General features: G+C 39.4%; 2 protein-coding genes across 4 annotated transcripts; both read left to right on the top strand.

Annotated features, from left to right (window-relative positions):
• The first annotated feature begins 28,999 nt into the window (after nt 1–28,999).
• Nucleotides 29,000–32,051, top strand: LOC121688200 (C-C motif chemokine 2-like). The gene is made up of 8 exons (XM_042067649.1): nt 29,000–29,099; nt 29,234–29,852; nt 30,062–30,106; nt 30,270–30,397; nt 30,524–30,782; nt 30,937–31,054; nt 31,237–31,314; nt 31,483–32,051. The coding sequence occupies exons 5-8, from the start codon at nt 30,707–30,709 to the stop codon at nt 31,556–31,558; spliced, it is 348 nt and encodes a 115-aa protein (XP_041923583.1). The 5' UTR covers nt 29,000–29,099; nt 29,234–29,852; nt 30,062–30,106; nt 30,270–30,397; nt 30,524–30,706; the 3' UTR covers nt 31,559–32,051.
• Nucleotides 32,052–48,344: 16,293 nt separating this feature from the next.
• LOC121688204 (C-C motif chemokine 8-like) lies at nt 48,345–68,953 on the top strand. 3 transcript variants are annotated; one of them, XR_006024522.1, is made up of 4 exons: nt 48,345–48,449; nt 61,888–62,011; nt 62,130–62,200; nt 62,378–63,018. XR_006024522.1 is itself a non-coding variant. In XM_042067652.1 (4 exons), the coding sequence occupies exons 1-4, from the start codon at nt 48,365–48,367 to the stop codon at nt 68,665–68,667; spliced, it is 297 nt and encodes a 98-aa protein (XP_041923586.1). In that variant the 5' UTR covers nt 48,345–48,364; the 3' UTR covers nt 68,668–68,953. The 3 variants fall into 3 exon arrangements, 2 of the variants coding, with proteins under 2 accessions (XP_041923586.1, XP_041923587.1); XM_042067652.1 differs by lacking the exon at nt 62,378–63,018 and adding an exon at nt 68,651–68,953; XM_042067653.1 differs by lacking the exons at nt 48,345–48,449; nt 61,888–62,011; nt 62,130–62,200; nt 62,378–63,018 and adding exons at nt 67,575–67,649; nt 68,007–68,121; nt 68,446–68,516; nt 68,651–68,953.
• Nucleotides 68,954–72,089: the final 3,136 nt, after the last annotated feature.

The raw sequence follows: 72,089 nt of genomic DNA, 5'->3' as shown, positions 1-72,089 counted from the left end.
AATCTGTTACCATGTTGTTAGTCGCTTTGGTTAAAAATGTGTCAGCCAAATGTAATGTAATGTAATGTAATATAATATAGCACTGTTGTCTTATCGGTGTGTTGATCCCTCCCCAGGTGTTAAACTCAGGATCTCTGTGTTGATCTCTTGCTCAATTTCTATTGAGCAACAGGAACAAAAATACAGTACACACATTATCACCTTTGACCAAAACACTGTGTGATTGTAAATATACTTACAACATCTGCATCTCCATGCTTGAAGGTAGCAGAAAATGACTGAGTAACACTTATGTTTAAGATTTTTTTTAGGTTTATATAGCATTTATTCATTTACATTTATTCATTTTCTAGACACATTTGTCCAAAGTGACTTACAGCAATGGGAATAACATTTAGGCTACTAACATTTAACCCTTGTAAGGTGTTCATATTTTTGTTCCCAGGTCTGGTGTACCCACCACATTATTAGGCTTTTAAATCAATACAGCCATAACAAGTTATATAAAAATACTTATCAGGGGCCGTATTCACAAAGAATTTTAAGGCTAAAAGTAGCTCCTAAGTGGCGAATTTAGGAGAAACTCCTAAAAATAATGGGCGTGTCACTCCTAACTTTAGGACTCCTAATTTTACTCCTAACTCACTAAGACCTATTCACAAACAGCTTTTTTGCGGCATTTCACGTCGCGATGTTTTGAAATGCGTATGCGGCAACAGGAGCTTCCAATCGCGAGGGAACAACTTTTGCATTGTAGGCATAAAAGGAATGCAATAATGCCACCAACAACAACCAAAACGACTCATTGTCAACATGTAAATTAAATGTAACGTTTCATTGTGAATCAAATTAAAATGTTCTCTTTGCAAGCATAGGCATATGGGGACAGATTCATTTAATAATGTTGCAAAGATACTGCATCAATCCGTAGGCCTATGTTTCATTAGGCTACTAGGCTATTTGTTTTGCCTTACTCTTTATTCATTTAGGCTAGGCCTTTTTATTCAGTTATTCATCATCTTCCGTCCTTCTCACTACTTGTGTAGCGCACGCATTCTCAGACCTGTCACCTGTCCCTCATCATCGTAAGGGAGGTGTTTGGAATCATTCCCGCGTTACAATCATCAGCCAATCAAGGTGGTCACTTCAGTCAAGCTTGTGCATGAGTAATGACGTCATCCAAAGCAACGAAGACACTCTTAGTTTAGGAGTTGTCCATGGACACTATTGTTGGACTCAACAGCCGAAAAGCTGACAGAACTATATGTATATGCTCTGATATTATGTCCTCTTTGTGCTGAATTCTTGTACCCCTATTTGTTATCATTTGTATGGTAATTTTTGTATAATAAAAAAAATTAAAAAAATAAAAAAGTTCAGGAGTTGTAATTTTTCCTTACTAAGAGTAAGTCTGAAAGGCTTTGTGAATAACTTTTAAGAAAAAAACTCCTAGCTAAAATCTTTAAGTGTGATTTAGGAGTACTCCTAGTGGTAAGAGAAAAGGCTTTGTGAATACGGCCCCAGATGTTTAGATGGCATCATTCCCACGTTACACTCGTTAGTTGGCATCATTCCCGCGTTACATCATTCCCGCGTTAGTTTAGGAGTTGTCATTTTTCCTTACTAAGAGTAGCCTAAGTCTGAAAGGCTTTGTGAATAATTTTTAAGAAAAAAACTCCTAGCTAAAAGTGCGATTTAGGAGTACTCCTAAGATAAAAGGCTTTGTGAATACGGCCCCAGATGTTTAGATGGCACTAAATCCTACATGTGCTGTATAATGCACTCTGTTTGCAAACTGCCAAAAAAGGGTTCAACTCGAAAGAGTGACCTTCTTCTTTACTGGGTTTTCTTGCAGTTTGCAAACGGCATTGCCACCATCTGCTGGACTGAAGTGTACCCTGTAGCCTCGTTCTGGCCGCCGGGTGAATAAGGCAAATTGAGGTAAAGGGGAAAAAAGACAGCACATGTTGGATTTAGTGCCATCTAGTGGTGATACTACAAATAAATGAATACCTCTCCATAAAAAACAAGCATGCATATAATCATGTGCTGAAAAACATTATGAATATATTTAATTTATGCCAATGGATCAACTTCAACTCTCCACATTATACTTTTCCATGAGTCATTATACTCATGATGAACACATTCACCTCTACTGTGTGTAGTGTGTGTAAAACAAACTCATACACTTCTTTGTGCTCATTCATATGTAATTCAGCTCAGGCTACTGATGGCTCACGCTTGTGTTTCACAGTACAGGAACTATCTTACTGTGAGAGAGGAGACTGGAGAAAAAAAGCTGATGTCTTCCCCAAATTGACCACATATTCATGTCTTCCCAGAATTTACCACATATTTATGTTTGACCATTATCACACCATTACATACTAGGTGACAGAACAGAACCATTTGTCTGTTATCACATGTGAAGATAACAGCTGGTGCATTCTTCAACAAACCATATGACTGTGAATCAACAGGTGGACACATGTTAATTATAAGCACTTAATAGATAGATAGATAGATAGATAGATAGATAGATAGATAGATACTTTATTGATCCCCAAGGGGAAATTCAAGAGCTAATGAGAAGGTGTAGAGTTCCCCCTGCAGAGCCAAAAGTATATTCTAATTTATATGATCATGTATCATGTAAAAATGTATTGAGTCCACACCTAATTAATTGAGTAGTTGGTGTGTCCCCTCTCATTGGGTGTAGCTGATTGCCTACCTGTGTGATGTCAGCTCACCTGAGCCTATAAATATATCCTTGGGTGATTACCATACTCATGCCTAATGAAGACCCTGCTGGGTCGAAACGTTGTGTTATGTTTTTAACTCAATAAATTTAGTTCTTCTGGGAGATTGCAGTGTGCGGACAACTACACTTCTTTTCTGTGTTATATATATATATGCCCATGGATTTTGCACAGTGTTATTGGGCAGAATAGCCACATAATGACTCATTTGATGAATGAAGGAACATGTACTGTACTGTACTAACCTTTTTTGTGCCATGTTCACAAAATGACATGACATGACGCTTTTCTTCAGTGTGCACTGGTGATTTCACCTGTTGTACCATTCGTTATTTTTGGACAGCTTAACTGTGAACTCTGAATGACTGCAAACAATATCATTCAGGAGTAGTAGAAGTATTGCTTTTTAAAATGCCCATATACAGTATGCTCTGAAAGCATGTGTGCAGTCTTGAACTATTCATAGTTTCCACTATGTGGAATTGTAAGCCAGGAGGTAATGATGATGACTTCCTCATTTTGTTCTATAAGAGACCGCAAACTGAAAACATCAAACTCACACAGTAGTGATAAAAAAAGCTCTGTCCTCGTCTTTGCAATTCTTCAGCTGGACTGTCCATCATGGTATCCTCTGTCTCTTGGCACCAGAAATTCAGCATGCTGCTCCTGGCAACATTACTAATTGCACATTGCGGTGAGTGGACTCTTAATAATCATTTGTCAGAGAGATTATATATTGTAGGTTGTTCATACTGTTGTACTGTATGTGGCCTTCTGTCTAACAGTAGTTTAACACTTCTGTTAGATTTATTTCCCAAGGGAAAAAGATCTGCACTCCCAGAGCCGGACCATATTTTAAGATGGCGCAAAAATTAGCCCAGGTAATTAGCCCTCCTCTAACATGTTTAAGCTTTGAAAAACACTCTGAATCTCAATCTGTCATATAGAAATACAGTAGGCAATAAATAGCAGCTAACTGAGTATCTTACTTTAATCAACCCACAGGAAGGCAGGCCCTGTTGGAACACAGCGTAATAAAATTTATTTTTGTAAAAGATATTGCGATGTTTCATTTATTTATTATTCAAGACACACAGGGAAGCGCCTACTCTATGTAGTGTGTATATTTAACATGCAGTAGTACACCTAGTCCTATATTTATTAATTCATATTCATCTTTATTCTTACTTATGTCCCGTTCCACCTTTTATTTTTTATGCATCTGTTCATTCAAATAAAGCATATTTATTGAGTTATCGGGACATTTTCACTGTCTAAATCATCTTGGCATTCAAAACAAAATCAGTCTGCCTTTGTTTATTTGTCATTTTGTGCAGAGAAATGTAACCTTAATAAATTCTTACTTTGCAAAAGAGTAAATTATGTTTTCAGTTTGTTAGCTTGTTTGTTTATTTATTTATTTATTTACTTATTTAAAATCAGAACCATGTAGATGTTGGAATGAGTATGACAAAGTATAGGAATCTGTCATTACAGCAGACACATTGTTCTCTTGGTCGATCAGAAGCCAGCATATGACCACACTTTAAAGTAATGTAAAATCATTTATATAGAGTAGTTTTCAAGAGTTTTATCTTCAACTATTATTTCAAAGTCCACACCCCAACTGTTTTCTGTTGTCTATGACTGTTAATCACACTGACAAATGACACTGACAAATGTCAGTTACAGAAAAGCTGACTCACAAAATTTCAGGCAAATATAACATGGATGTGTGCAATGTACTTCAAGAATAATTATAAAAGGCCAAGATAGTTGGCCTTAATTATCAAATATTAACTAGACTTTAAGATCATTCTTGGCATTATCACAGAGTATAGGCTATCAAATTGGGATTCCACTGGTGATTAAACGTGATTCAGCGTGACTCATAATTGAATGTACCATATGTTTTGTTCAAAATTGTATTTACCTACCACATAGATTTACAGCCTGGGCTACGTTTCTCAAAACCATAGTTGCTAACTTGTTAGCAACTTAGTTGGTTGCCAATAGGAAATTGCAACCAACAAAGTTGTTAACTTAGTTAGCAACTACTGTACAGTTTTGGGAAACGCGCCTCTGGTCAGATGTTATACGGTATTTAAAACAGGTCTGAAAAGTTTAGAAGAGCAGAAGAATGGCTAGACCTACATATTATTCTTTTAAAAACTATTCAGATGTGCAATATTGAGATTTCAATGGCTACCGTAATCTCGTCTCACATATTCCATATAAAGGTATTGCTCAACACTGCTATTGGTTAGCTTTAACCAAACCTTTCATTAATTGAATCTGACCTGGTTCAACTCACTAATTGCGTTTGATCACACCTTCCCTTTGGCAATTCTCTCGTGCATTACTATGCATGCTTTACCATATTCACCGGTGATACATTGCCGCCAAACTCAGGGCCATTATTTTGGAAAATAAAACACAATCACACAAAATTAATGAAATAAATGAAACAATAAAGTGAGATAGCTGTTTCAATGTTTTATTTTGTAAAATTCACTGTACATACAGTGTATATGGTCCTAATTTGAAGGGTGGGCAAATATTGATGTTCAATACTCCCACATGCAACACAATACTTATAGTTCATGTACAAAATGAGAACGAGAAGGATTTTGTAAATCCTTTTCTTTGTAAAACACTGCAGTGGACTGGACTCATATTGTGATTGTGCATTATCATTATAGAAATATACCATTATATCATAGCATTTACTACTTGATTTTAACCTAACATAATTATTCTCAAATGTGTTAAATTTCACTCATTTACTGGCACTCATTTAAGCAGAAGCTTATAATTTACTGCAAACACTGTCCCAAAAAATGTGTGTAAAACTGTGAAAAAGTGTGGTAATGTCCACCTTATTTATATGTTGGCTCACAGCATGGCGTTGGGGATATGCTTTGAGTCATCCTCACATGGCTTGCCTTTCTGTGGGAGGGAGGAGAGGTTAATCAAGTGTCCTTCAGTTCCTTGCTTATACGATAGCACACAGTAGGGAGGTCCTTTCATACACGACTGATTTGTTTCATAACTGGAAAGTTCTGTGACTTCTTTGAAGCCTTTGCACATTGTAAATTTGGTTCTTACCTGTGCTAATTCTGTCATTTTTTTATGAACCCATAATGCTTGTGGAGGAACACAGCATGGATCTCTACTTTCGTCAGAGGAAAAAAATCTGTTGAATCAGATAGACATTCCATAAGCATAAGCCTTTTCACAGTGAGAATAGAATAAAGATATTAAAGAATGTGTGTAGTTTACTCCAACTTACATAACAGCACGGACACATCCATCTTTTTCTAAGGTCTTGATGCAACGTGTGATCTCTTTCTCATCAAAGCTGCACACAGGACTAACTTTCTTACAGCATGAAATAGGTTTTGGGTCAACCCTGAATGCTATACAAAACAAAACAAGCCAAAACAAAATGAGATTAAAAAAAAAATGCAACATGATATCTTCTGAGGTTTTCTTTAAAGATGTTGGATGTTGAAGAATCATTTTGAATTATTAAGAAATGACACAGCCATGGTCAAGCACTTACTCTTATTTCCGTATATACTGGAATTGTTTTCTTTTGATTCAAGAGACGGTCCACTGAGAGAAAACGTCACAGTCTCTGAGAAAATAAACCATGAAATGAGCAGTAAGACAAACAAACACACAACCCAAACATGCTAAATTCTAGTACGTGTTAAAACACTTACCACCCTGTATACAGCTGAACAATATAGTGGGCAGACAAAACAGGATGATCATCTGATGGAGAGCCATATTCAGTGATGCTGTTTTTTTCTCAGACTGACAACAACAATTGTGAGATTTATGGTGAGAGCAGTTTCATGTCAGGGCTTCCCTCAAATCTTATAAGCATTTATAAGAAGAACACGGAACAGCTGACCACTGATGCAAGCGCTCTAAAAAGGGGAGTTGCGTCGCCCACTCTGTAGTTACATAAACAAAAATGGGCTCTGGTACTGTGTGTTAGTCAGCGAGTGGGTTTGACCATTAGTTGTCTTATCTTTGCCCTACTTAATAAAATATATACTTAGACAGAGATAATCAGAAACTATTCTGCCAATGTCTGGTTTCACAATGATGTCTGTTTTAATCACATTATAATAAACATGACATTTATGAATATATTTTCAGGCTAAAATCTGATTCATTTTATAAATATCCTAAAGAATGGGAAGGTGAGTTTGATAATCATATTCTTAGCTGTAATTTACCTGTATGTCCTGCTGGTGACCTCAGTGAGAAGTTCCTGTTAAGATGTCTGGCCATTTAAAAACATTTCTTGTGAAACTGGGCTGTTTTAAACATTTATCAGCAACTTTCTTCCAAAGTTGTGTACAGTACTTACGCAAAATAACATTATTTATGTGAAATTACGCACTGCGGTAATCAGTGTTCTTTTTAAGTTGAACTAGGGTAGTGCTTAACCAAAGTCCTTTTAGGCAAGTCCCTCCACTTGGCAGTCATGTTTCAATACAGTTTGGGCACTTATCGGGCATCTATTTCGGGCAACGCCATTCCTGCTAGTGTATGCTAGGCCCCCACATTGCTGCTTGCAGCTACATTTATATATTATGGTTGTAATTTGTCCAACCATCAAATGGCATAAGATAAAATCGGCACATGAAAATTAGGACAACAGCATTATTATACATTATTGTTAAAAAGAAAACATACAAACATATCACCCCATGAATTTGTCAATTTGTACATATACAACCCCCCAGAAACGACCTTAAATGTATTGACTTTGAGAGAGGAGACTGAAAAAAATTTGATGTCTTCCCAGAATTGACCACATATTCATGTTTTACCATTATCACACCATTACATACTTGACACAGAGCAGAGCAATTTGTCAGTGATCAGATAAGGAGATAGTGATAACAACTGGCTCATTCTTCAACAAAGTATAAAATCATCATACGATTGTAAAATTGATGGAGGGGGGTCATTTCCTGATCCCTGATCCCACCCCATCTCATGTTAATGTTAATAATAAGCACATGGCATTTCAACATGTCTCTCACAACAAAAACAAGACAGGGCAGGCCCATCTTTTGTCTTGCTGGGGCCCGGGGACAGTAACATTCCCAATCCTATTACATTACATTACATTACATTACATTTGGCTAACGATTTTTGACCAAAGCATCTTTCAACAAGGGAATCACTGTAGAGTACGACAAGGACAAGTTAGTGCAGCAGTAAGTGCTACTTCCATACAGTCAAATGTCAGTTCTGTATATGTTGGCTCATAGCATGTGTAGCAGGATGAAGTGGTGTAGTGCCCTCATTTGTGCTCCGACTGCTGCATTGTGAATGGCTCTCTGTAACAAGAGGTGAGCCAACCAACTGATATGGAGCGCCTCTATTTAAATCCAGAATCACTCTTGTTACGAGATGCCAGACGTCAAAGGCCCACCCAGTTTTTGCCACTGTATGATGGTGTTCCCAGTGTTTCTGTTACTACTACTGGCTACTAAATCTGTTTACATTGCTGCTTACACCTAACACTTCTGTCACAGGGTGACTAAATGGGGAAAGAACAGTGCGGGGGGAATTAAGTATGGGTTGACACTGAGCTTCTGTGGGGGACCCTTTTGGGGGAACACCAAGATGGCCGCTCCCTAGCCGGGAGATTGTTTACAATGGCTTACAGGTGTGTAGCGGGAAAATGTGGTGATGGTGATTGGTGCACGGGTTTTGGGCTTGGGTTTTTAAACCATAGGCTTTCAATGCACAAGAGGGCTGGACGGGGACAAGACATGTCGCCCAGAGCGGTTAAGCCGCGGACTGTGGAAACGGATCTTTTGGAGGCCAGGTTGGAGTGTTGCTGCCTGGGATATGAGCCACGAACGTTACGAACCTCGAATGCTACGAAGCCAGGGATAATCCCCTTGTGATCACGGCTCTGAGAAATGATAGAGGGGTGAAATCGTTCACCCCTCGCCGAGTTAACGCTGAGTTAAGTAACCCTCCTGTACCTCAGGGTTTCCCTGATTGTTGACCGTATTGCCTGAGAAGGAAATTACTTTTAAATGATTGAGTCGTACCTGTGGCGTCCATCGCGTTGTTCTCCCTCCTATTGCTTTTGCTCCCCTCTCCAGTGGCGGCCCACTCGCGCCACACCCCTGGACTAAATTGGACTAAGCTGGTCAAATGTGTTTGTGCTTAAATACTGTCATAGCGACCTCCCTGCATGTTCCAACGCCCTGACGAGTAGCAGCGGAATAGTAGCAGTCTACTTTCAGTGCTTTTATTGGTTGCTGTGAATGAAGTTTGCCTTTCATACTGGTGTATTGATACAAGTTTTGCTACCTTCAGTAGCCATTTAGTGGGGGTAGTGGACATTGGATGTTGTGCTTTTCACCTATGTTGTGATTGTGATCATAAGAAACTTCTGTTATCTCATGGGCCTAAGCAGCGGGAAAATTGCTGTGCATAGCAGAATCGACACTCAAACACTGTTGCCCCCGCCTGTTTTCTAGCCTACCACAGAGGATTGAGATGGAGACTGTGGGCCAGGATTCCACATGGGGCACCCTTCCATTTGCCAGCCTTCGCCCAATTAATCCCCAAGAAGGGCCGAGGTGGGGTCAGGAACTCTAGACTGGTGTGCTGCCATCTGAGGACTACTACCTGGACTGCCATGTGGACTTTGACTCTGACTAGCACATTTTTAGCCTAAAAGCAATAAATATATTTTTATACTAATTTTTAGTCCCTGGCTTTATTGAAGGGTACAGCACGCTCCCCAGCGGTGGTTAAAAGAATTAACGGGTGTGGCTCTAGCGCCTCCTACCTGTGACACTTCCTCTTTAAAGAATCCCTTGTGTTGGACGTCCACCTGCTAAGCGTGCATCATAGATTACCGTGGCATTCACGCCAGTCACACTACCTGGGCTTCGTGAAATAAGACCTCACTTGAATGCAGGGATGGCCAGTCCGCACAAGGGAGCGGCAACCATTACGCTGGTCTAACTAACACCTGAAAATACTGCTGCTTTGCTGATCGCTGTTTCACCAACATTTACACAGCAACGTTCGCAGCTAGCGTGATTCACTCACCAGCTGGATTGGACTGTGTTCTGTGTTGTGTCCTTCGTCTTTCTGTGTGTGACGTGATGTCCGAATGAATGAATGAATGTCGACTGAATGTATGTACATGTTAAAACACTTACCACCCATACAGCTGAACAATATAGTGGGTAGACAAAATGTGAGAATCATTTTGGATGGTGCTGTTCCTTTCTCAGTCTGAAAACAAGTGTGGTGATACCCTGGCTTTATTTACAGTTAGGAAAGATGAGATTGCTATGACATTATTGTCACGATCCAGCCCGGCCCCTCTCCGTGGTGATCCGTGTTTTGCTCTTGGCTGCTTTGCTCTGTCTGCCTTCATTTGTCCTATGCCAGGCCCTGTAATCCGTTCCATATTTTCCCCTTGCCCACCTGTCCCTGGTTGCCTGATTGACTCCTACATTTAAACAGGCTCACTCGGCTTCTAGGTTGCCGAGTTATCACGCTTGCCATATCCACTGAAAGCTGTTTTTCACGGACTGCTGCACTTGTATTGTTGGATTTTCCTGGTTACCAATCTCTGGACAGTCTTTGGATTTGTTTCTGCCTGACGCTTTGGACTTTCTGACCTGGAGGATTACAGACTTTCAGTGGAACTTTTTGTGTTACCTTTTCGTGAGTAGCGAGGCTACATTTACTTTGTGAATAGACTGTTGCTGATTTCACAAACTCTGGTCTACAAGACAACTGACTGTGTGTGTTGGGCCTGTTATTAAAGATACTTAAACGCTATCAGCTATATTACAAGGGATTACATTGTCCCCGGAGCAATTAATATGGGGTTAAGTGCCTTGCTCAAGGGCACAACGGTGGAAGCCGGGAATTGAACCGACAACTTTCAGGCTACTGCACGCTAGCCCAGCTACTTAACCACTACACTACCACCGCCCACCACAATAATAGTCTTGCACGTGACGGTTATGTATTCTTTCCAAGCATTAAAGCATTGATAAGCAGAGCATGGAATGGCTGACCATTAATGCAAACGCTCAAAGAGAGGGAAGTGTGTAGCAAGAATTCTGAACTCTGTGGTTACGCTTTCCTGCTCAGCACTGGGCGTTGGTATCATGTGTGTGTTAATCACCATGAGTGGGTTTGACTATATCGCTCTCTTAGTTGTTCATAATCTTTTTTTTTTTTTTATCTCATTCGAAACATCTGGATTACAGTACAAACATTATCAGATTATCACTCTGACGTTTTTGTGTTTTGTTTAGTAAAACCAGATATGTGGGTTTACTTCTTACCACTCTTGGGGAAGAACTATGCGAAACATCGGACTGTCAACACCTAAAACTGATGATTACTCTACATGACCCAATGGATGACTTCGCCAGTTCTGAGGGAATGACGAGGCCAGTTCCCTCATCGAGGGGAAACTCCTGGATCACAAGATATGTCACACTGCCTTTATTCTTGGAATACTAATTGGTGACTGTCTTTCTTTGTGGACATATAAGAAGACTCACACTCTTGGGTTACAGCACTACAGAACATCCAGTGTCCTGTCCAAACTGTTCAACAGTGCAACTGTCCAAACCATCATGCAGGACACCCTGACCAATAACCGTTGGATTGGCCTGTTTTTGCTATCAGCGTTCCTGCTGACCTGCTCATTTGGTGAGTGCTACATTAATACATTTTTTTTCACTCACTACCTACAGAGGTAACAGAGCTGTTTTGAGAATTTATCGGCAGCTGTCATCACAAATGATTTACAACAACGTATGTTGTTTATGTTTTATATAGAGGGGTTAGCTGCAAAGCAGTTGGTGAAGAGAAGTGCATTGCCACGTAAGTAGTAGACTTTAAGCTGTGAGATCAGATTTGTTGTTTATCCTGACAGTCTCTTGTAATCGCTCCTCTTCCTTTCTAAGCTTTGTTCAACTTTAAGTTTGATTTCTATTTGACTCAAAGACTTGGGTGACAAAGGAAGGCCAGCGGTATATTGCAAAAAAACAAGTCCAGCAATCATCAGAACGGAGATCACCAGTTGCATAATTCAAGGCAAATCAGAGAGTATTGTCCCCGCTGTCATGTAAGCAGAGCATAAACCACATCTTTTGTCTCTTGTGTTTTTGTCTCTTTGTCAGTGCAAGGGGTGCATATTCATTGTTTTTCTTCCTCAGATTTAGCACAAACGGTAAAATGTTCTGTAGTTCTCCTAATGCAAGATGGGTGAAGCAAACAGTAAAAGAGTTGGCACAGGTAAGGACTTTGTTATCAATAAACCCTAATTTCTAACACACTAACTGTTTGTTCTATCCATTTCTGAGTAGAAAGATATTTTCCTATCATGCCTGAAAGGAGATCTAAATGTATGTTGTTTTTTTACCGGAATCCCACAGAAAGGCAGGCCATGTTCACAGGGTTGATCCTCTAGAGCAGAGCTTGAAGTGCCAAGATCCCGTTCTTGAAGTGCCAAGATACGTTCTGTGAATGATTTGGTTCAAGTAGCTGATTGTACCTTATAATGCACCAATGTATTTGTTTTGAACATGGGTAACACATTCTGACCGTAAATACAACTCTCACATTCATGGCAAAAAAAAACCCTCATATTATCACCATAATCTTCAACAATAAATGGTTTATCTATCCAAGATGGAAAATGTCTGAGTATCAATATAATTTTGCTAAACTGGGCTTGTTTATAAATATTTCTTGTCAATTGTTTAATCAATGTAAATGTAAATCAGGTTTCTAGGCCAAGTATACTTGCATATACAAGGAATTTGGTCTCTGCATTTATCCCTTCTGTGAATTAGTGAACATACAGTGAGGTGAAGCACACACTAACCCAGAGCAGTGAGCTGCCTTGCTACAGCAGTGCTCGGGGACGGGGAGCAGTGAGTGGTTAGGTGCCTTGCTCAAGGGCACTTCAGCCGTACCTTCTGTTCGGGGATCAAACCGGCAACCCCTTCGGTTCCAAGCCCGAAGCCCCAACCAGTAGCACGCTTTAAAGGTCTCATCTCATCGTTTTTTCATTAATTTTGCAGTGGTTTTGGTGAAAAAAATGCTGTCCTGCGTCTGTTTCATGCTGTTCTAGTTTGGTGGGGAAGGTGGGCGTGGAGGAACGACTGGATTTTGCCTTTAGTCGTGAATATTAATGACATGCTAATTAATTCACCTCTGATTGGCTAACAGTACTATGATTCTTCCTCCAGTGCGTCCTCATCCAATTCTGCCTGTGCTATGCTCCATATTCAACTTTACAGTGCTAAAACTCGTCAAAACTGTTGCACAAAATGTCTTCGGAGATACAACTTCATGTGTTTGATCCTAGTATCTGAGTAGGAAGAAGAACCGCTTCCCGATCGTTTGTCGTGAACGTTGGTTTAATAGAATGGTAACAATTGCCTGTCAGCTTAATTTCTCCTAAAAGAGGTAAACGTTTGTGACAATCGTCATCTTGCTTTCAAGTAGCCCTAATAAACAGTTGGAAACGTTTTAAAATAAAGACCTATTTCTTTACACAGTCAAAAGTCTTTGCAATCTTCCTAGTAGATATTTTACTTCACAACACAAGTAAGCACCCTAAATGCAGTTCAGCCACTGACCTAGCCTGCTAATGCTATCGGAATAGATAGTATCATGGAATTCAAACCATAACTATCATTGAAAGACCACTTGGTCATAGCCCAATATATATATATAGATCTAAATGCAAACACACCTACCTAGCTATATTTTGCTGGAATTGTACCAGAATGCCTACAGAAGCAGAGAATGTGTGCTGCAAGACTTCTTAATGAGAACTATGGCTTTGATAGCCTGACATTGGCAGAGGTTAGCCTACTCAAGTTGTTTTCTGTCGCGTATGACAGGAAAAAGTAGCCTACTATAGGAATCTTAGTATTTGGGGACTAAATATTTCAGTAATCTTATAGGAATACTATAGTATTTGGACATACTATAGGTACTATAAGTCTACTATAGAAAAACTATAGCAGTTACAGGATATTATAGTTATTAGTAGTACTACTACAGTATGTCCCAGTTATTCAATAATTATTCCTATAAGATTACTATAATATTTTGTCCCAAATACTATAAGATTCTTATACTACTTTTTCGTAAGGGGATTGCTCATGTGGTTAAGAAAAATGGGCAACACCAGTACCCCTGTTGTCTGTATGACCCTGTACCCAGGATTAGAACCAGTCTGCCTTAGCATAATGTACTCCCTTCAAAATGCACTAAACATTCAACTATGACGACTATGGCCCTCTGTGAGACAGAAGATATGAAAGGTAAGATAAACCTTTAGCTTGAAAGGGACAAAAACTGGTGAAACTCCTAAAACAAATATACAAAACAGGTCAATTTTCAATAAATAACTATTATATTTACATACACCAAGTGTGGTCCGCAAGCTATCTCAAGTGTTCCACAAGTAGATGTGGTAAAATATAATAGATGAGTTGTTTGCAATATTGAACCAACTTGTATGTAAATCCAAACAGTTCTGCAACACTGATGTAACCTATGCCAGTTTAAATCATATGAATCCTCTGACACCATAAGCAAGGTGGTTCAGTGAGAAGGCCTATTGTGTAATATACTGTTGAAGTAGGTCTACCGTTTTTTTTTTTTTTTTGTTAGGTGGTCCGTGAAACACTGACAAATAGTAATATTGCAGTCTATTAAAATAATGTAAACACAAAACAAGAACATCCAAACTATGCACAGAATTAACAATGTCCTCTTTTTGCCAGACGATGCAGACATCTGGCCTACAGATCCTTTGTAAGATGGTGCTGGGATTATTTAGGGGAAAAGGTCTGAGTTGTTGTTTCGGCTTGTATTGTCCTGGGGATCCGAAGGGACAACACACAAAACACATTCGTTGGCTGTGATGATTCTATTACATTGCTCTTTGATTGCGCTGGGCCATAGGTGGAGCCATCAGGTGTTATTGTGGAGATGTCGCTTTCATCCTCCTCCTCCTCTTGATCAACCCGAGGTCTTCTAGCTGGCCTTGGATGAACAGGCTTGATGTAGAGGTAGAGGTAGCAGGCCCCCATGCCCATGGTGTATCCGAAGTGCTTGTATCAATACTCATACTTTTCATGAAGTATTCTGTTTGGGTACCTAAAGTAAATAAATGTGTATTACTGTCAAGTTACAAGATACAAATAGTACACAGGACATTCACTATCTCACACAAAACTGTACTGGCACAATGGAAACAAAAATATTTTAGTGACTGTGGTAAGGTGTATGATGTACTAAGTAGCACACCCACAAGAAGACATTCGGTAATATCAATTCTATCTGTTATGCAATTCATGGGTTTCATCAGGTCCATTTACACAGGTGTATTAATCAAGCACCATGCAGTCTGCATTCATAATCGAGGAGCTTGATTTTATACACCTGTGGAAAGTGACCTGAAGAAACCCATGAATTGACTTTCCCAAACATTGACGAGCACATAAGAACCTGTATTAGCCTACTAGAAAAAGACTTCTAGAAACTAACTAGCACAACAATAAAAAAGTTAGATCACAAACCTTTGCTTCTAACGTGATGACCTAATGTAGGCTAGAAAGCTGTGTAGCCTGACATGAGGATGTGCTCTGGAAGACATACAAAACACTAAGTAAACAGCAAGTAATCAAACAAAACATCATTGTAGGCCTACAAAGGTCAATGTAATAATGGTAAGAAGACATAAATTAGACTAAAGTGTAAATACCTGGGCTCTAGTGATAGCAACTTAGCCTAATAGTGCACGGGTATTGTGTTTTTGATTTTCCCTGTTTAGACTAGAACAATACCCGTACTTAGTTGAGCATAAGATATTGTTGCTAATATTATTATTTGTGGTTTAACGCTTAGGTTAGAAGATTATAGGTTCAACAAGCTAAATCTCTGGGTAGTGTGGTCAGTTTCTTATGAGTGTAACGCTACACCAGGCACGTAACTGAAGCATTCTGTTTGCATAATGTACTGCAACAATTAGTTTCCAATAGGCCTAATCAATGGAAGTAGCTACACCTGGCATGTTAGTGGCCTGTAGGCTACGTTCGGGAAAATAGACCATTCCTCTAATGGATTTTACCAGAGCCCTTCCTATTAGACATTCTCTGATTTTACACGTCGCGAACAGAACACTTCAGTTACGTCCCTGGTGTAGCTTTCTGTAATATAGGCTAGCCTAAGCCTAGCTTGTACCCTTTTCATGCATGCTAACGTGAAGAATATGAACATGCTATTTTGTAACAGACGTTAGGTGGAAAAGTTTGTTTGTACTTACAGCCCGCCATGTTAGCAACTTGCTGTTAGCTCCTACTAGCTGCAGAGAGACAATCCCCTAGCCGCAAAATCTTCCAGTCTTCCTGTAGGCGGTCACAAGCCAAGGTGGGCAAGGCCATGAATAATCAGTTTCCCTTCGGCGTCATTGGGAAGGGCTCTTTCTGATTCGCTTGTTTTTCTGTGTATTTTCTTTCATTGGCTAATGCGGGCAATGGGGGTAGAAGATCATTTTTACGTGCAGCATGCATATGCAACTTGGAGTGAGCTATAGTATTTCGAAAGTAACAAGTATTAAACGGTTTCTCAGTGAATGAGACCTTTAAAGAAGCATTAAATCTGCTAGAATGTTAATCTTATATTTCAGTAATCATATGTAAAAGCATATCCAACTGCATATGCATTTCAATTATATACTGCAATTACCAGGAGAGCCAACTGTGGCTATAGCAAATTCCAGCACAATGTGCAGTCTGTGCTATGTGCAGAACAAACCAAACAATATTGATCTGTTTTGATGCCACTGTAATTGATTCTTGTAGTAGAGGGTCGGTCTATCCAAGCAATTATAGGTTTGGAAAGACAGATTTATTTATTTTTTCCTTATTTTGTTAGAGGAACATCTGAATTCTGGAATTAACATGTTCAATGTGATGAAGCCTCCAGCAGGTGGCAACCTAGAGTCTTTGGAGTAAGCTAGACGTGAATAATGTTAAGAGCAACCAGGACAGCTTCAGGTTTAACCACTGATTACTCACAGTTACTGAGTTGACAGTCACCCACTCCATAACTTTCAGTATTAGTAATTCATACTATTGGCAGCCGGTAATTATATGAATTTGTAATTTCATTTTCATTTTCAATTAATTGAAATGAATCAAAATGAGTACCACCAGTAAACAATTGGCTCTCCATGTAGCCTACAGCTTACAGTTAAGTCGGCCAATTAAACTGCATACTGTTTTGAGTTGTTTGTTGTTTTCAGGAAAGACAAAAGGTTTAAATTTAACTTCAGTGATTGTTTGGTTATTTTATTTTATTTATATATACCTAGTGTAGTGGCCATTCAAAAATGTTATTCTTGTAGAAAACCAGCCCAATTGCATGCCCACAGCTAGGCCTGCTTTAAAAATAGGATGGAGGGAAAAACATCTTTCCAGCTAAGCATTCAATAATGAACATTAATATTATCAGGCTGTACTATAAAAATGTGCAGTTAGCAGAATTTAAGCATAACTTTACATGTCTTACAGATCAAAGGGATATAAGCCTAACAGTAGGCCTAACAGCTGTTTTGAGTTGAGGCTATATTTAGCCTAATTGAATAACTTGATGATTGAGAGGACAAACACCATTTGGGTGATTGATTGCATGGTCATATGGAATTTGCACCGGTATGACAACACAAACAGGTATGACAACACAAACATTCTATGGTATAAGCGACATCATGCTCTGTTTCTGCCTCTCTATCTGTTCATGCTTTTAATGTTTGGCACTCTGAAACCATCTTTAAATTCAGGACATAGCAGTTGACACTGTGGCTTGTTTCAATTTGGGACCATGCAGTCGGAATTGCCATTTGTTCATTCAAAGTCCAAAGACAGACCAAAGTAGGGTATTGAAAGTGGCATTTTATGAACACCGAATTTGTACTGAATGTTTCATATGCATCGGTTACACATGTGGGATGGTGTGTTGCTGCAAAATCTGCAGAATAATGCAAGGATACCGCATCCAGAGGCAGTCTTTATATTGATGAGATCAAACATGACAATCATTCAAACATCAGCCTCCTGTGCAGCACCCGCTTGACTTTACTGTGTGAGAGGAGGAGTGGCCACACACACATACACACCTGTTTATCATTAGCCTTATCATGTTTCACTAACTCAAGGATGCTTCGCTGTTCTATAAATTACTATGTAGATGCTTTCTATCTCAAATCATTCCACAAGGGGTTCCAGGCCTACAGATTTGTGTGTGTGTGTGTGTGTGTGTGTAGAATTTGATAGAATTTGAGAGGTTAAAGAGACATCCCTAATTTCCTAAAATGTACCTTTCCTAAAAGCTTAACATCTCGTCAGTTTTTTTTTGGTTGTTCCTCAAAGTCACTCACTGTTTCACTCATGACTTATACTGTACAAATATCTGTATATTTAGGTTGTTCCTCATAATCACTCACTGTTTCACTCATGACTTGTACTGTACAAATATCTGTATCCACCTCTGCCTACAAAAAGTAAGGAGAAATGATAGCAGTGTATCACCATTACTGTTATGGGAGTGAAAATGACGTTCACAATGACACATATGAGCAAAGTGATTCATAGGGCATCATATGACATGAGGCTTGGTCACAGTCATGTTCAATTTGCCTTATCCTGGCTTTAATTGCATTCCAACAAGTTACATTCTCCTCGCAATGATATAAATGTACAATCAAAACTTGTCTGTAAACTATTCCATTTCACATGTGTTAAGGGTAACTGCATGTACAGTATGTGTGGCCCTGAGGGATGTTAGTCGCAATGAGATTGATGCTGGTTCAGACATGAAAATGTGTCTAAGTAAAGTTTCATCTATATCTGATGTCTTTGTCGTGTTTCTTTATTGAGTTCAGACACATCACTGTCTTAGAGGTCACAATAATAACAGAGGTGGTGGAATTACTGTAGAGACATCTTTCTCTCTCGTTCTCTCTCTCTCCAATTCAATTCAACGCTGCTTTATTAGCATGACATTAGATACAGTGTTGCCAAAAACAGCATAACACCTTGTACAATTGCAACATTGCAACACTGAGAACATTGAGGGGAAAAAGGGGATTAGGAATAGTAACAGCCGTGGCCTACTGGTTAGGGCTTTGGGCTTGTAACCGAAGGGTTGCCAGTTCGATGCCTGACCAGTAGGAAAAATGGGGGCGGGGAAAGTGGTTGAGCACTGCTCTCCCATATGCCCACATCCACAGCTGAAGTGCCCTTGAGCAAGGCACCTCACTGCTCCCCAAGTGCCAATGTAGCAGGCAGTTCACTGTGTGCTGTGTGTGTTTCACTAATTCACGTTCTGGGATAAATGCAGAGATCAAATTTCCCTCACGGGATCAAAAGAGTATGTAACAGTAACATGAAAAATGGTGTCTATACTTACTCTCTCTTTACACACTCTTTATCCTTAGCTGTCCGCTGTACAGCACTTTGGTCAGTTTATGCTGTGTTTAAATGTGCTTTAGAAATTAAACTTACTTACTTACTTACACATACACACGTTTGGCAGCCAAACAATGGAGAAGAAGTCCTAGTCTGTGCCCTAGTCAATTGATCAGTCTCTAAGGGAGCTAAAATTGGGAATTTTGTCTGAGAATGGTAAAAATGCCCTTTTTAATCTGCTCAACTTTGGACAGTACAGGACAGTACAGGAGACTTTCAGAACCTCACCAGTTGTACAGTCACAACAGATCCGCTGCTCTTTTTGAAGTCATGTATTTTTTGTATCGGCCTTTCTCTATAGCAAGACTGTGGTCATTAGTCACTGTGGAATCTGTCTCTTCTTTGTATCTCGAACGATGAACATATGCTCTGCTAATTCATGATCTGTTTTAGTGACTAGTAGCATCCTAATCCTGGGTTGTGATTTGGATTGATTGTCCCAATGTTCCAGATATTTGTTTTGCTTTGTTTCATGATTTGTTTTACTTTGATCTCTCTCACTCTCCCTCCCTCTTTCTCTGTCACACTCAATGAAGTGTCTAAGGATGTGAGAATTAAAGGATATGCAAAGCCACTGCAGGCCAACTTTAGTACACCTCAATCAACTTGATCACTGCTGTAGTTTAACCTTTATGAAACACACTCCACCACAAACGCAACACAACACAAGACTGAACTGAACTGACTTACGGTCAATCATGGCTCTGGACCTTTGACTAAATGGCAAAAACTGTAATTTATCTTACCTCCCTATCTTAGTGTCTCAAGGACCCACCCAGTAACTTGAGTGGATAGACAGAGGAAAAAGCCACAATGTTGCTGCTGTGGTGCACTTCATTCTGTTGTCTATGCTGGAATATCTGCGGGGAGGCTATTTTAATGGAGGGAAATTTCCTCTCAGGACCCCTGGATAAATGTAAAAACACACACGGAATTCCCCCCATCTCTACACGTCATGCAACAAATCTGCTGTGTCATTCTTTGCCACGCTCTGTTTCAGCAGCAAGACACCAAGAGCATGGTGAGAAGTTATTTTTAGACATCTTCAGTTCCTTCCTCTTTTGCAAATCGTGAGGCTTACTGGATGTTGACAAATGGGCATGTAAGAGAAGAAGACGCTTGAGTGAGTACCGCTGACATTGTTTTCATAGATAACTACTCCAAGAAATGTGTTTCATCACTAGCAGACCGTAAGCATAACACAGCTCAGGATCTTCAGTGGAAGACTGAATCATGTCAGGGAGTTAAGCAATTTCTCTCTTTACTTGATTGGTTTGGCCTCAATTTACAAGGCAGTAGAAGATTCAAGAATTTATGTAAGTGAAGTTTTTGAGTTCAAAAACTCAAAACATGAGAGCTTGTATTAGCCGCTGCTACTCATATTATTATTATGAAAGATAATATTACCCATCAGTTATATATTTAAAAATCTTAGATTTTATGTTTGCTTGCACTAACAGGACTAACCTGAGGAGAACGAAAGCATCCACAGCCTCCACACTACTGTCTCGCTTCACGTCCCCAACACCAAGATCAGCATTCAGAACTGACCAGTCAACAACAGAAGGGTCTGGATTGTGACCGCCATGGCTGGAAAACTGATTGTATCTGTATTTTATTATTATCTGATTGTAAATACATTGACTTTTTTAAATGAATATGATACTATTCATTCATTCATTCAAATGTTAACATAGTTTATAGCCTTTTCTAGACCCATATATAATATATTTAAGTTAAATGATGCAAGTAGGTTTGCACTGTTGCCTATACTCATTGTATTGAGATGGTGAATTTTATTACTTAACAGAACTGAAATTGATGTTTTGAATCAATGTTGTGTTTATCTATGAATTTACATGAAAGGAGAAACTGTGGCTTGGGCAGAAAATAAAACACACAGAAAATAATGTTTGATGGTTTTGCATGGTGTCCAGTAAACACAAGTGGCAACAATGTGAGAGGACAATGACGCAAGGACGAGTTCTTATGCGAGGTGGGGGTCAAGGAGGAGGAAGAAAAAAAAAATTGCAAAGAGAAAGCAAAGTAGTCATTTCTGATCAATTTGAGCTATTATAGAATATGTTTTCTTTCATCAAAAGACAATGTGGAAAAATATGAAATGTTTATTGTCCCTGAGAACTATATGTTTTGAGCAATGTGTTTTCTATTGTTTGGTCTATTGCTTACTGACTGCTTGATAGTGTATCATTTTGATCGCTGTTTATGATTTGAGAGCAGTGTTTGGTTTTGGACACTGGTAAAATTGTTTTGAGTCGAAAGTTTGATTTTGAGCACAGGTAAATCCGTTTATACTGTAGTACAGTGCATTGTATACTGTACAATAAACAAATTGTATAGCCCTGAACATTGTGCTTTCCATTTGTTTACAGTACTGCTCAATAGATTTTGACTGGTTGCAAGTTCATATCAACAAAGAACGAGAATTAGCCTACAGTAGAGACAAAGGACAAGTTTGTGAGATGCAGGTACAGTAGCCTACTGTAAAAATAGGGGTACAAGGAGGAGGAAGAACAAATTTAAAAGACCAAAGCAAATTAGTAATTTCTGAGCTACTGTGATAGAACATGTTTTCATTCATCAAAAGACAATGATGGAAAAATATGAGATCAAAAATGTACTTTCTCCAGAGAACTATATGTTTTGAACAATATTTTCTATTTTTTGGTGTATTGTTTACTGACTGATTGACAGAAAAACTGTAATATTTCACCAAAGGTCACATCCACACTTACTCTCTCTCACACAGAGAGAGAGAGAGAGAGAGAGAGAGAGAGAGAGAAAGAGAGAGAGAAACAAACTTCACGCTGAGTCAGGACATTTGAGGCTCGTGTGCTGGTCATTTTTTATGGGATCTGGGAAAACCCATCACATGGTGAAATCAAAAATACATTTCAACCCTTTCAGGTGAAATGTCACCAATTTAAGATTCTGATATCATCCCATAACATCCTGGATACCATCAGAATTTTAAGTTGGTGACATTTCACCATGTGATGGGTTTTCCCACATCACATTTGGCATACAGGGACTAATTCCAATGGGCCACTGCATCTATAGGCCATTTGAACATCAAAACAAAAACTATATATAAGTAAATGTAAATGTACAAAAGTAATTTATAACTATCCAAATGCAGGCCCTATGATTAGCAGACAAGTCCAAAGGCAAATTTCTTTCTCAGTACACCTTTTGACAGATGAGTTACAAAAATTTTTTACTTGTTCGACCAGAGTAGAAAATAACAATGTGCTATTTGGATGTGCTATACAGTATATTTTCTTGATTCTGACTTCTAGTGTGCCATACAGGGATACTTACCTTTTATGGCACACCAGACGGATTTAGAGGGTTTTGCATCTGAACTCTTCAATTGGTCTAATTCCATTTTTTGCACCCATTAGCCTTGATTTCCTATTTTTGGAAACTAACAGGAATGGTGTTATCTGTTTGGTAATATTTATCTGAATTAATTTGTATTTCTTGATGGAGAGTATTTCATTTGTCAGCATCAGTTTAAGTGTCCGTAGGAGACAGATTATTAGCTATAAACCTTCTACATTGATGTATCAGTGTGCTTAGATTGAGGCCAACTACTTAGTTATTAATGTAGTGTCGGTAGGGAAAAAGTCTCGAGATATTCTGCTAATGGCTAGAGCACAGCCAGGCAGCTACAAAAGTATGCTATGGGGGCAGGTTTAAAGGTTTAAGACTATGTTTGCGCCTCTTAACAGACTCAAAAATGTGCAAAGACTGGATTTATATAAAAAAAATCCTACCGACAGACTCCGGAGTTCTCCTTTAAATAACTTACCGGACACCAACACATACATATTTGGAACATGATAAAAAGTAACCATGTGATCTCTAAAAAAAAAAAAATCTATATATGTGGGTGGGGGAAAGCCCACTGCTTATGTATTCATTAATTCCTTCTATATTTGTTTTTTGAGACAAATGAGGCACATCTTTTTTATTTGACAGACGTGTTGTGCATGACATTTTAGGTAATATCAGTTTCCACCCTGGCGTGCAGAGACTTCTTGAAGGGTAGGGGTGAAAAAACAGAAGGGCACTCATCTCACGACATGGTGTCCCAACCCCACGTAAAAGGCTACAATGTATCAAGCATGGACAGATTATAGGCACTGGGTCCCTGGGCAAAGATATGAAGAGGTCTCACCACATAAAGTTGGTCACTCAGCTAAGCTGGGGGGTGATTTATGGGATTTGTTCCATTTCAATGCAAGTGCACTTCATAGTGACACAGTGCTATCTGAAAGGAGAACTTCATGATTTTTTTTTTCCCTTCTGTGTAAATCGTAAATGTAATTTTAGATCATTTTGCATATACAAGGAATTTTACCCACCCGGGGAGCAGTTGGTGCCTAGCTCAAGGGCACCTCATCCGTGGATGTGCATGTGGGAGAGCGCTGTTCAATCACTCCCCCACCCACATTTTTCCTACCAGTCAGAGATCGAATCGGCCACCCTTTGGTCACAAATCTGATTTCCTTAACCAGGCCACGTATGCCCCACATCGGAAAAGGCACCTGTATTGAACATCAAGTTTATTGTATAGGCACCTATTCATCATATATTTTCCACTGCAGGGGAATCGATAGAAGTAGGGACACCCTTCACTTCACTGCATCACATTTTATCCACTAGAGGAGCTTGTACTTTGGCACTTCTTTAAGTTTTCTAACATGTAGAACAATATACAGAACTGCGTTACCCTTTTGAACACTGGCATGTAGGGGCAGCATAGAGGGCACTCCATAATGGCATCCTTTTCCAATGGAAGGGCACACATACGTAATGGCAAGTATAGACCATTACACCTTAAAGGGTCTTGCAATAAGTTTACAACACTGGAAGGGCACTTATTAAGACATGTCGGGCAATACAACACTGGAAGGGCACTTATTAAGACATGTTGGGCAACACTTTACTTGACAGTATCGACATAACCCTAATTCTAACTCTAACCCTGACACTAAACCTAATCCTAATCCTAACCCTGACTCGTTATGACAAAAACCAAATGACACCTAATAACAGAAGAGTTATGTCATACACGTTTATGACTTGTTTATGACACACGTTCACGAAGTGGCGCTCTAGAGGGCCCTGAAATTTAGGATAGGGCACTTTTGCGCTTTTGAAGGCACTTAAACACCCCCGGAACCCCCCACCTTCCACTGTGCATGTGGAATGTGTGCATGTACATGTGTGAAGTCAACTGCTAAACAACCCAAACTATTATCTGTACATCAAACGATAGCATAGGGTCGGTGAGAACATTCAGTCACAATCAGGGACGTTGCAAGCGGGGGTTTATGGGTGTTACACCCCCTTTTGCTGAAACGCAACCCCCTACTTTTCGTGACGAAAATGTAGAAATGCAGGGAGTCATAAACGTTGAAAGTGGGCGTACGCTCACCAAGCCACTTGTTTCTGTGTAGACAGCCCCTTGGCTACAATAGACACACAACTGCGTTCTCTTCTCAGAGCATATGCTTTCTCTGTCTGATCTCTGATCTGCAGCTTTTCTCAAGTTTAGGCCTCCTTGACAAAAGGATTACTGGTTTGCGGAGCTGTGAAGTTAAGTTATGCCGGTGCTTCTGTCACGTTGGATCATTTGCAGCCAGATTGAATGGTATTATGGAACGGCAGACTGAAAAAAAAAGAAACTAAAAGTTTCCCCAATCAGGAAATAATTATTAATTTGGTGTCATCAACTATAGATGTATAGCCTACAATTGGTATGAGCGCTCATGCCAAGGGCGCGGGAAGGGGGGTGCTGAGGGTGCTGCAGCACCCCCTGCTGGCAGGAGATCGATTTTTAAAAAATATTATATATATATATATATATATATATATTTAAATAATTACTAATTCCCTGTCTGACATTATTTATATTTTTGTATGTGAAATGATGAGTCAAATAGCAAAAAAGGGTTATGGATAGGTTCGAATATAGGCTACTAAAAATTAACAGTTATAGAGATCAACGTGAACGTGAGTCAGTTACTGTAAGAACCGTAGCGTGGTTTCAGCTATGTGATAGCGATCAAGTGTGTAGGCCTACGGTTGACATAGGCCTACATATTCTATGCGATTTACACGTTCAAAAAAAGCATGGATAAGCTGAAAGAAACTTTAATTGTGTTTTGCAAAACAGTTTAGCAAAATGAATAAATGTATAGCTAGTGAAATCATTTCACTATCCTGGTCGCTAAGATAGAAATTATTAGGACACATACTTGCTGTGGAAACGACACACTTTAGGCTATTCAGAAATTATTTGCGAGATCATTGCAGCCTGATTATTAGCCTATATTTAAAGCCTAACATCTCTGGTGTGGTTTTGACGATCAGAAAAGTAATTTTCCTTAGCTATACTGAAATAGGCTAATGATGTCAAGTGCGCTCCTGTGGGGTTAGGGTGGGCGCAGTGGACTCGGAGTGCTGTCGCAGAACATTGGAATTTGTGGCTGCCCAGGACTTCTCGCTATCACCCGCACACCGCACTAAAATGACGTATTTAGCAGTCAAAATCAGAAAAATTCCCGGGGGGGGAATCGTCGGACATCCATTATTTTTGTTATTCAGCACCCCTGGTCAAAAATAGGTTCCCGCGCGCCTGGATCATGCAAAATATGTGCATTCATAGAGATACCATGAGCTAAGCAACGATATTTAAAACAACAAACAACGTGGATTCCTGTAACTATCCATGGAAACAGCATAGAGACTGCGTAGAAACTGCAATTTGAAGGGTAAGGCTATTTGCACCCCTGGTACAATTAGCAGTGAATTCTATTCGTACCCTGGTGCACACAGCAATGTGTTCTTTTAATACCCTGTCTGGTACAAATATCAATGTATGCTATTCATACCCCGGTGCACACAGCAATGTGTTTTATTAATACCCCGTCTGGTACAAATATCAGTGTATGCTATTTGCACCCCTGTGCATTTACTCTGGCATATTGATCACACAATGTAATAAAAAAAAATATGAGCAACATGTTTTTGTTGTTATGTCACAGGGTGTGAATAGCTCAGCTGTGTAATAGACACTTGACTTGACTTGACTTGACTAGACACTCTGAATAAGGTATGCTGTTTGCATCAATGTATAATTAGAAGTGAATGCTATACTTGCCCAGGTGTATAGTAATGTATGCTATTTACACCCTGGTGCGTGAACTAGCTAATTGTTGCAATCAAAAGTTCCGTTTGAGAACCGATTTCTTGTTCAAATTGCGCGCCTTCTCTTCAGAGACGTTTGTACACGTGCGCACTCACTCTGCCAAAATGCATTGTGCGGGATTCAAACCCCAGTCTCCCACATACTTAACCATGTCTGTGACCACTGCACTATCTACATCCACATTTAGATTGGTGTTAACTAACAAACTGACGGTTGTATGTGTTCACTGAACGAATATTATAAAAAATGAAACACAACTTTTCAATCTAACTTAATTTGAACAGATATTAGTGCCGAAACCTTTCAGAATTCTTCACTTTCTGCTGACAAAAAAACGAATGTCCGCCATGTTTTGTGCACGTGAGCAACGTCTTTTTGCGCTTATAGGGAGGGAACGTAATCTCATCGCTATCTAGTGGTTGCGTTTTTTTTTTTTTTGAAAAAATATATCTCGGTGCACACTGGGATCTTAATTTAATGCCTTCCATATGTTAGGAACTGGGGTCACCTCTATTGCTTCAAGTGGGCATACCTTATTTTTAGGATCAGTTGAATTGTTTTGAGCTTTTGTCATAACATGGTGATAACGAACTACAGTTGCATGTGACGTCACAGGTTTGGGCGCTTAATCTCTAACTGATCAATACGGCAATTTGCATAACTGGCTTAACATATTTTTGTAATAACGGAACGTGATGTAAACCGCGTGGTGATACCCTTTATGTCTGGATAACTGGTGTTGTGCTTCTACTCACGTGAAGAGCTAGCTGTAAGTGTTAAGTGTCAATTCTAACCAGGCTTATAAACAAACATTGCTGTAACAACACGATCTATCAAAAAAACATGCAAAAAACCCATAGACGCTCGGCTTCACTGGCTTTCAATGGCACTACAGAGTGGGCTGATCTCAGTGCAGAAAAGCTACACGTTTATTATGAGTAGTTTAAATAAAACAAGATTTCGAAATGGCTTGCATAGTTTGTTTAGGCTATTAATGTGTTGTATACTGTTAAGTACATGCCTAAAATTGTGGTCCATTTATGGAAAAAAACTTAAGATACGTTAAAACAAACTGAGTATGAGCTGGTAACTGACATTTTAAACAAAACGCCCACACACGACAACGTGGGGAGGCAGCGCGACATCTATGCGACAGGACAAAATGAAGTGTGCAAGTGAATCGGTACCGTGTTGGCAGGTGAAGCCGAGAGACAAGGCAAGTTACAGCTCAAATTCTCATAATTTGGGAGCAATACAGTCGGATTCTATTTGTCTTTGTAAATAGCATACTGTAAATAAAACCGTAATGTGGAGTTACAGAGTTTGTGACTTGCTTTTGTTCACTTGTGTATTAGGCTAAATTAGGTAGCGTGTAGGCTACATGCCACGTCTGCCATGCAAACTCTATAGCCTACTGTTTGGGATACTTTTTGCCCTCAAAGAACAATATAGCACCTTAATAATATTAATTTAATAATTTACCATTTTTATCAGAGCTTCCCCTGTTCCAAAGAGCAGCAATCGCCACTGGCCTCACAGTAACTGATGTTCTGTTACCTTGCAGTACTTTGTAGAATAGAGCACATGTCTGCCCATATAATATACAAAACATAATTAGTTTCACTTTTGGATTAACAAAAGATTAGTCATTTGTTCACCTGAGATTCAGTAGTTTAGTTCTGAGTTGTTATGACTACTGTGAGACATGGACAAAGTAATAACTTTATACCAGGAAAATAAAAAGGCTAAGACAGTCTGTGTAAAACCAGACTTCTCTAAAGGAACAAAGTACAGTGTAACAATTCCAAAGGCCCAATACTTCCATGAAGTTACGATAGTATTACTTCTGGTAGATGGAATATGTCAGACAAGCACTGGTACTGTATAAGTTGGTGTAACTCCTATGATATTTTATTGCATGAGAAAAGTCAGAGCCACATCAACCATTAGCAACTACACACGTCCTATACTCTAACCACTGACAGCCACACTGAATAATGAAGGTGTTAATGAACTGTTTCATGGCTATTTTGAAAACATGTAGTCGTAAATGGCCAATAGAAAAAAGTCCCCATCATCTCGGGGACTAACTCAACTGCAGTAGCATTGCCTCTGGGTTACGCTCACAACCACATCTCATGCATGCTGCAGTACAACTCTTCCCCTGTGGAAAGCAATGACAGCTCATCAAAGGTGCTACTTCTATTGTCGTATCAGATATTTAGACTTGGGCCAGAAATTGAGTCCAAATATCTTATGTACAACGTAACAAAAATACGTCATTATAAGTGCTGAAGTCAAAAACTTATCCCAAAAAGAAGACGCAAAAGTCCGGCAGAGTTCAGTGCAAAATTCCTTTAATGACTACATCAAACACCAACACCAACATTTATACCCCTCCTTAGATGCTGACACAACATTAAGCAACTTCGATCCCACAGATGGCGTTATGAAAGGATTGTTGATCGGTCTTATCTTTGCAAGTCAGCACTATTGCTGCCAAGGGTACAAACTTTTCACCGTAACACAAGTTCAGGTGACACAGTTACACAGAGTTTATACAGTGATCACAGGTCATACATCGTTCATGGGTTGCATATCGTTCACTCGTTTTCTCTCTTCCTATCTGTTTTGAGTAGAGCCTGCCTCCGATGACGTCTTTATCTCTGCAGCTGCAAGGCCAAACGCAACCCTGCATTGTGCATACAGTATACGTGATGGCTGGTGGAAACAACATGTGTTTAAGTTGCCCTAAAGTGGGACACTGCCTTGTGTGGAGAATGTAAGCTAATGTGTTGGCAGAATATAATATGTTATACTACATACATGTCCAATATGCAGAAAATGTTAATCATTAGGGCAATTCACCCTCCTTCAAATCACCAAATTAGAAACAATTATGTCAATGGATGCAGAAGATATGTAGTGGGAATGTAGTCTCAAAGGGGCATTTCAAACCTGGTATAGAAAATTGTCAGGCATTGACAAATTCCTACAGTAATTAAAATTTTTGGCTGCCAGTTATATTCTGTGTGAAGCCCTGTGCTCTATTTTTTTGTACCTTTAGGCCTACATGAGTACATACTGAGTGTGGGAGTGTTTGGATTCCTAAAGTGAAAAAGTCTGTGAAAAGTGAACATGAGCAGGAACTGTTCGAGCCTGTGATGTCATTTTTAAACTTCTGATAAACAGATTGAAAAGGATGACCTGTGTGACACCCTACCCATCCCCAAATCCTCAATAATAGACTAATCTAAAGTAAGAAAGAAAATAATGTAGACTTAAGATTAGAATGGCAACAGGAAACCTAATCAAAATCTATCAAATGAATTCAGTCTCTTTGATGGAGGCAACTTGCTAAAAAGAAAAAGTGAAACTACATAACTTATCAATTTTGTTTTCATTTATAGCTTGTTATATTATCCGAAAATAAAACTTGTCAATAATAAGACTTGTTGATTTAACAGGCCCTGTTGATGGATATACAAAGCTGTGGTTTTCTTCATTCTGTGGTGAGTGCCAGTTTGCTTGCTCAACACTGTCCATTACTCTAAATGATCCTTTACAAATGGAAAGTAGACTGGAAGTTCCTGGTTTCATTTCAAGATACTCAAGACAGCTATAGTTTCATTGTTTGACCACAGTATAGTGTGATGCTATGTTTAATCATTGCAGGTTTCCCTTCTGTTGAGAGGCAGTTATGAACAGGAAGGAAGCAGAGTCACATTACAGACACACCAACATGTTCAACATTAGTGTTTGACTGACTGACTGGAACAGCGGCATATTTTTAATATGGAGAGGTACATTATCATTTAGGGCTAATAACACTAATCAATAAAGCCGATAAGTGATAACAAATGGCACAAAGTTATTTTTTATAATTAAACATGACTTCCTGTCATGGCCAACCAATTGTAATTGATTAGCTGAAGCAGACCTAATGATGACCTCACGTCATACTCAATGGAATGGGTGTGTGAGTTGGTGGAAGCAAGGAGAATGGAAATATTTGGGGAGTGCATCACAACCCACTTCTGCTTTCTGTGGCTGTTAAATACGGCAGTGTGTCCTCCACTTCACATTCTTCGTCAGGCCACAAAGCAATAACAATGCAGTCTCCAAGGACATTCATCAGCAGCCTGGCCATCATGGCTATCATTGCTTCAGTTTTCTGGCAAAGAGCAGGTAAAACAATGATCTTGTGTTTTTTAACAGAAGATACAGTATCATACTTGTTATTATATATGCTGTAGCACAGTATTTCTTGACAATGTGGTGGTCAGTGCAGTGTGTGTAAATTCAAACAGCAACTGATATATAAATTTCACATGTCCTCCAGATGCGCAACCAGAAAAGTATCAGTCCTGCTGCACGAGAGTGTCTAATGAAGAGGTGATGGACCCAATCATTGGATTCAAAGCACAGAGGCCAGACAAATCATGTGTCGCTGCAGTGATGTAAGAAAAATCTCCTTCTGTCAGCTATTTCACATAGATTTCTTTGCTAAGAAAGTGTTGATGCATGGACCTCTGGAGTTTCAGAAATGTCCAATAAATAAAATGAAACAGTAACCAGCAGTCATATCAACTTTGTGGTCTCCATCAGTGTTAAACTCAATCTCTTCTGTATCTCTATGCAGTGTTAAGACGGACAAAAATGAACAGTTTTGCTGCTCTCCTCACGCTAAATGGTTGAAACCCAAGATTATGGAGTTCATGTAAGTAACAGCAATCATCTAATGCCTTTTTTACAAAATTAAATTAATAATTCAGGATGTCTTACTGAGGGAATATGAGGTGATGACATTAAAGCCATCCACTTTAGTTGCGGTGGAGGAGAATCTTCCTCATGTTGATCTCATCTTCTCTTCTCTTGTCTGGAATAGGAGGAAGCTGGACAGGGAGACACAGACTAAGCCCTCACTACTGTCTCGTATCACGACGTCCAGCCAAAGGGCTTAAAGAACCAAGATGCAACTCACCAGATGACCAATCTGGTCTACAGTATTTTTAAAATGTTTTTTTTTTTTTCAGATTTATACAGAGCTGTTTTTATTTTTTTGTTTTAATTCATATAGAGCTTTATTTTATTTAAGCGATTTATATGGTCAAACATTTAATATTGAATTATGTATTTATCTAATTTATTTAACACAAAAAGTATGGTGTTCAAGACTTGAATTTATTAAACTGACCCATATGCTGTGGCTAGATGAGGTAATATTATGATAATGAAAAATGTTGTGTGTCAATATCGCACTTTTTTAAAGAAGAATGTAACTCTTTCATTTATTTCACATTTGAAATGCACTGTGCACTTGAGAAATAATTACACTTTCATCCATGAGAGATGGTGGCTTTTAGCTCAGTTATTTTATTTTCTACACGGTGTACAATGTATCATTGACTGTAGAATGTTTGTCCTTGACCACAAAATAAAGAGAAAAAAACTGAAGTTTGCTGTGTGATCATGCATTCTTTCAGTAATTTTTGATGTTCTAGAGTTGCTGTTTGTAAGGATGAAGGGCTCTAATGTAAGTGCTGTGCAAAGTTCTCATGAACTAAGGCATCATGTGGCATGAGACAGCTTTTAGGGCCTGTGTCCACCAATCGCCTTTTTTGCACCGACGGCGGCTATTTTCTATACATATCCTATGAAATTCTAGCCTTGCGAGACCATCCTGATCTCGCGAGCTTCAGGGTTTCACTCGCAGATCAGTCTGGATACTTTCCGTTAGAGAATTTGGAGCAGTTCACCAAACGAACGTCCAATCAGCATTGGCTTTGAGGCGGGTTGAGGTGTGACGCAACAAACAACATGACAGCATCCACAGAGATGAGCATAGCTATCGCGCAAGTTTTATTAAAATTAGTAAGTATTCCTGGGTAAGCTGTGAAGCTATGAATCTCAGCCATGTAGCTGGGAGGAATGAACGACACAGACATCCTCCACGGCTGATTCCAGTTCATAATGGAGGTATATACTTTCTTCAGAAGTGCAGGGCCTACCGTGAAAACTTGATGGGAATTGTCGTTGATTAGGTTCATGTCACATACAAATGGTAAGTTAAAACATCTTAACGTTAGTCATGTTACCTAACTTAATTGTATGTTAAACGAAGTCATTAGAAGAACACTTTGTTCATCTAATTGGTTGATTTGGCCCGTCTATAACCAACAAAAGTGGTGATAGACAGATGGTTTATCCAATCAGCTAACCAGTATTTCCGCCCCTTCCCAAAAGTTCTTCAATGAAAAGTTCCCAGATAGATATGCGGAGCAAATCCATCTGGCGGAGTCAGGTTAATGAAATTCAGCGTTCACAGCAAAAAGCCCTCTAATGCCCCTACATGGTGCATTGTCACTTTAAAGTCACTCAGTCTAAGCTTTCTTATAAAACCCTTTCACCAGCTCTTGTAAGATATGGCTATTCCATAAACTCTAGCTTTGTTTGTTTGTGCCACATTGATAACACAATATTAACAATACTGTAGCGATATCACCCTCAGACAAGATTCACCTTTGGCCAGGACGGCCATTTATTGGAACAGGAAGACTGAAACACAATCAGACATACTAGACTAGGACTAGGATAACTACATAGGGCAACACAGGGGTAGTCTCAGCTGCACATGTAACACACAATAAGAGTTTACCACACACATCAACACGAGGATAACACATGAGGTACAACCAAAGAGACTAACACGCTAACAACTACACAACATGGTAAACGTAACTATTATAACTGACATTACACACTATAGCATTCACTCGCACTGCATTCTGGGAGACACTCATTCAACGTTAAACATGTACATCCACCGACGCTACAATACTATGCATCATATTAAGTTGTTCCAAGCCGTTATAAGTTCAGTAACACCAGGGGCGGAGTGGCAATCGGGAAGATCGGGAGTTTTCCCGGTGGGCCGGTCGAGGTGCGGGCCGGCCCTCATAGCTTTTGACGCGGCCCTGAGTCGTTCATAAGATATTCATGTAAACATTTCCGCGAAAATCTCAGAGATATATACTTCAATTTACAGGGGAGTCCAACCAATATTTATACCACTCGCTCACTGTGTATATATCATTCATGGTTACCCTGCACATTCATTTCTCCCATGCTGATTTTTGTGAAAATTTTGTGTTATTTTTTTTTATCTTAATTAATTTTTGTCTTATTCAGGCGTTACAGAACTTTCATGGTCATAAATAAAAAAAAATGACAATTTAATTTCTTTGTTTGTTCTTAAATGAACGCAGACCTAGGCTAGAATGGAACAAAGCCTCCTGGGAATGGGGAATGAGTTTCTGGTTTATCCAATGAACCGATTGCAGGTCAAGTCTACAGTGGGCATCGCTTTCAAATGGCCACTTCAGTCGCGCATTACGAGGCATGAACAAAGTCCTTTTAGGCAAGTCCCTCCATTCGGCGGCCATTTGACAACGCTTTTTGGGCACTCGTCGGGCATCCATTTCGGCAGAAATGCGCGTGCGCAAGGCTTCACGACACCAATCTTGCTCCAGCGGCGAGATCACAACACATGATTGGCACGATGTCTTCACAACACACCATATAATTGGCTCAATGTATTCACATGTCGACGTTTTGCCGAGAAAAGGGTGGGATATGTGTAGACAACGGCCATATTGGCGTGACAAACTAGCCCCATGCATTTCTATGGAGTATTTTTTGAGTGCTGTGTCTCCACATTAGAAAGTCTCTGGCGTGAAGCTGCGTGAAGCTTTAGTACCACTTTCAGCCACTGTGCGTTGCTCTGCCACTGTACATCGCTCTGCCTGCCGCCCCTTCTGAAAAAGCTCGATTTACCTCGATTTAGGCTACTTGGGTATGGCTTAAGGCTTGACTACACGGTGGTAACGAAAATCGAAGTCGAAATTTGCTGTCTACATTATTGTCAGTGTTGGGGTAACGCAACTACGCAAATCGAAACAGTGGTGTGATAAAGTGGTGTGGTAGAGAAATAACTGTTCAGAATTAACAGAGAGGGTCAAAGCGGAGCTAGTAATCAAGGATCTTTGGAATTAATCTGTAGCCTTGGGTAGGCTTCTGCGACGTTTTTTAACAGGCTACGCTATAGAGGCTTAGACAACTACAGTAGCCTATGACCCACGTTTTGGTTTCGTAAATTAATTTGCCCTACTTCTTGACTGCATAGTCAATTGACTGTTTGACATGTCATTTTTATTTTTCTGTACAATAAACAAATACATCTGCTTTATGCCGCAGAATTACATTCATATTTGGAACTTACATAGTCCAATGCATCGTTACACTACGTTAGTGTTTCCCAAAACCATAGTAGCGTAGCATAGAACGAATGTTCGCAACCACTATCGTAAAGTTGTGTAGTTACAACTACACCTCTCGACTTGTGGTAGAATGCTAGTAGAAGCATAGTTCCAGGGATCTTCATGTCAAAGACGTCACTGACGCCAGTTATTTGTTTGCAAATGAATAATTATAAATATATTTAGGTTTCTAATTGATATTTGTTGAGACATGGAAAACTTTATAACAGGAAAATAAAAAGTCTAAGACAGTCTGTAAAACCAGACTTCTAAGTACAGTATAACAATTTGGAACAATGTGGAATGCTTTAGACAGAAAATAAGGCTCCTATAATATTTTATTACGTGAGAAAAGTCGGAGCCACATCAACCATTAGCAACTAGGCCTACACACCTCCTACCCTAACCACTGAAGCCACACTGAATAATGAAGGTGTTAATTAACTGTTTCATGGCTATTTTTGAAAACATGTAGCCGTAAATGGCCAATAGAAAGAAGTCCCCATCATCTCGGGGACTAACTCAACTGCAAAAATAGCATTGCCTCTGTAGGGGTAGGGAGGGTTACGCTCACAACCACATCTCCATGCATGCTGCAGAACTCTTCCACTGTGGAAAGCAATGACAGCTCATTATGCTACTTCTATTTTTAAATCCTTTGGTCAACAAGTTTATTCATTTGTTCATATAGGCTTACCTTATTAAATAAATGACATTGAATTCACTTTTACAGTCATCAAACTTAATAACAGTGTTTGTGAACGTCTGTATATAGTTACAGTATCAACTATTTGGTAAATTAACCCTGCATTACACTTGATGGCTGGTGTAAACAATGTGTTTATATGTCGGATAAATTGCCCTAAAGTGGGACACTGCCTAGTGGGGCACGCAAGCTAATGCCTGTAATATGTTATACTACAGAAGTCCGAAATGCAGAAAATGTCAGCAGAAAATGTCAAACATTAGGGGAAATCACCCTTCTTCAAATGACCGTATATCAGAAACAATCATGTCTATGGATGCAGAAGATTTATACTGGGAAAGTAGTTTCAAAGGGGCACTCCAAACCTGGTACAGGAAATTAGCAGGCTACATTGACAAATTCCTAATTAACATTTTTGGCTGCCAGTTATATTCTGTGTAAAGCCCTGTGCTCTATTTTTTGTAAACTACCTTTAGGCCTACATGTGCAAAGACTGAGTGTGGGAGTGTTTGGATTCCTAAAGTGAAAAAGTATGTGAAAAGTGAACATGAGCAAGAACTGTTCAAGCCTGTGTTCGAACTGTTCTGATAAACAGATTGAAAAGGATGACTTCCTATCCCTGAATCCTCAATAATAGACTAATCTAAGAAATCTAAAGTAAGAAAGAAAATAATAGACTTAAAACTAGATTGACAACAGGAAACCTAATCAAATTCTATCAAACTAATTAATTCAGTCTCTTTAATGGAGGCAATTTGCTAAAAAGAAACTAAATAACTGTGAATAAAGTGAAACGGTAACACTCCATAATAAGGTGCCATAATAAATAGCAAACTAGTAATTACCTAAACCTTTGTTAATATTTGTTCATTGTTACTATCTATAGTACTATACTATAAACATATCTATTTGGCACAAGTTAATAGTTTTTTAATCATTAATTAAATATTAGTTGTTTGCATAAAATCTGTATGTTAATGTTTTAGCAAATCTATTACTAATTAACTAATTAACAGTTATTTCTTGCATCATTTAAATGTTAAAATGTTTATTTGCAAACTATATGTTAATAGAAAAGTCAATGACTTATTATTATTTAACTAATTGTTATTAAACTGTGCTTCTGCCTATCCCAATATGAACCGCTCTCCATAGGACCCTTACAATAGATAGATAGATAAATAGATACTTTATTGATCCCCAAGGGGAAATTCAAGAAAAAAACACGGAGCTACCTTGACATGCTGCCACTGTTGTCGGCGCCGGAACCGCTTGCAATAAAGTTGGTTAAGCTTAATTAATATATTAGTAGTATATAGCTATAAGCGTGGGGCCCCTTATAATAAAGTTGGTTAAGCTTAATTAATATATTAGTAATATATAACTATCAGTATGGGGGACCCTTATAATAAAGTTGGTTAAGCTTTATTAATATATTAGTAATATATAACTAGTCAGACGGTGAAGAGACTGAGACCAAAACTGGCTTATCACATTTATTCCTTTAGGAAAAGTTAAAACAAAACAACAAGTTGTTGAATGGGCTATATTACATGCATCATTCCTATACCATCACTGTCAGCCCTAGTACTAGCAAGGGAGACATGCGACATGGAATGTTCAGGTGCACAGAACGACAGTTTATTAATATTCTGAGACTCACTAAACACTCACAGACGTAGACCATACGGAGGTAATGCATAAACATAATGCTAAACTAAATGTACATTCATTTCCTGCTAGACTAAATTGCACTTTCCATGCACACTAAGCTAAACTACACTGAATGCATGGAAAGTTGCTAGCGGAGTTTACAGCTAGTCACGTTAGACTCAGTGTGTATGAACTCGTGGTCATAATGAAAACATTAATAAACTTTCTCTAAGTTGCTAGAATTGCACACAACTCTTAACAATACATGTATACCCCTGTTGTCTCAATGATAATAACATCTCATTTCAGACTATATTTTAAAGTTTGATGTTCATTTGCATTATTAATATAATATCGTATTTTGTCATTTTTGGCGAAGACATGCATTCCGTTAGGGATATTGAACATATTTAACATTCTCTAACCATCGTGATTTCGAATTGGTGCAGTTTTCAGCACAAAAACTCATTTTATTCTTTTGCTCTTTTGCATTGCTCTATGCTGTTCTATGGTGCTTTCTGCCTCTTGGTTGCGCACGCATGTTTTCGTGACGTTGCATAGAAATCCATGTATACAGTCAACCTACGCAATGCAAAGCATACCGCTTCTGATCGGCTATGGCAACAATACAAGAACAAAATGCAGCAGAGCTGCAGTGTAGCGTTTCTCCAAAGGGGGCTCCAAAATACCAATCTCAATAAAGCTGCTTAATTACGGCGAAAATCACATACAAACACTAAACTACATGTCTAACTCTGTTACACCCCCCTCCCCTGAATTTCACCAAATTCCAGCAGCAACCAAATAGTACTTCCAAAGGCAAAGAGTACACTACTTTCAAACACTAGACAGAGAGTCACCAATTACAGGACAGCCAACCACAGAGGTATCCAATAAGGATGAAGTGGAAGAAGAGGAGCGCAAACTCTCACACAACCAACCACTGGCAGTAGGGTGCCTTATACACCCCACAAGACCCTAAAGCCATAAACCATAAATTCCATAAATTATCCACAAAGCTAATCAGAAAAGCTAGATAAATAATAATATGTCATTAACTTTTATATTAGCATATAGTTTGTAAATAAACATTTAACATTTAAATGATGTAAGAAATAACTGTTAATTAGTGCCAAAAATATATTTAGTTAACTATTAACATATATTAATACAATATTAGTTAATAGATTTGTTAAAACATTAACATGTTTTATGCAAACAACTAATATTTAATTAATGATGAAAAAACTATTAACTTGTGCCAAATAGATATTTTAGTAACAATTAACAAATATTAACAAAGGGTTAGGTAATTACTAGTTTGCTATTTATTATGGCACCTTATTTTGGAGTGTTACCAGTGAAACTAATCAATTTCGTTTTCACTTATAACTTGTTATATCATCTGAAAATAAAACTAAGGACGTGTTGATTTAACAGGCCCTGTTGATGGATATACAAGCTGTTTTTTTCTTCATTCTGTGGTTAGTGCCAGTTTGCTTGCTCAACACTGTCCATTACTCTAAATTACCCTGTGTAAATGGAAAGTACTGTAGACTAGAAGTTCCAGGTTTCTCTCAAGACAGTTAGTAGAATAGTGTATAGTGAATAGAATAGAATAGTGTGTGTAGTGTGTAGTGTAGAATAGTGTGATGCTATGTTTAATCATTGCAGGTTTCCTCCTCTCATGACTTGATGTAGAGAGGCAGTTATGAACAGGAAGGAAGCAGAGTTGCATTACAGACACATCAACATGTGGTTTCAAATGAACCACATAGTGATTGACTGAATGACTGGAACAACAGCATATTTATAATACCCTCAGCGATAGAGAGGTAAATTATCATTTAGGGCTAATAACACTAATAGGATGATAAAAGTGATAACAAATGCCACAAAAGTTATTTTTTATAATTAAACATGACTTCCTGTCATGGCCAACCAATTGTAATTGATTAGCTGAAGCAGACCTAATGATGACCTCACGTCATACTCAATGGAATGGGTGTGTGAGTTGGTGGAAGCAAGGAGAATGGAAATATTGCGGGAGTGTGTCACAACCCACTTCTGCTTTCTGTGGCTGTTAAATACGGCGGTGAGAGTGTCCTCCACTTCACATTCTCCTTCGTCAGGCCACAGAGCAATAACAATGCAGTCTTCAAGGACATTCATCAGCAGCCTGGCCATCATGGCTATCATTGCTTCAGTTTTCTGGCAAAGAGCAGGTAAAACAATTATCTATTTCTTGTGTTTTTTAACAGAAGACAGAAGAAGTATCATACTTGTTATTGTATGCTGTAGCACAGTATTTCTTGACAATGTGGTGGTCAGTGCAGTGTGTGTAAATTCAAACAGAAACTGATATATATTTCACATGTCCTCCAGATGCGCAACCAGAAAAGTATCAGTCCTGCTGCACGAGAGTGTCTGATGCAGAGGTGATGGACCCAATCACTGGATTCAAAGTACAGAGGCCAAACAATGTGACTGGATGTGTCGCTGCAGTGATGTAAGAAAAATCTCCTTCTTTCAGCTATTTCACATAGATGGCTCTGCTAAGAAAGAACTGATGATGCATGGACCTCTGGAGTTTCAGAAATGTCCAATAAATAAAATGAAACAGTAACCAGCAGTCATATCAACTCTGTGGTCTCCATCAGTGTTGAACTCAATCTCTTCTGTATCTCTATGCAGTGTTAAGACGGAGAAAAATGAACAGTTTTGCTGCTCTCCTCATGCTAAATGGTTGAAACCCAAGATTATGGAGTTCATGTAAGTAACAGTAATCATCAAATGCCTTTTTCACAAAATTAAATTAGTAATTCAGGATGTCTTACTGAAGGAATATGAGGTGATGACATTAAAGCCATCCACTTTAGTTGCGGTGGAGGAGAATCTTCCTCATGTTGATCTCATCTTCTCTTCTCTTGTCTGGAATAGGAGGAACCTGGACAAGGAGACACAGACTAAGCCCTCACTACTGTCTCGTATCACAACATCCAGCCAAAGGGCTTAAAGAACCAAGATGCAACTCACCAGATCACCAGTCTGATTTACAATATTTTTTTAAATGTTTTTTTTTTTTTAATTCATAGCTTTATTTTATTTAAGTGATTTATGGTTAAATATTTCATATTGAATTATGTATTTATCTAATTTATTACAACACAAAAAGTATGGTGTTCAAGACCAGAATTTGTTAAACTGACACATATGCTGTGGTTAGATGAGGTAATATTTTGCTAATAAAAAATGTTGTGTGTTAATAATAATTCTATCGCACTTTTTTTGGAAGAATGTATTTCTTCAATTTATTTCACATTTGAAATGGTGTGCACTGGAGAATTATTACACTTTCATCCATGAGTGATGGTAATTTGTTTTTTAACTCAGTTATGATTTTTTTTTTCTACACAGTGTACAATGTACCATTGACTGTAGAATGTGTGTCCTTGACCACAAAATAAAAAGAGGAAAAAACTGAAGTTTGCTGTGTGATCATGCATTCTTACGGTCATTTTTGATGTTTTAAAAGAGTTGCTGTTTGTAAGGATGAAGGGCTCTAATGTAAGTGCTGTTAAAGTTCTTACGCATGAACTAATGGCGTCATGTGGCATGAGACAGCTTTTAGGGCCTGTGTCCACCAACCGCTTTTTTGCGCCGACGGCGGCTATTTTCTATACATATCCTATGAAGTTCAGCGTTCACAGCACTCAGCACCCTCGGCGGCAAAAAGTGCTGAAGTGCCCTTGAGCAAGTCCTAACCTCTTACTGCTCCCCGATCGCCGCTGTAGCAGGCAGCTCACTGCGTCAGGATTAGTGTGTGCTTCACCTCACTGTGTGTTCACTGTGTGCTGAGTGTGTTTCACTATTTCACAGATTGTGATAAATGCCAAAGACCAAATTTCCCTCACAGAATCAAAATATACTTATACTATACTTATACCCTGCTTAGGGCTTTAACTCAGTCCTAGGCCTCTCCTGGACCACAGAAAAATACCTGAACTCTAATTATACTTGTTAAAGGACAAATTATAATCTGTTCGTGTTTGATATCATTTTAAAAGTCTCCATGTGATATATTGTCAGCTGTAGAACAGTAAAGTTAATGAATACGATGTTTCTGTAACCTAAGATATTGATGCATTCTCTGATGGGATGCGCCCACACCCTCTGCTCTATCTAAAGTCCATCTATCTATCTCAGATAACAGAGATACCCTGGTGATTTCGAGGGTTTCCAGATGAATGCCATCTGTTAATATGTTAAGTTGGTTTAGATATAAAGGGAAGAACACAGATTCTTCTCACTTTCTCCTCTCTTCTCTGTTGTCTTTAAGCTCTGCCCTGCCTGTTACTTCTTCTGGAGGCCTTGCTCTCTCTGGTCTCTCTTTCTCTTTTCCTCTCTTCTTTGATATTCTACCTCGTATTCTTCTGATCTACTGCTGGCTGGAGGTTACTCTCTTTCTCTCTCTTTTCCTCTTTCTGTCTCTCTCTCTCTCTTTCCCCTTACTTTAGGGTTTGGCCTTTATTTTACTTTATTACATGGCTCTCCACAATACTAGTAGAAGACTCCACTGACTTGAATATTTCCCAACGTTCTACAGTAAAATATATTCATGTAATTACCGCTGCAAACATATAATTACCGCCAGTAGCCGTGTAATAAGCGGGATAATGTTTAGAACGCCTTCAGGACGAAGGAAGACCCCTCAGCTGGCTCACTGGGGTCCTGTCGCCCTGTCGGGACTTATTTAAGCAATGAAATTACAAAAAGCAGAAATTACCAAAAAAAGATGAAGTTTCTCCCAGAACATGGCCCCAAACCCCCCAGTTATGGCTGGCTTTATCTTATTGCGCCATCTTTATTTTTCACAGGTTTTATCTTTCAAGTTGTATTTGGGAGCTTTTTACCATTTATTTGACAAGTTAGTGAAGAGATGGCAGGCAATGAGTGAGGGAGAGATGGGGAGAGGGTTCGAGAAATTACTTCAGACTAGACTCGAATTTAGGCACTGCTATAGTCACTAGTCACACCTGACCCAATCTGACTTTATTGTAGGCTTTTTTTGACAGAAATGTATTGTATTTAGACTTGACAAACTAAATTTGCATGGTAGCAACACAAACTGTTCAACAGCACATGACATGATATGCAGTTTCTGACATTCAGATGATTGGCTAACATAACATTAACATTTGATTTTCAGATTACAGACAAGAAGAGACTTTCTATTCATTGTAATTCACTGTAATGTAAAGTCTCCCCAGCGCCCCCAGCTAATCCGACATCTATGATTGCGTCACACCTGGCACCTCGTTGCGCCAGGTGTACAAAAGTGTTCACATGCAAAAGTATTTAGCCACTCAGATCGCAACGGCTACCCCCTTCCCCCACCTCCCCCCAGCATTCTAAATCATTTTTATACATCAGATTGTTATGTACAGTGGCATTTGAAAGCTTGAACTCTTGGGAATCAATAAATGACACTCTTTTTCATGTAAAATATGTGTAGTGCTTTACATGATCAAATTTATCTTACTATGTCTCAATTCAAAATTGTCAACTTTTACACACAAGTCAAGTGAAGTCAAGTTTATTTATATAGCGCATTTCATACACAGAGGTCATTAAATGTGCTTTACATAAACAAAACCAAACAATAATAACAAATAAAAGCACAGCTTCACAAGACCTGGTACTAGGGCTCAGATGCGTTTCTAAGTGTATCAAGTGACCTAGAGGGCTAAGCGTATCAAGTGACCTAGAGGGCTGAAATATGGTCAGTTCAGAGATGCTTGTAATCTAGCAGAAAGAAAAAACAATATTCTAGCCTAACTCTGTGCCTGTACATCACACAGTTATTCTGATTTGTTTCCCCAATAAACTGCATTGTCTCAGCTTTTCAAAGAGGTCAAGCATTTGATTAGGCCAAACTAGGTGGGAACAGTAGCCTCTAAAGCAGGCGCTGTGCAATTTCAGGCAAAAACTTGAAACTGGTATTGAAAACAAAGCGGTTAGAGTGTCTGGATCCTCTAGCATGTCCTGCAAACTCTACACACTTTACTTGGCTTATTTGCTCCCCCTAGAGGGACATTAGTGTTTTTTTTCTGTTATGCCCCCTTCATAGATTTGGTAATGCATGCAATGCAAAATGGCATGGCGCATAAAAACATTTTACTCTTATTGGCCGTATTTGCAAGAAATGTTTCTGTACATTGGCAGCTTTCTGTGTAGCTGAACACTCCGCTACCTGCCTCAGCGGCCTGTGAAAGGCTATTTAGCATCGCAGGACTTGTCTTCAGTCCAGGAAGAGTAAGACTGAATCAGGCCCGGGGTGGGTAATCGGGAGAATTCCCGGTGGGCCGCTTCACTTTTGGGCTGGTCGAGGAAAAAAATATTGACATTTGTCACGTTAGTCTATCTTTTCTTAAAGTAGGACACGTTCCGCATTCTGTGCATGACACCAATGCCTCTGCATGGGTTGTAGCCAGTACTCCCCTCCCAAAAAGAGTTGGTTGGGTCCATATAGCCCATCTTTTCCAAAAAGTTTTCTCAGATACGGATAGCTGAGCCGGCCCTACAGTAGGCTAGACACAAGCGTCAGGAAGAATGGATGGTAGAAAGTGGCCAGGAGAGACTGAGCAGAAGATCAACCAGTCGACCACTGAAAATGATGAGCCCTAAATTAGTGATGAGAAGGCCATGACTACAGGGACAAGTAGAGAGGATAAATTAAAGTTATTTAATGTAAGAAAGAGCAATTACCCTACATGATAAACCTATATGCCTTGTTTGCTCAGAAGAGGGTAAAGGAGTAGGCTAAATCACCAAACAACAATATAGCCTACTCATGCAAAAAACATGTAGCCTAAACATTCGTTCAATATGCCTCTTTGTGGAAGCGTGGGATAGGCTACATTTCAAAGGCTTTCTTTCTTTCTTTCTTTCTTTCTGTTTTTGTTAACTTGTGGATTAGTGGAATATTTTTTGTTAACTTCTCAGTTGAAGTGAATTATTATATAACCTTTACACATTTGTTGAACCATGGTACTAATAAAAACTACAGGATAGTAAGAGCTGAAATGTTGCTTCATTTATCCAATTTCCACCATATGGAAAACGTGGGCCGGTCTTGGGCCTGAAACTCCCGGGCACTGAATTCTGGCAACTTTGAAAACCAGCTTCTTTTGAAGATGAACAGACACCTTTTCCGTTTCAATTAATGACTTGCATATTAGTAGCTGCTGGACATAGGTGGCCTGTGTGTGTGTGAGAGAGTGAGATGGTGACCTGGGGAGTAAGCCCTAGAAATGCTCATACCACATGACCAAAATGTTCTCCCTACAAGCAGGTCATTTTTTAAAAAAAAGAAATAAGTTATTTATTTTTCATTTTTACCTGAAGTTCATACAAAAGTGAAATTTCTTGATGAGTGAGATTAACCTAACCTGGGAACCCTTAATATGCTTTATGCTTTACTATAAAAAAGCCAAAATAAAGTTCACAATAAAAGTTCAAAATAAAACCGCTTGCTTTTTACTTTTTACTTTTACTTCAAATACTTACTGTAAGTACATTAAATATCAGAAAATTACTTTTGATACTTAAGTACAGTATATATCAGATACTTTAAGACTTTTACTTAAGTAATATTCTAAAAGGTAACTTTCACTTCTACCAAAGTCTTTTTCTAGTACAATACTTGTACTTTTACTCAAGTATTGCTTTCTAGTACTTTATATAACACTGTATATAATTATATATTATATATAAGTATACTATTATTGAAGTTCTTATCAAAACCACAATCCCAGGCTCGTGGAGATGATGACAGCGCTTCATATGGCTAAAGGCTGTAACACATTATGCACTGATCTGCTGTACTGCTGAATTTAGACACTGGCCCCTTCTGTTGGCAGACAAATTTACAAGAAAAGGATTCTGAGTATAAACTTTTAAACACAGCGTAATCTAGACACCATGACTAAGTTATTTCGAAAATATGGTTTGACTGTAAGTTAAATTAGTCAGCAAGTTCCATCACCGAAGAGATATCTTAGCTCATCACACATCAAGACATAAGTATGTGTATGTACTGTATGTGTGTCGGGGTAGGAGAGGTGGGGGTGAGGTGCTAATTGTGGAGGGAAGTGGGCTCAGTGTTTCTTTAGAAAAGGAAGTTGACAACTTAACTGCTGACAAAGAGCAAATGCTGGTTGTTTGGAGATTGCAAATTTGAGCCTCTCTCAACTGTAGCCAATTAAATATCTATATTTAAAATATGCATATGTGCAAAAGGACGTGGCCAATTGTGTGCAAGCTGATGTTTTATCATCAGTGTCCAAAAGAGGGATAAAGATGATCACAATCCAAAAGCTGTCATATAAAAATGTCCTTTGAGGTGTTCAGAAATGTTTACATGCTGGGGGGAGCCATAGTACTGCGGTGTCAGTGTTTTGTTTCCTTTGCTCAGCGCAATCACTTGCCACAAATGTGTCTGACACCTGACAATAGAGCGACTGAACATAAACTGGTAAATATCTGAGTCAACAATCTCATCAGTAATTGTGTGGTGGGGGCATATGTGACTCCCAAAAACCCAACCTTATGTTACGTCAAAAGCTGAGCCTTGCTTGTGCAACTTGCAAATATCACACCTTACACCAGCCAGCTGAAAAGCACAGTGCAATGTGTTACATGTGGTCTAAATAACATGCTTTTGCTTTCCAACATGTCTTACTGTCTACTTCTGTGCACTTTTTGCTACTTCTGTGAAAAAGTTCATAATTCACAGAAGTGTACAGCAAATGCATTACCTGGCATGTTTATTTTCACATAATTATTTACTGGCTTAACACTGTTATTTTGTGTGGATTCTGAAGGAAGTTTCATATCAAGTGAACAAAATGCCTTAAGATTGCACTGATGTGGTATATGCAAACGTTGTCAAGACTTTTGGTAAGACTTAAAAGTACTAAGTGTTGATAGATAGAATAGATAGATAGATGAATAGATAGATAGATAGATAGATAGATGGATAGATGGATAGATAGATAGATAGATAGATAGATATTAAAGGGAAATTTCATACTAAACATACATACATACTGTACATACATACATTACATACATATTTTTTTCTAAAAATATTATTCCTCTCCCTCTGCTCAGGGGAGTCATTATAAAGTGCTATTGCTGTGGGTAAATACTGTAAGTCTTTGTCTTTCTTTCTTACAGCTTAGTTGGCGTAGCCTCCAACTAAAAAAACTTTTTTGTTTCACCAGTAAGTTGTGTAGTGGATGTGAGGTATTGTCCAATATATTAAACCATTTGTGCAGCATCCCTCTCTCCACCACCATCTTCAGGGGCTCCAGAGCTGTCCCCAACATATCCAGCCTTCCTTATGATCTTACACAGTTGTTTAGTGTACCTGGCTGTAATTAGTGAACTTGTTTAGCCTATCCACTATTCAATTTTGACTTTACCTGACTGTTTTTTAACAACGCTTATTTGGATTACGTTTGGGATTGTTCCCCCTGTCTTTGGAGTCCCTGTGTACCTACCTTGGCTTGTTTTGTTGGATACTCTTTGGATTGTGGACTAAGTACCTTTGCTGATAAAAATACCAAACTGCACTTGAGTCTGAGACTTTAATTTCATCACAATAAGCCATAGCTCAAACAGTTATAAAAATACTAATTTGCTCCAGAATCGCAGATTTTAAAAATGTGTCACCACCAGGACATGAATAATATTTCCCATCACAATGAGTTGATTTCTACAATTTACAAAAAAACATAGAAATATTTCAAAAAAGAATCTGAGAGTTTTAACACCTTAAGAAACATACCATAGACCAGTAAAGAAATGAATTGTGTCAGCAAAACCATCGGCTGTGTGTGGTGCATGCAAATGTGACATAAGGCATATATCGCCCAAGTCTAACCTCACATTTTAACCATAGGCTGAGCCTTTCTTCGTTGTAAATATTGCATCTCAAATAGCCCCCCCAGCCATGAACACAGTGCAGTGTACTGTATATGTGGTCCACATGCCATGGTTTTGCTTTCCAACCTCATTTTTGCAGTCAACCACTTTCTACTTCTGAGGGGCCTGGCCAGTTCATAGATCAGAGAACCAAATGTCCATGCTTGACATTTGCTTGACATTTTTGGCACAATTGGTCATTGGCTTAACATTGTAATTTGAATCTAAAAAGGTTTTTAATATAAATTGATCAGCATACTACTGTGTCATCCTAACACAGTGTGGCGATTAAGCATTGCACGATGTTGTCAGAGCTTCTGCTAACAACGGTGGGAAGTGTTGATGACGCTTGTTGTCACACATCTAAAGAAACACTGACATCCTGTGAAAGGCTTTGGAAATAGTTTTGCTATTTGTTATCAGTAACTGTATATAAATAATGTTGCCCTTGTTCTAGAGCATTTTTAATACACATGTGGAACCCTTTACAGTGGAAATGATAAATGGGTGCACTGTCTCTTAGACCAGTGGTTCTGAACCTTTTTTGAGTTGTGACCCCTAAGAACATGTGATTGAATTACACTGCGCTCATCCCTCTGACTCAAGAGAGGTTGACATGGCCCACCAGCAAGACAAGCACACAAACACAGACAATCAAGCCTGTGACACTTACACTGACACACTGAGGCAGTAGGCCTATACCTTTGCACTGCACTTTCAAGAAAGATTATTATCTCAAATGATCTCTTCTAATCCTGTCCCCGTGCTATTGATATATTATGCCGGAGCTGGGGTAGAATAGTGGCTAAGGTGTTGGTGTTCTGTGTTGCCATGTGCGCTTGAGCAAGGCACGTAACCTTGAGTTACTCTGGGAAGAATGGTCCTTGTAGTAATTGTAAGTCGCTGTGTAATGTAAGTCGCAGGAAAATGGATAAATGGATAGGCTAATGAATAGTAAAGGGGCTTGTTTTATATTAATACAACTTTACATTAGCTTTATTTTGTGGTTTAGGGTGGACTTTTAATTGCCTCCACTTCCTGTGTGAGTGACGTTTATATGGTCTGGGGCTAAGACCTAACATACTTTGCTAGTTTCTGTTCATATGAAACCTGCTGTTGATAAGGGCATGATGAGGCAAATGTTGCTGATTGCTGTTCTGGGTGCAGTGGTTATCGCCGTCATGGGTTGTAAGTAATTCAGTGGCAGACATTTTTTCTTGTTGTTATTATCGTCTGGTTAAGTATGTCAAGCATTCCGTTTCAGAGCAGCATATTATGAGCCGAAGCTATGTTTCATCCTAGAATGAACAAGCTTTTTGTATGTTTGGCCATTTTGTCCCTAAATAGAATTATGTGACCATATCTAAACATTAAACATGTAATGCACTTAAAGGAATTATCCGGAGTAAAATGCACTTTAGATCAATTTACGGATGATTGGGAGTACATACGTTGAGTTGACATCAAAATCATGTCATTCGGATGTGTTTTGAGAAAGTTCGATTTTACCGTTTTTAGTCAAAACTTGTTAGCCTGGAAGTGACCAGGGCATGTCATTTAGCCGCTACAAAAAGCTATTTTTATACCTCTTCTACAGTTCCAAACAACATTACACTTACGTGGTAGCAGGGGTGAAAGTAGTTTTTATTTCTTGGTGGTACTATGATATAGAGTTATAATGCGCGCCCAGAGCGCGCGCCGAAAATTTCACTTAGCCTAATTATTTATTATTTATTTATTTGTTTATTTACTGTATTATAGTCTACTTATCAAGCATTCACTAGGACTTCTTATCACTCTAGTATCACTCTTTAACCCACCTGCATCTGTTTTTGATTATGAATAAAACACTTAATTTCATCATTTATTTATTTTTTTAACCTAGTTACTCTGCTCGCTCCCACTTCCAATCAATTTTTTTTTATATAGGCTACTGTATATCATGAAACACGTTTCTTTGAGTCATGCCTTTTTATTTGGGAGACTGCAACATACTTCTGTCCGCTAAAACACTTTCATTATTGCTGCGCAAGATCTGGTTAAGCCGTACACGCACTGTCTGTCTCCTGTCTCTCCAGCGAAACACTGCACACATAAAACCAGAATAGGCTATTGAAACATCAACATATTTTTCTTTAGCCTGTATTTTTTTTTTATTTGGGAGACTTTCCAAGAAACGTCCGTCTGCTAAAACACTTTGGATACCAGTGCACGTTGGCACAATTACTGTAGGCTACTGTACGCGTGCTATAGCTTGCTCGTTGTCTGTCCAGCTGCACGGGAGGTTTAGACACAATTCAGATACAGTTCAGAACGATGTATATGAAATATATTTTGGGGGAAACGTGTTGCTTCTGGTAATTTGACGTTAGCAGTTGTGTTGTCATGCTGAAAGTGCTATATTTTTCAGAGACAGTATAGTTTTCTTTCCGGTACGGCGTACCCTCTCCAAATATTTTAGTGGTACTCCGTACCGGCCAGTACCGGCTTACTTTCACCCCTGCGTGGTAGTGAGTAGAGTGTCCCTAAAGCTAAACCGAAGTATCCCGAGGTCTTTATGTGGTCGGATTGAGAGTCCAGAATGAATTTCATCAAGCCAGTACCTTTCCGGAAATGTTGCTGCTGCAGCTGGCATCTTTAGGGGAAAGTCGTAGGAGTCGTTAATTAATTAACGACATTAATAGAGAGACATTAATATGTTGACTAATTCTCATCACCCTAGGTACAATTGACAGACACAAACCCATATTTGTGAGTTATGATACTTTCACTTTCCTGAAGGCAGCATCCTCTGAAACTACCACAGACAGAGGACATTGCCTTTGTTTGGGCTGCATTTTTACATTGTCAGATTAATCTTTATATGTCTCAATTAATTTGTATAAAAAATGCACACCTCCCTCTCCTCCACCTGTGGTGCTTCCCTACCTTAGCTGCAGTGTGTATCCTTAGGAATAAGTAGATGCAGCATATTGGGTACTGAAATATTTACAGGAACCCATAGAAATTGAATATTCATTCAATATTAGTTGTGCAGATGTATAGTCCATCTAATACCCACCCATTGAATTGAATTTCCCCTGGGGATCAATAAAGTATCTATCTATCTATCTATCTATCTATCTATCTGAACCAACAGAACTATCTGAACCAAAAGAAAAGGCAAAAATAGTGTTTTGTGTTATTATTCCATATTCCATTATATATTATTTGTGTAGTCATTCTACATCAGAACTGGACATACAATCCAAATAGTCTACAAGAAACCTCAGTGTGTTACCTTTCATTTGAGACCAGAATTATGCTTTACACCAAGAGGTTGCCACACAATAAGGCTTTTGTCAGTATGCATTTTGGGTTACCAGAAGTCCTATGGGGAGTTTCAATAGGACATTTTACAAAAAGCATTACATAGCCTGGCTCAGGGCAAGATCACAGTAAAGAAAAAGTCACACGTGGAGTAGCAATAACATATATTACATTTATTAAAGACAGACAACTTTACAATGAATAGGCAATTGAATATGTCGTAGCCTTAACTCCACCAATGATAGGTTCGGAGACACAATACCACACAAATATTGGCAATGTTATTTTATTGTACAGAGAGCATGGTCCACAACACACAATAACAGGACAGGCAGGCTGGTAGAGTAGCTAAACCAGAACCGACATTGTAGGCAACTACCCCTCCTCCCAAGGCCCAGGCTGAACAGAATACCACTGATAGCACAACCCCCAGATGAGAACAAAAAAAAATAAAACTAGATGTACCGCAGAGCGGTACAAAATATGACCGCCGCCCAGTCCAGCACATTTTTTCCACAAAAATAAATCACGCTGAGAGGCCTATATGATTCTAACTGTCTCACTAAATTGCATTATCAGCACTCAATTCTCATTGGTATCTGCTAGACAACAAGTACCAAAACATGATTAGTTCATAGATTTCACATGTAAAATTGACCCCATCCCCATCTTGCCTGTGCATAATTCTGAGAAATTCTTGATTGTTTGTGTTATGTTTATGTTATGTGTGTGCTTGTGTGTGTGCCTGCAAGCGTACATATGTCTATTGTGTGAGTATGTGTCATACGTATGATTACTGTGAATGTATGTGTGTGTGTGTGTGTGTGTGTGTGTGTGTGTGTGTGTGTATCTGTTTGTGCACATGTGTGCACATGAAATGGGTTAACATGACCCCTGGAGGTAAACATACGGAAAAAATGGTCATCCTAGGCCCTACAGTTCTCAAGATATTCAGAGAGAACTGTGTCTGCCCTACCCTCCTTTCGGGGGGTCCAGTCCAGCGGGGGGGCTACAGATCAAAACGAAAAATGACGGTTTCATGCTATCCATGTGGGGGTACATGCCCACCAAGTTTTGTGTACCCCGGTCTTTCAGTGTCCCAGGAATCCTTGTTGGTGTACATCACTAAATGTACACATAAATTATTTTATTGTAAGGCCCCCCATGAACGAAAGTACACAAAACTTGGCATGCATTCAGAGGGTGTCATAATGATCCCACACTTTTAATTTCGTGCAGTTTTGACCTTGTCAGCCAGAGATATTGTGATGAAAACACCTAATTTTTTGCTTTTTAATTTTTAACTAGGTGGCGCTATACATGAAATAAGTGGTAATGGGATGGGTTGACATGCCCCCTTAAGACCAACATACATAAAAAAGGTGGACCTCCTAGGCCCTATGGTTCTCGAGATATTCACTGAAAACTGTCTCCGGCCACCTACAGGCCAGTTGGTGTATAGTAACATAAATTAATTTATTGTGTGGCCCCCCATGAACGGAATTCCACAAAACTTGGCGTGCATACAGAGGGTGTCAAAATGATCCTACACTTCCAATTTCGTGCAGTTTTGACTATGTTAGGTCACAGATACCTTTGATTACAACACCTCATTTTTACTTTTTTGTGTTTAACTAGGTGGTGCTATACATGAAATGAGTGGTTATGGAATGGGTTGACATGGCCCCTTGAGATCAACATACAAAAAAAAAAATGGTCCTCCTAAACCCTATGGTTTTCGAGATATTCACAGAAAACTGTGTCTGCCCTACCCTCCTTTCGGGGGGGTCCAGTCCAGCGGGGGGGCTACAGATCAAAACGAAAAATGATGGTTCCATGCTATCCATGTGGGGTTACATGCCCACCAAGTTTCGTGTACCCCGGTCTTTCAGTGTCCCGGGAATCATTGCCGGATATTTGGGCATGCGAAAAAGAAAAAAAAAAAAAAAAAAAAAAGAAATCTGACTAAACCTATATGACCGCCGCTTCGCTGCGCGGCGGTCATAATAATAAACAGCGTTTACAAATACTGATAGTACATGACTGATGCAAAAAAAATGCCCCCATTTCACTTTCAATGTATTCACACATGAGATCAGTTTCCCCACAGTAAATAAAGGTCACAACACCCAATAGAGATCACTGCAAGCAATAGAGATCACAGCAAACAGTAGAGATCACAACACGCCAGACATTAGATAACACATCACATCGCATGTCGAGGAGTCAGTTCCGCAATCAGCATGACAGTCAAATAATTCCTCCCATTAACAATTTCACCATTGTGCAAGAGTGGAGGAAGCCACGGGCAGTTAAATGGATGCATTTCCCTCCTAATTGCCTCAATAAGCAATCAACCCGTGAATCCCCCAGTCCAATCAGGGCAGACGTGACAGTAAATTGAAACTTACACACCCACTCCAAACAAGCGACATAACCAAGATAAATCATGCCCGACTGTGACAAATAGGCAAAACAAAAGGCATTTTTGATTGGACCTAAACACCAAATCAGTGGAACGGAAGTGGAATCAAACTAGATTTTAATGCATATTCTTTCACACAGACTGACAATTGCATAACAGACAAGAACATAGCACGAACCTGACGAAATAATCCAGCAAAGCGCACAAGACAGGGTTTAAATACACAACATATAACAAGACTAACAAGGCACAGGTGGAAAGCAATCAAGGCAACAATTAGGGAACATGGCTCAGGTGAGGGGCGGAGACAAGAACCAAAAGCACATGGTACAGAACACAGGAAGTAACAAAAGCACATGACAAGGGAAAACAAAGCAGCACATAGTACAGAACACAGGGCACAGTGCCCTGTGTTCTGTACCATGTGCTGCAAAATCTGATATCTAACCAAGTTTAATAATCTTATATTAAGATAAAAAGATCTAGTTTGTATTGTTAGGAAAAAAGATACTTACTTTGTACTTTATAAAGATACTTACTTTGAGCTTTCTCATACAATTATTATGACCGCCGCGCAGCGAAGCGGCAGTCATATAGGTTTAGTCAGAATTTTTCTTTTTTTTTTTTTTCTTTTTCGCATGCCCAAATTTCCGTCAAGGATTCCCGGGACACTGAAAAACCGGGGTACACGATACTTGGTGGGCATGTAACCCCACATGGATAGTATGGAACCAGATCAGATATGTACTGCAGAGTTAAAACGCTCACCCAGTCTGCATGAAGTGGTACATGTAGTCCTTTAGCACTTCATGGGAGACAAGATATGCCCCCATGTTTAGAATGGCGTCCTCACTACCATCATAACCATACCATCACACTGCCACACTCGACACATACATAGGAAGACACTGTAACAAGACACATGAACACAAATTTCAGGCAATTTCTTATATAAATACAAGACCAAATGGAAGAGCTAAGACATTTTGCAGAAATATGACTTATGGTGCATCCACTGTTAGTATACCAACCTTTGCATTCATACAAAAAGTTCCTAGCATGAGGAACATCCTTTCCCTCACCAGGGCTTCCCTGTGCCAATCCACAGGCCCTGCAGGACATCTTATAAAGATGTATCTTGTCCCCCTGCACATGGGCTTGTGGATTATAGCCTGGGGAATTTCGGACTGAGCCTGGTTCCACCCGAAATGGGATGCGCTCAGTAGAGTGGCATTTAGGCATTTTGGCCTGAGTTGGGCCTGAGGGGGTCTCTTCCTCAGTTATCAGGCCTCTAATCTCAATGCCAACATCACTTTCAGCATTGTTGATATCTTCAGCCAAAAAGCGTTTAACTTCGGATGCATGACAGCATTTGGAGTTGCAGCAGGTGAGGCAGCAGAAGGTGTCCGAAGACATGATCACAGATCATGAAAAGAAAAGATTATTAGAAAACTATTTTAATACCATTTAATACCATACCACAGTTTTTTTTTAATAATTTATATTTATAATAATTACATGTCAAGATGAAACACCTCAAGTCCTCCACAACTGCTGTCAGCAGCATTGTAATTGTGATCTGAAAAGATCACTGGATGAATTCCACATCCACTGTCGAACCCTTCCACAATCTGCTCGACAGCTTTGATGTGGCTACAATAGTTTTGCCTTATCACTGTTTAGGAAGATACAGATAGTTTAGGTCTTAATAATATAGCTGATCATAAAAATGTAAAATAAATACTATAGTTAAAGAAATGACTGTATTTTATTCTTTATTATATTTAACATCTAATTGATCTTACGTGCTTCTTCAGAACAAATATTCATTGCTAAAGAAGCAATTAACTCCTGTGCTCCTCTGTCAGAGCAGGAGCAGCTAAATAGCCATACAGCTCTGTCAGTCAACATTTTGCCACTTCTTTGGACAATAACATGTTTGCTGTCCTGAAAGAAGAAAATATATGTTGATGTCTCAGTATACAGTATATTTATATATATAAAAAGAAAGATATGAAGGTAAAATTAAGAATGAAGATTATATATAGACATACGGCAAGCTTCATATGTTCACCATTGAAGTCAGGCAATGCAAAGACGGTGGCTGTGGCATTGCACACACTTACAGCATTATGTTGTCGTAATTGGAAAATATAAGATGACAGACTGTCCAGGGGAAAGGTGTCCTGGACAGCTGCCACATCATTTACCTAAGTGGTATGAAAAATGATCACAAGGTTAAGAATGTATTCAACAAGAGATGTACACAAACGCATTGATGGTTTAACCCTGAAGAAATTAAATATGATAATGAGTAATGCAATGCAATATAGGCAGTGTTGGTTGGGTGACTGCCTTTAAAATGGTAATGCAAGGCATATGTAACACTGGATGATTCAGAACACAATGCACAAGTGATTTTGAACGAATACATACAATTTCTGACTCTAATGCAGCTCCGCTTTCTGAAATGCATGGCCCTGTTGCCATCCTGTTGTCTCTACTGGTTTCTCCCACCTCTTGGTCACTTCGCCTCTTCTTCCTCTTAGGGACTTTGCTGAAGTCGTAAAGAGGCCCATCACCCCAAATAACTTCACGCCGCAGCATCCTGTACCATACAAAACAAAGCAATCAAACATTAGGGAAATTCAGGGAAAATTACCTTTTGCTACAAACCACCAGACAACATTCCTGGATTGGTGCTGAAGGACTGTGCTGAAAGTTCAAGGATGTCCTCTTAGACACCTCACTGAGGCCATTGTCCCCTGATCTCTGAGCCAAAAACTACTCCAAAAACCTTGGATGACTTCAAAAGGCACAATCATTAATTAACGCATGCAGCATATAGATCTGGGGATATCAAGGCATACAGTGCAGCCAGGACAGCTCTGAGAAAGGGCATTAGATATGCCAAACCAACGTACAAAAATTACATTGAAGCCCATTTTTAGTAAACCCCCAGCAGGTGTGGGATGACACTTAAGGCTCTGGCATGCTCCTGCGTCACATTGGCGCGTGTCCAAGACGTGCGTCATTTTTGCCGTGGACGTGAAGCATACTCCAATTTCTGCTGTCCTGAATGCGCGTTAAATTGTTAAGGTTAGCGCCTGCGCACTACGGATTAACTGTGATACTCTGCCCCACCAACTGGGGGCGGTACGTCGAGCCTGAAAGTAGGACACAACCACCAAAGAAGCCTGAAACGCCTGAAGAAAAGAAGAACTTGGGATGTGCGAGCACTAAACGAAGGAAGAGCTGATGAAGGAAAAAGCACCACGAGTACGTTCGCCTGTCTGCTGGGAAGTTTGATAAGCTGGCCCATCACATCGCTCCATTTATCATCCACCAGAACACACACAGCACACCTGTTGGTATAGCTGAGAGACTAGCTTAGCCTACTTGCTTATTAGGCTACTCATGTAGCTAAGTGACTCGGTGCTGCGAGGGCAGCAATATTGGTGCGATACAAAGTAAAGACATTTTTCTGAACACATGCAGTAGTGTCATGGTAAGAAAGAGTTGTGCGTACAGATGTCCTCAATTACATTTGTATTGAGTCTTCACACCTGCCTCATACCAAAAAGTATGAACCAAAAACCTGTAAATATGACGTGTCAATAAAAGTTTTGAAGTAACTATTTGTGTTCATAATGTATGTCTCACTGTGATAATGGGTGTATTTAGAGCGAGCGGTAGCCTAGGTTATTCCTTCAATTATTATTATGATAACATTATCCGGTGTTGACAGGCGAGTTTCGAGATTGAGTTCAGCATTGTTCAGGAGTAGGCTAGGTAATAATGATTGCACCTGGGAGAGGTAGGCTACATTCCCTTTATTATTATAATCACTATTGATAACGCATTATATAAGGAACAGGCGAGAATGCATCTCGATCAGCAAGTGTTACATGGGTTTCGTCTGAGCGTTGTAGATAGATACCTTTAATTGGCTCTGGGTTTTGCGATTTGATTTCAGCATACGCTCATTTTTAAAAGATGCATTTAACCCGAAGTCATGTCAGCTCTCTATGCAGGGAGTAGGGCTGTCACTTTTATTCGAACATGACGTGAAATATCCGTAGTCGAACTATAAATAAACTATTCGGTTTTTAGTGCTGTGTAGCGCATTTCCCGGTGTTGACAGGCGAGTTTCGAGATTTGAATTCAGCATTGTTCAGGAGTAGGCTAGGTGATAATGATTGCACCTGGGAGAGGTAGGCTACATTCCCTTTATTATTATAATCACTATTGATAACGTATTATATAAGGAACAGGCGAGAATGCATCTCGATCAGCAAGTGTTACATGGGTTTCGCCTGAGCGTTGTAGATAGATACCTTTAATTGGCTCTGGGTTTTGCGATTTGATTTCAGCATACGCTCATTTTTAAAAGATGCATTTAATCCGAAGTCATGTCAGCTCTCCATGCATGGAGTAAAGGCTGTCACTGTCTATGATTAGTTTTATTTTATTGTTTACCATCTCATTCAGTGCTATATGATCCAGGGCTCATGGCCAAATCAAGCCAATATAATAGCCAGTAGCCACAATGAGCCCATGCAGCCACCCTGTTTCGACAATCAAAGGTAACGCACAGAACGGCCAGCAGACAGATAATTACGTCCCCAACTCATCTAAAATGTGGTGTCTTGAAATACTTTGGGTTCTACACCATAGATGGTAAAGTGACCGTTAAATATAATGTTAAAGAATGTATCTGTGGATTGTGGCTTTACATTGGTCGAAGTTGACTCCATGTCGTGGTGTCTCACGTAACTCAAAGCCAGGCAAGCTGAGGACAGGCGCTCTGTTCCATCGTCGTTATGGTAACCAAACAAGTCTTCTTCTGTCTAGGTTTGTTTCTACGTTTAAGTGTTGTTCTTCTATGTGGTCCACCTACTGGAGGGGAGTGTTTACAGCAGTTCCGTTTCACACATGCGCAGTCTACGCGTCACTTTGACGCGCGGTCTTAAATTTCGGTCGACTCAAAGACGCGACGCATGCTGTAAAAATGACGCAATTCTCGTCACGCGCTCACCAGTGCCGCGTGCGCGGGACGCAGACGCGGGACCATACTTTAGGCTTTATTCGCTTAACTGCGCGTGCACAATGCTTCATGAATCACAACACACCAACCTCGCTCCAGCTGCAAGATCACAACACCTAATTGGCACAATGTATTCACAACACACCACATGATTGGCGTGATGTATTCACATGTCAACTTTTAGCTGTGGAAACCCCATTCATTTCTATGGGAGATTTGAGTGCTGTGTCTCATTAGAAAGTCTCTGGCTAAACCTATTTTATGTCTAATTTGCCAGGGATAACAAAGACTCTCTGTTGCCTCCTCTCCTCCTCTCCTCTCTAATGACACCAGCCCGGTCCTGAGCACCCATGATGTCAGACTCTGCACCAGTCTTCTTCTTCAACCTGTATCTGGCAACTTCATGGGTCCCTGCATTCCTCAAATCAGCGACAATAGTTCCTCTTCCCAAGCAATGAAGTGTCACAGGCCTGAACGATTACAGGCCTGTGGCACTCACCCCCATCGCAGCGAAATGCTTTGAGAGACTGGTCATCACACAGATAAAATCTGCCATACCACCTTCACTAAACCAATACCAGTTTTGCTTACAGAAATAACAGGTTGACAGAGGATGGCATAGACTGTGTTACACCCTCTGCTAGAACATCTAGAGCACAGGAACACACATGCAAGGCTTCTTTTTTGATTTTAGCTCAGCTTTAAATACAATCTTGCCGAACAAACTCCGTATCAAATTACATGAAGTTGGACTCAGCACCTGCAACAGCTCCAGCATATGCAACTGGATTCAGGACAAACCACACTCAGTATGTAAGGGTCGTCAGGCACATATCATCCACCTTGCCCAATAACCCCCCCCCCCCCCCCCCCAAGAGCTGGTATGGACGCTATACACGAATCCGGCGAGCGTTTTGTGTAGGCTGCCATCTTGTGGCGACGCCATTACTGAGCTGTAAACAAACCTCCGTGATAACGCACCTTCAATGACAGCTACAGCCAGGCAGTATGGCTTGTTGGGTTGATGATGTTAGACAGTGGCCTCCGGTCACAGATGAAGGTACAAGCGATCTTACAGATTATTTATGAAAATAGTTTAGAGTAGAGAATGAGGAAATAAAGACACAATTGGGACTAGGTTGATATTATATCTACTTAACTACTGTAGCTAGCTAACGTTAGCAATAACTATGCTAGCTAGGCTACCTAACGAGGAAACTATACAAATATCTGTCAAGTTGGCATGTTTTCCCACTCGACATTATAAAATAAGTAGTGAGACAGTCGTAAATCGCGGGCTGTTATCCCAGTGGACACAACCAATCCAATATGGTATGTAAACAAACCTCCGTGATAACGCACCCTCATTGACAGCTACAGCCAGGCAGTAGCACTATGGCTTGTTGGGTTGATGATGTTAGACAGTGGCCTCCGGTCACAGATGAAGATACAAGCGATCTTACAGATTATTTATGAAAATAGCTTAGAGTAGAGAATGAGGATATAAAGACATAATTGGGACTAGGTTGATATTATATCTACTTAACTACTGTATCGATAGCGCTAACGTCAGCAATAACTATGCTAGCTAGGCTAGCCAACGAGGAAACTATAACAAATATCTGTCCATTTGGCAACAATAAATAAATAAATGGATATCAAATAAACGAATTCATGTTTTTCATTTGTGACCATTGTTTATCTAATTTTCACATTTCAAAAGGAAAGGGTAAGGTACAACTAACTGCTATCTGTGCAAACCGTATGGTAACGTTATCTACCAGACAGGGGCAGTCGACCCAGGGTATTTTGTGTCTCACGTTTTTCTTTTGTTCCAACTGGTAATTTTATTGCTGCTATTGGAACAATTGAAAACGGAACATGTTTTCCCACTCGACATTATAAAAGAAGTAGTGAGACAGTCGTAAATCGCCGGCTGTTATCCCAGTGGACGTAACAAATCCAATAGGAGGCACGGGCGTAATGCTACCCAGCGACAGCTCAGTAATGGCGCCGGCTTACTTCTGGTAGTTTCGCCGGATTCGTGTATACAGCCATGGATGCTGCACCACAACCCCACCCCGCCCCCCTCCCTCCTAATTGTTTACTTGAGCTTGGATGTGATTAACCCAGGTCAAAGGTCAAGTCCTCAAATAGCCTATATGTACTCCAACATACTTGAAGCTGCTCTCTCTACTTGGGCTCCGCCTAGTGGGCTGTCCTCCTTCAGTGACAGGTTTCTTCAACGCAGGTCCTTTTCTCTTGCTGCTCTCAGACTTTACCACACTGGTCAGCGTCAGAAAGTGTGACAAGATTGTTTTATTAATTGCATCATAGTTGCAAAGATAGAGCTGAATATAAATCAATTAAAGATGAAGCGGAAAAAACAGCCACACAAAAAATCATATTCATTATGGTTATGGTTATGATTTAGAGACAAAAACAACCCTTTCATTAATTAAGTGTATGCTTTAGAGTATGCTGAACCGATCTTTAAACCAGATCTTTAGACACCAGATGTAGATCTTTATAACAGATCTTTAGACACAAACGAGGAACCACTGAATTTGACATTTAAATTTTATTCTGGCCCCTATAGGAGCACAAACAGGTCAATTAACAGTGAATTACACCAGTACAATAAGTTGTGTGGAATCCTGTGTCATATAAGGTCTGACCATTTTATATATATATATATATATATGTATATAAAGTGAATGCACTTTGCAATTGCAATTGTTTTGTAAAGATTTGTATAGCCTACAGTCACTAGAATAAGAGTCCTTAGAAATGTAATAATATGCACAAATAAAATCTATCTCATTAATAACTAATACACTGCAAGTGTGATTACAAAGGTCTTCATAACCTACAAAAGAGTGTTAACTAATAAGAGCCCTGACCTATATTATAAGAACCCTGGCTGATGAATCTATAAAAACAAAAACTCATATGCAATCACTTAAATTTACAGAATAAGAGCCCCAAGTGCAATAAGAGCCCTGGCCTATATTATAAAAGCCCTGGCTGATGGAGCTATAAAACAACAAAAGAACAAGAACAACAAAAACACAAAAACATTAATATATTAGGTGAATGAATTTTGCAATTGCAAAGATGTGTATGCAGTCACTGGCAAAAGTTCCCCAAAGTAAGAGCCCCAAGCGCAATAAGAGCCCTGGCCTATATTATAAGAACCCTGGCTGATGAAACTATAAAAAAACACCTAAAACAAAAAACATAAAATGCAACCAAATGGAAAAAAACGTATCAACTTACTTCCAGCCATTTTCCTGCATAAAATTATACTTTTATACTACTTTTATAATTACAAAACCTCTCCGAGTTGAGCGCTTCGGCGTTCGTTCGTGTCACTTCGTCTCTCTACGTACACATGCTCCAGACACCAGCGTTGACGTTACTGGCGTTGCTGACGTGGTTGGTTGCGTGTGTCACATGACCGCAACCAGCCTATCACACCGGAGCTCTTATACGGGGCTCTTCTGCGTTTTTCGAGTGTTTACATACCTCATTTTCTTGCGCTGCTGTTAATGCACACAATGGACACAAAACACAAAAGTCTCTTCTACGGGGCTATTTATTTCATTCACGATTAGAGTTTTTGTTGTTGTTGTTGACGGCCCATAGATCCGGGGCTATCCCCAGAGGATCCGGGGCTATAGCCCCCAATGCCCAGGTCTAACGACGCGCCTGCTTCTTGGTATTTCTGTTCACTTGACTCCTTCAACCATGTCTTTGTGTCTGCCTACAGAATTATTCTCTGTTGCACTGGTTGAAGTTTATTTAAGATAAAAAAAAATCTCAAGCATTGTGTTATCTTTCAGCCCGCAGGCCACACAAGTTCCCTAGGCCTATTACATGCTGCAGGGAAGTTTCCAATGCTGTCATCCAAAAAATCAAGTCCTTTACACGCCAGCATGCACAGCATCCATGCCTCGATGCCATTGTGTGAGTACAAGGTTGATAGTGTTTTAAATGACAATAAACACATTTATCACATAGAAGTATTATGTTTATATTTCTAACAGGAAAATGTAGGTAATTATAATTTGGATTTTTATCTCAGTTTTACCACAGAGGATAAGAAGAAGTATTGCACTGACCCAAAGGCACCATGGGTGGAAAAAACTATAAAAGGTCTGGTCTCCAAAAAATGTTAAACTTTTAGGTTTCTTGTACAATCGTATGTTAGGGGTTTTTTTTTTTTTTTAATGGATGATCATATACGTTCCAGCATATTCATCTAATATACATAATAACTTACTAATACAATTCAATGGATAAAAAAAAATAAACTTGCTCTTCTTTTTCCAGATCTGAAACCACAATGACTACCAACATCTTTGCTTAACAAAGAGCTACCCTGGAGTAGAACCAACCTGCAGCGGAATCAGGAAGCTGTCTTTCTCTATAATATCCAGATGCTAATATATTTACGCTTGAAAAACCCACTGATAAATAAGCTTGATGGAGCGAAAAATGCACAGTTTGTACCAGGGATTAGAAACAGTTCAAATAATGAAAACAAAAACCGGAAAAGAACACAGTTTTTGGATGGAAGTAACCAAAAACAGGAACAAAATCAATTTCACTTGTTCCGAAGTGAAAACATTATTTTCAATTTTAGGCCTGTCATGCAGTTGACAGTTGGCCATAAATCAATTTGTAAAGACAATGTAATTTTTAAAGGAACATTATTAACCGGTTTACCATTTAGAGGAGAGGCCTTGGAACACTGGAACAGGAAGGAAAAAATAATGAACGAACCGAAATGAAAATCATTCTGGTTTGTACTACTAAAAGGTTTTAGGATCACATTCATTGCATTTAACATGGGTGTGAACATGACATTTTGGAATAAATACAGAACTGAAATTAATTTCATATAACCTTCTTTAATTCTTTAATTGTATGTCTGTGTTGCAGCTGTGATCATTAAAACTATTTTTCTTTAATACTTGTGTGATGATCATTAGAGCCTTTTGTCATTAATCCTGGGTTACAGTATATGGTTCACTAGTTCGCCCATTGGATTGCTTAGTGTAGAGAATAGCTTGGTAGCTTGGCTTGGCTTGGTTGGAAAAGTTTGGCTTGGTAGCTGGCCATGGTCCTGGGATGCCAATAGCGGAAACAATGTGAGTGATGTCCACTGACCACCCCTATGGATGAGGGGTGATTTAGAGCTTAGTGCTGATAGTGAAATGGAGGAGCAGGGGAGGAGGTGCAAGGCTTTGCAACTCTAGCATGACGTAAAGGGCAGTAAGGAGGGTTTTATATCCTATGAATGGAAGTGGGGTGAGTGATGGATGTCAATCAACCCTCAGTGTTGGGTCAGATTACTTTGAAATGTAAACCATTACAGACTACACCAATCAGTAACGTAACCCATTGAATTACAAAAATAATGTAACATAATCTGAATACTTTTGGATTACTTCAAATAAAAAACTCAAAAATCATACATTGAATAAAAAAGACACTCAATCAAGATCATTTTGATGCTACACTGATATTTACGGAGAATAGGATGTCTGCCATTGCCAAGAATGTCCAGAATATCTTCTATTGCATTATGTAAAGTGTGTGTGTGTGTGTGTGTGTGGGGGGGGGGGGGGGGGGGAGGCATAGGTCCCAAATTTTCTAGCAGCCCCCCTGCCTGGTGCTAATATGATTGGAAAGCTTAGATTCCACTTGTTCATGTGATATGCTGTGTGATATCTGTGTGACGAGTAGGTCTAGTTGAACCTGGACTTTTTAGTGGGGTACAGCAGTTCAGTATTGGGCCACGTACCCCAGTAAAAAGGTGCTTGAACCACCGGGTTGATACTTCACTGTGAGAAATCGGGGGTTTGGCGTGAGAGTGTGTGAAGCCAGGCGTAAAGGATAGGCCTAATTTTAAAAGGGCCATCAGAAGTATCAAAATGTGAAAAAAAACGTTACTTGTTAATTGAGTAATTTATTAACAAAGTACTTTTTCTTCAGTAGATTTCTGAGATGATAATATTTACTTTTACTCAAGTATTTTTTGAAGGGAGTAATTGTACTTTTACTTGAGTATAGATTTTCAGTACTCTACCCACTCCTGGGCCCAGTTCCCCGAAAGCATCTTAAGCCTAAGAGCGTCGTAAAGTCCCTCTTATGAACCTCTTAAGATTTGCCGACTGTTTCCCGAAACCATCGTAGCTTAAGAGCGTCGTGAAAACACTCGTAGATCTACGAGTGCTCCAGAGTTCTCGTTACCGGCTAAGAGTGTCTTAACAGTACTTCTCACTAAGGTCACCAACAGGACATACAGGGGAATTACAACTTAGAATACATTAACCAACTTACGTTCCCATTCTTTATTGTGTTTACTTGTGATGAATCAGATTTTAACGTGCAAAATAGCATACATTTCATGGTCATAATAATGTGATTAAAAGCGGACAAAAATGCAATCAAGTTATGAAATGAGACGTTGCCAGAATAGTTTGCCATTATCTTTGCTAAGTGAAGGCTATATTTTATTAGGCCTATGAGGTAAAAACAGAGAAAGGAACATGTGGTTTAGTCTGTGCTGCGTCAAAATCTAAGCATATTGTAGGCTTATATGTTATTTAAGCCTAAACATTTCCTCACTTTCTTAGCCTACTTGACTTCTTTATCTTCAAATGTCTTCTTAAGTGACATAGACATAAACGGTGCAACAATCTAATCTTAAATAATCATTATGTATGTCTGTGTGTGGTATATAGCCTACTTGGGATGCTTACATGCGGATGTCAGAATTTTTCTATTTTCGTCTTGATGTGAATTAAAGTGTAGATCCGAAGTTTAAACGGTAGGCCTACAGCTGTGACATGCAGTCACCTGACATTACCATCAAATGAGAGGATATTTCAGAACTATTAACGTGGACAGCTCTCCTTGAGAGCATATTAAGAGCAGTGCACGCGCGTTCCCGCTACGAGCATGTTCGGGAAACAGTCGGAATAACCAAACGAACGATCGTAAGATGAATCGTAGAAAACCCTCGTAAGAGCGTGTCTCCGTCGTTATCGGGAAACTAGGCCCTGATCCGGGTCACGGCACCAATGCCTTGTGTTGGTTTGCACACTCAGTCCGGCACTCGCCCCGTAAACAGCAACACCTTGGATTCGGGAGTCGAGTGTGCTAACAATCAAGATAGAAGCCCAGGCTGCTGGCACAGCTAGCACAACTCTGAGGCACTGGGAAGGAAGTTTACACAACATACTTACTGCACAGATATGTACCAGCTAGCTACAGGGGCAGCTGTGGCCTACAGGCTACCGGAGGGTTGCCGGTTCGATCCCCGACCCAGTAGGAAAAATGTGGACAGGGGAAGTGGTTGAGCACTGCTCTCCACATACACAAGGCACCTAACCCCTCACTGCTCCCCCGAGCGCCGCTGTAGCAGGCAGCTCACTGCTCCGGGTTAGTGTGTGGTTCACCTCACTGTGTGTACAGTACACTGTGTGCTGTGTGTGTTTCACTAATTTACGGATAATACGGATACGGGGTCGTAACAATTTAAAAAACAGGGAATTTGGTATTTTATTTTAAAATAGGCCACACCCTGATGTATTTTCTCCCATTCCTGTATGTATTGAAACACATAAACAAAATGCAATCAAGTAATCTTATATTATAATCTGTTTTTTTATGTAATCTGGCCTGATTATAGTTACTTATTTTTTTACTCTGATTATACGTAATCCACATTACTTGTAATCAGTTACTACCCAACACTGTCAACCATATGGGCTCTTCCCGAACATTGTTTAGAAAACATAATTTCACTAGTTTGCCCATTAAATTGCTTAGACTGAGTGTAGAGAATAGCAAATTTGGCTTGGTAGCTGGCCATGGTCCTGGGATGCCATTAGCGGAAATCACATGCGAGTGATGTCCGCTAACACCCCAAAAGTGCTTTCATCTGAGGTCTACCAAAGGAAAAACATACAGGAATTGGAGACCTGGTGACATAGTCGGATATCTGGTATTCGACTAATCCTTGACGTGTGTAGATTAGTAGGCATTCATGGACCAATGACCAAGCATATATTTCCATTGCTAGGGATACGTTTGATAAGCCATAGCTCAAACCATTATAACAATACTAATTTCTCTACAATCGCTAATTTTAAAAATGTATCACCAACAGGACATGACAAATATTCTGTTTCCCTTCACAATAGGTTGATTTCTACAATCTACAAAAAAGATATAAATATTCTTCCTCAAAAATTTTTTTGAGTGTTTTGATACCTGCATTGACGATTTAAGAACCATACCATAGACCAGTAAAGAAGAGATGAATTGTGTCAACAAAATCATCGGCTTTAGTGTGTGGTGCATGCAGACGTGACATAAGGCATATATCACCCAAGTCTGACCTCACGTTTTAACCATAGCCTGAGAATTTCTTCAGTGCACTGTGCAAATATTGCATCTCACATAGCCCCCCAATGTATATGTGGTCCACATGTCATGGTTTCACTTTCCAACCTCATTGTTGCAGTCAACCACTTTCTACTTCTGAGGGGCCTGACAATACATAAGCTCATAGATCACAGAGTCATATATCCATGCTTGACATTTTCATTTTTCATTGGCTTCACTATTATACATTGATCAGCATACTACTGTGTCATCCTAAGACAGTGTGATGATTGAGCATTACATTACACTGGACATTGTATGTTGTCAGAGCTTCTGTTAACAATGGTGGAAAATGTTAATGGCCCTTGTTGTCACACATCTAAAGAAAGACTGTGACATCCTGTGAAAGGCTGTGGAAATAGTTTTGCTATGTTATCACAAACTGTATATAAATAATGTTACCCTTGTTCCAGAGCATTTTTAATACACATGTGGAACCCTTTACAGTGGAAATGATAAATGGGTGCACTGTCTCTTAGACCAGTGGTTCTGAACCTTTTTTGAGTTGTGACCCCTAAGAACATGTGATTGAATTACACTGCGCTCATCCCTCTGACTCAAGAGAGGTTGACATGGTCCACCAGCAAGACAAGCACACAAACACAGACAATCAAGCCTGTGACACTTACACTGACACACTGAGGCAGTAGGCCTATACCTTTGCACTGCACTTTCAAGAAAGATCATTATCTCAAATGATCTCTTCTAATCCTGTCCCCATGCTATTATTGATTATGCCGGAGCTGGGGTAGAATAGTGGCTAAGGTGTTTGTGTTCTGTGTTGCCACTGTTGTGCGCTTGAGCAAGGCACGTAACCTTGAGTTACTCTGGGGAGAATGGTCCTTGTAGTAATTGTAAGTCGTTTTGTAATGTAAGTCGCTTTAGATAAATAAACAGATATGCTAATGATTAGTAAGGGGCTTGTTTTATATTAATAAACCTTTACATTAGCTTTATTTCGTGGTTGAGGGTGGAGTTTTAATTGCCTCCACTTCCTGTGTGAGTGACGTTTATATGGTCTGGGGTTAAACCTAACATACTTTGCTATTTTCTGTTCATATGAAACCTGCTGTTGATTAGAGCATGATGAGGCAAATGTTGCTGATTGTTGTAGTGGGGGCACTGGTTAACGCCGTCACTGGTGGTAAGTAAATCAGTGGCAGACATTTCTTGTTGTTATTATTGTTTGGTTAAGTATGTCAAGCATTCTGTTTCAGAGCAGGATATTATGAGCTGAAGCTATGTTTCATCCTAGAATAAACAAGCTTTTTGTATATTTGCCAATTTTGCCCCTAAATAGAATTAGAACATGCATATGTGACCATATCTAAACATTAAACATGCAATGCACTTAAGTGGAGGTGGGTTTATGTGTGCAGGCGTCTGTGTGAGTGGATGCATACCTGTATTTGTATATGATGTCTCTCTTGTTCTCTGTAATACTCTTTCCATGATCCTCAATTACGTTACTGACTCATTAGTGCTTTATTTTATCTTTCAGACCGCAGGCCAAGGTGCTATCCTCCATGCTGCGAGAAAGTTTCCAATGCTCCAATCAAAAACATTGAGTCCTTTACACGCCTGCATGCACACCAGTCATGCCTCGATGCCATTGTGTGAGTACAAGGAGGCTGATAGTGTTTTAAATGACAATAAACACATTTAAATCAGTATTTCCATTTTTATTTAATTTAATTTAATTTATTTATGTATAAGGGCAGGACACAATGATTAACATTTCTGTAAATGTGCCAGTGTGAGCCAGCCAGCTAATTTTCAACTGCAGTCCTTTGGCAAGATGTTGTAATAACCATCATTTATTTAATTCTGTTCCAGTTGAATAACACTGTGATTGTATGCTTGTTATCGCATAGAAGTATTATGTTTATATTTCTAACAGGAAAATATAGGTAATTATAATATTTGTATTTTTTTCTCAGTTTTACCACAAAGGATAATAAGAATTATTGCACTGACCCAAAGGCACGATGGGTGGCAAAAAAGCTGAAAGGTCAGGTCTCTCTCTGTTCCTACAATCTTATGTTATTTTTTTCATGAATGATCATATTTGTTACAGCATATTCAAACTAACTTACCAATACAGTTCAGTGGGTAAATAAATAAAACTTGCTCTTCTTTTTCCAGATCTGAAACCACAATGAATGCCAACATCTTTGCTTAACAAAGAGCTACCCTGGAGTAGAACCTGCAGCGGGATCAGGAAGTTGTCTTTCTCTATAATATCCAAATGCTAATATATTTACTCTCTAAGCTTTACACTTCAAAAATCCACTGATAAATAATCTTGATGGTGGAAATCTGCACAGTTTGTACTACTGAAAGGTTTTAGGATCACATTTATTGCATTTAACATGGGTGTGACTATGGCATTTTGGAATAAATACAGAACTGCATTTTTTAATTGTTTAATTTTCTGTCTGTGTTGCAGCTGTGATCATTAAAACTATTTTTCTTTAATACTTGTGTGATGATCATTAGAGCCTTTTGTCATATTCCTGAGTTATATGGTTAAAATCATCACAATCGACATCTCTATCCAATCTAAAGATGGACCACTCTAACTGTTCACTTGTGGTGGGTCCCCAAATTATATCACACATGCATATCATAATGCATTCTTATCCAGCAAGAATTATGGTCATGAACTTAGGGGTTGTTTACAGTAGTGGAACAAGACACAGGGTGGCCGGAGGGTAGCTGAGGCTATTTCGTAGAGTGTTTTGACTATGACAGGAGATGTGTGTGTTACCAACATCTTTGGAGCATGACTACATTTTCTGGCCGCTGAGGTAGTTCTTGATCATATGTAGCCTAACCCGGAGTCCTTCAATCTCTCTCTCTCACACACACACACAGACACACACACCCGCACAATTACCTACAATTTAGTTACTCACAATCTTAATTAGGCTACAAATCCCCTTATTATATTCTGGCCATTTTTTTTTTAAAATAGACACCGCATTGGGCTTCAGAACGTACGTAAATAGCGTCGCCATCTTGGTGGGGGCAGCAATCACTGGAGGCCAATGGAGGAGCATGTGACTCTGACTGGAAATGAAACAGGTGTCTCCGATTACTGGCAAGTGTTGCCAATAGACCTCTCCAGAATAAGTCCCGCCTCCTAACTTCCGTATCCATCCAACCTTCGGTCGTCAAATGTCTATGGGAAATAACATGGCGTTTTGAAAGATCGTACCTGTCAAACTCTGTAGGTGACAAAGTAGAAAAAGCTGGTGGGCAGATTGGCCTACACACTTCTGCCATCTAGTTTCCACTGGATTTTTGATTTTCGTGCCGTTTAAGTAGTATAGTCTATAGTATACTACTTAAACGGCACCGACATTGTGTCTAACAATTCCAATGTAGAGCCCATGATTTATGTAAAATATACATCATCACACCCCCCCCCCCCCAGAATTGTGTGACCTGGTTGCCTATCTTAAACCAGTTTCCTATTCAGCACCTCTCTTGAATCTAGCGAACGTTGCATACATTGAATTCACTGCAAAGAAGTTGATGATCTGAAAGAACTAGATGATCAGTTTTGGGGTTTTTGGTGTAAAAGTAAATAGCATTAGTTTTCATGAAAATGTCACAGCTCACACTAAAACAAACTGAGCTGTGATGCTTGTGCAGGACCAGTCCTGCACTTGGCCACTGTTCTCTATTTTTAAGTGACTGCAGAAGCTGTTGTCCTTTTTGCAATATACATTAGACCGAGAGAAATAGACCTCCAACATTGGATCTATTTAAGTATAGTATAAGTATAAGTATATATACTCTTTTGATCTCGTGAGGGAAATTTGGTCTCTGTGTTTATCCCAATCCGTGAATTAGTGAAACACACTCAGCACACAGTGAACACACAGTGAGGTGAAGCACACGCTAATCCCGACGCAGTGAGCTGCCTGCTACAGCGGTGCTCGGTGAGCAGTGAGGGGTTAGGTGCCTTGCTCAAGGGCACTTCAGCTGTGGATGTGGGCATGGGAGAGCAGTGCTCAACTACTTCCCCCGCCCACATTTTTTCTACTGGTTGGCGATCGAACCGGTAACCCTTCGGTTACAAGCCCAAAGCCCTTACCAGTATTGCATTGCACGACATCACGTCACATGACATTTCAAAATTCCAACATGTTAGTAAGCTAGGGTTTGCTGTTGCATACAACTTCATTTCAATTTTGAAAGAAATACTGGACGATGTTTTTTTTATTTATTTTTTTTAAACGGCGACAAAATTGTGAATTTCCAGAGCGTGTTTGTGTGTGTGTGTGCGTGCGCACATGCATGAGCGTATGCTTAAGCGTGTGTGAGAAACAAATCTATCTAAATATATCCGTGTTTGTGTTTGTGATGAAGGTTCTTCTTTCACATGAAAAAGTATTTGCAAGGGAAGACAAGCCACCCAGTCTATAAATGTGAAACCTTTAGACAATGTTCAATTTAACCTAGCCTAACCTATAAAACATTGTAATGATCTGAGCCTAGCTGTTGATGACTGTGCTCCCATGATGCTGTTCGGTTGATGTGTTATGTTGAATGTTAATGTTAACCATGCAAGTTACCAATGTTGTGTGTCCTGACTGTCGTGTTTATGTTTATAGTTGATTACAGTGTTCATAACCGGGTCTAACTAGTGTGTGTTGTAGATACAGCCTCACATAGATGTTTAGTGCTGGAGCATAAGAGCCAGGTCTGGCCTGGCATTATGCGTTCGTGTGTTTTGGTGCGTAACCAATAAAGACCTTTTGAAAACAACTTTGCAAGATTGATACAACATGTTTGTTATGTGGCATGCAAATTGATATACATTTATTTAACCAATCAGAGATTGGTTGCATCAATTGCATCAATTGATTTCTTAGAACTATGGTGTGTGATGTGCAGAAACACAATCAAACATAAACCCAAGCACTTAATCCACTGTGACACTGTGATGAGGGTGCTATGCCAAATGTGTGGTTGTGGTTAGGACTTCTGCTAAGAGTGGAAGTTTCTGATGATGCTCACATCTAATTTAAACATTTATGTGTTACAGTGTTCCTGTAGTGGAACAAATTGTCTCAAATGTGCAAACCTACTCATCCAGTGCATCTACCTGCTTTGACTCATATCAATTTATGTAGCCAATTGAGGCCTTAAGTAGAAGACTCCTGGTAGACTCAAAGATGAACAAACTAAATTGGCTAATTATTCATCAAAGTATGGCCCTAATATAATTGTGACTTGCAAAGCAAACTGACCTCTTTATTATTTTAATTTTTTTAAATGAACATGTACAACTGGCACTCACTAACTCACCTGCATGTTGCCTACTAATGGAAATAGAACCATATAGGGTGTCAAATCTGGTTTCCACACATTCCAGAAAACGCTGACACAATTATAATTGTATGCACTACGCTCTAGCGTGACACTACTGCAATATTAAAACTTCTACAAAAGCCTGCATCTCAGGGCCACCAACCCCTCACCCATAATCCTCCCCATTCTCATTCTCTGTCATCAGTGAGTGAAACCTGTATCTGTGACCAATACTACTGTCAAACTTAGATGCTGCTGA

This window comes from Alosa sapidissima, chromosome 17 (genome assembly GCF_018492685.1).
Source record: "Alosa sapidissima isolate fAloSap1 chromosome 17, fAloSap1.pri, whole genome shotgun sequence".
NCBI lineage: Eukaryota > Metazoa > Chordata > Actinopteri > Clupeiformes > Clupeidae > Alosa > Alosa sapidissima.
Note: the sequence above shows the minus strand (reverse complement) of the source record. Positions and strands in the feature narration are given on the sequence as shown.

Excerpts from the sequence above, each read along its gene's own strand:
- LOC121688204 (XM_042067652.1), top strand. The coding sequence starts at position 48,365 with ATGAAACCTGCTGTTGATAAGGGCATGATGAGGCAAATGTTGCTGATT. Across the intron at positions 48,450-61,887 it reads GGTTATCGCCGTCATGGGTT|CCCGCAGGCCACACAAGTTC; the intron begins GTAAGTAATTCA and ends GTTATCTTTCAG. Across the intron at positions 62,012-62,129 it reads CCATGCCTCGATGCCATTGT|TTTTACCACAGAGGATAAGA; the intron begins GTGAGTACAAGG and ends TTTTTATCTCAG.
- LOC121688200 (XM_042067649.1), top strand. The coding sequence starts at position 30,707 with ATGCAGTCTCCAAGGACATTCATCAGCAGCCTGGCCATCATGGCTATC. Across the intron at positions 31,055-31,236 it reads TCATGTGTCGCTGCAGTGAT|TGTTAAGACGGACAAAAATG; the intron begins GTAAGAAAAATC and ends ATCTCTATGCAG. Across the intron at positions 31,315-31,482 it reads CCCAAGATTATGGAGTTCAT|GAGGAAGCTGGACAGGGAGA; the intron begins GTAAGTAACAGC and ends TGTCTGGAATAG.